The sequence below is a fragment of the Aquarana catesbeiana genome, linkage group LG03 (assembly GCF_042186555.1).
Source record: "Aquarana catesbeiana isolate 2022-GZ linkage group LG03, ASM4218655v1, whole genome shotgun sequence".
NCBI classification, from domain to species: Eukaryota; Metazoa; Chordata; class Amphibia; order Anura; family Ranidae; genus Aquarana; species Aquarana catesbeiana.
The window spans coordinates 37,143,030-37,215,118 of NC_133326.1; the positions used below are offsets into that span (position 1 = coordinate 37,143,030).

Consider the following 72,089-nt stretch of genomic DNA (forward strand, 5'->3'; position numbering starts at 1 on the left):
GCAAATGAGTATGATTATGCTGTCATTCTTTGTTCACGATCATTTGCCCTAAAGACCACATTTTTGAATAAACAATTTAAAACAGAGTAAAGAGCAAAGTTCTTTCCAACAGTGGTTCTTTGTGCAGAGCTAACAGTGCAGATTTTCTAATGTAAGCACAGGTGGAACATTATTGGTCATTTATCTTCTGCTTGAGGTCCATGTGTATGCAACTATAAAAAAAAATGTCATCCCAGTATACTGGTTATTTACCTCCATGCACAGCCTGTGGCTTCTATACTGGCTGAAAAATATTTAGGGATATAGTTCTAAGGATGGCTCCCTGATATGCATTTCTTTTTAACAAACTGCAGTGATGATACAATGAAGTGCAGAAACATATAGCTGTCATTAAAACTGAGTAACAAAGTAAGCTGAACTCCAAAGTGTCCTCTTTTCTCACTTTAGTCCCTATACAAGTACCAGTCATCTCGTAGCTAGGAGGTCCATAAACAGCCAGTGGGTACCAATAACTAGTGGCCACTCATTTACTTTAAGTTACATGATTGTATATCCAAGTGGCCAGTTGTTTGCAAAGAGTTTGTTACAGGGTCTTGGACCCTATGGGAGAAAAAGAACAGGTTTTTCTTCAATTATACATTTTTAGAGGATACAAAAGTGAATGTGTAAGTGAATACCTGAAGTGAATTGTATCATTACCTAATGCTGGGCTGGTCTCTCACCCACAGTTGATCCTGAGGACGGCAAAAAACCCAAGCAAAGCATGATCCAATCTGCTTTAATAGGGGAAAAATCCTTCCTGATCCAAGAGGCAATTGGATATTTCCTGGGTCAACTTTACCTATAAATGTTAGTATCAAGTGATTATATGTACATTTAGGAAATAATCCAGGCCTTTCTTAAAGCAAGCTACTGAGCTAGACAGAATAAGCTCTTTAGGGAGTCTATTCCACATTTTCACAACTCTTACTGTGAAGAAACCTTTTCCTCCAGACATAAAGAGTGTCCCCTTGTCCCCTGTGATGACCTTAAAGTGAATAACTCAACACCAAGTTCACTATATGGAACACTTATATATTTATACATGTTGATCATATTCCCCCTAAATCTCCTCTTCTCATGAGAGAATAAAACCAGTTTCTCTAATCTTTCCTCATAGCTGAGCTCCTCCATGCCTCTTATCAGTTTGGTTGCCCTTCTCTGCACTTTCTCCAGTTCCCCGATATCCTTTTTGTGAACTGGTGCCCAAAACTGAACTGCATATTCCTGATGAAGTCTTACTAATGATTTGTACAGGGGCAAAATTGTTATTCTCTCTCTGGAGTCCATACCTCTCTTATATAAGAAAGGATTTTGCTCGCTTCGGAAACCGCAGGTTGCCATTGCATGCTATTATTAAACTTATAATCTTTCAGAACCCCCAGATCCTTATCCACCATTGATTCCCCCAGGTGTACTCCCCCTAGTATGTATGATGCATGCATATTCTTAGCCCTCAAGTGCATAACTTTACATTTATCAACATTAAACCTCATTTGCCATATAGTTGCCAAATCAGACAGTGCATTGAGGTCGGCTTGTAAGTTGGAGACATCCTGCAAGGATGCTATTTCAGTGCATAGCTTGGTGTCATCTGCAAAGACAGAAATGGTACTTTTAATCCCATACCCTATATCATTTATAAATATTAATATTAATAGTAATATTAAAAATTAATATTAATACTTTTAATCTCAGACCCTATATCATTTATAAATATTTGAAAAAGTAAGGGTCTGAACCTTGGGGTACACCACTGATAACCTTAGACCATTCAGAGCAAGAATCATTAAACACTACTCTCTGAATTCTGTCTTTTAGACAGTTTTCAGTCCATTTACAAACTGATTTTTCCAGGCCTGTAGACTTGACCTTACATATTAGCTGTGTATGGGGAACTGTGTCAAATGCTTATACAGTACCACGTCCACAGCCACTCTTTTGTCTTTAACTTACCTCCTCATAAAAAGAAATCAGATTCGTCTCACAACTTCTGTCTTTCATAAATCCATGCTGTCTGTTTAAAATATTTTTTTCCAGCAATAACTGATCTATGTGGTCTTTTATTAAACTCTCCAGTATCTTTCCAACTATAGAAGTTAAATTGACAGGTCTATAGTTACCTGGTAAAGACTTTGATCCCCTTTTAAATATAGTCACCACGTTGGCCTTAAGCCAATCCATAGTTACTATTGTAGTCGTTAAATAGTCCCTAAAAATTAGATACAATGGCTTTGAAATGACAGAGTTAATATAATATTATAAGAATGTTGGGGGGCTTGTCCTACTATCTTTTTCAATCTGATGTTTGTTTTGAATTTTTGCAGCCTTGATTTCCTTATTAATGATTTAAATAATTTGTAACATTTAAATGATGATAGTGTTCCTTCATTTTATATTTTTAAAAGCTCTTTTCTTATTTATAGCTTTCTTAACTTTGATCCTGAGCCACATCAATTTTATTTTTAGCCTTTTAAATTTATTTCCCATAGGAATATATTTTGAGTTCTCATACAGTCTTTTTGAAGAATTCCCATTTCTGTTCTGTGTTCATCAATGCCAATTCTGCCTCCCAGTCTAAGTTTTGGAGAGCAGCCTTCATCCTTGAAAAATTTGCTCTCTTAAACACTTGCCAACTGGCTCACACCAATATACATCAGCAAAGTGACAGAGGTGCGCAAAACAACGTACCCGTACGTCGCTGCATCATCTGCGGCTAGCAGGCACGTGCGCCCGCCGTGGGAGCATGCCTGTGGATCCCGCAGACTCGATATCTGCCGGTGGCCCACATTGTGGCACAAAGAGGCAGAACGGGGAGATGCCTATGTAAACAAGGCATTTCCCTGTTCTGCTTAGCAACATAACAGGGATCTACTGCTCCCACTGATCGGAAGCAGTGATCTCTGTCATGTTCAAGTGAGCCCAACCCCCTTCAGTTAGAACACGCTGGGGGAACACAGTTAGCCCCTTGATCACCCCCTAGTGTTTAACCCCTTCCCTGCCAGTGACATTTACACAGTAATCAGTAAATTTTTATAGCACTGATCGCTGTATAAATGCCAATGGTCCCAAAATAGTGTCAAAAGTGTCCGATCTGTCTGCAGACACAATAAAATCGCAGATCGCTGCCATTACTAATAAAAAATTACTAATAAAAATGCCATAAATCTATCCCCTATTTTGTAGGCGTGATAACTTTTGCGCAAACCAATCAATATACGCTTATTGCGATTTTTTTTTTACCACAAATATGTTGAAGAATACATGTGGGCCTAAACTGTGGAAAAAATTTGTTTCTTTATATATTTTTTGGGGGATATTTATTATAGCAAAAAGTAAAATATATTGTTTTTTTTTCAAAATTGTCGCTCTTTTTTGTTTATAGCGCAAAAAATAAAAACTGCAGAGGTGATCAAATACCACCAAAAGAAGCTCTATTTGTGGGATAAAAAGGATGTAAATTTTGTTTAGGTACAATGTCGCACGACTGCACAATTGTCATATAAAGTGACGCAGTGTGGTATTGCAAAAAAGGGCTTGGTCAGGAAGGGGGTAAATCCTTCCAGGGCTGAAGTGGTTAAAGTTATAGTTTTTATCTTTCCAGTAAGAGCTTGTTGTTTACAGCTAACATTCGATTAAATCCTTTTATGGTCACTGCTACCCAGATATTCTTTTATATAAACATCAGTAATAAGCTCAGCATGATTTGAGATTGCCAGGTCCAGCAGAGCACAATTTCTAGTTGGGGCCTCTATGAACTGTACCATAAAATTGTGATAGATTTATACATGTTTGCCCTTTAATTGTTCCTGCAGTGCCATTATTGCAGTCAATTTCTAGGTAGTTAAAATCCCCCATTTATTATCACCATCCCAGCCCTTGCAGCCCTTTCTATCTGTGCAAGGTAGTATTCACCTCCTCATTAACACTAGGAGTTCTATAAAAAAACTCCAATGATAACCTTTGTAGTATGCACAACCATGTGCAGTTCCACCCATAATGATTCAGCCTCATCACACTCTCCGTCATCTAGCTCCTCTTTCACACTCTGAAATACTTCTCACATAGAGCCAGACACCACCGCCTTGCCTTTTTACCCTGTCTCTCCGAAAGCGAGTATAGCCAGGAATATTAATAGCCCAGTCATGTGAAGAATGAAGCCAAAATTCTGCAATACCAATTGCAAAGCCCTTTCATTTGGGAATTAAATAGACTAAGCTCTTCAGAACACTGAACAATATGTTCCCTTCACACACACAGATAACTCTAACATCCGAGTGAAGGCCTCAGCCCATAGTCTCTAGGACCTCTCCAGTCTGTACTCTCAAATGTCCTTAGAAAGTCGATTGCCTCCTTGTGATACCAGACTAGATCTTCAGACAACAGTCCCTCAGTCAGCTTTCTGTAGCTTCTGAGGCTCTTAGGTCACCCATCTGATGCCTCAACATCCCGCAGGCACATGGCAGGCTGGCCTAAGGGGGCAAGCAGCCCCCCTCAGGCTGTGATTTCCTTTTAAGGAAAGACCTGGATGCTTTGTGTCTCAGAGTATTTATACAGTATATAAACGTATACAGTATTTTTATCTACCATCTGAGCAACCTTTCCCCAGGGATTGGCCAGGGCTGTAAGAGTATTTAGTTGCTGAGTAGACTCCCCCTACCCACTAATTTCCACATCCTTCTGGATTAATCAGGGGAAAGCAATCAATCCTCCAACTAATTGGAGGACAGATGAACAGATGAAAGCAATTAACACAGCTACACTGGTAACAGTGAGGCAAAACAAAATGTGCCTAATCTCAGCACCTATCTACGAGGGTGCTACACCGGCACAGCACAAACTACATCCAGACAGTGAAGGAAAACTTACATTTGATGTACTGGGGTCAGACAGATTAAAGGAAAAACAATGGTCTGGATGAGATGAAAGGCCAAAACTACTACTAAAATTACCTTGTCTATGACCAAATACAGTTTATTACAGGACAAGACTGTTAAAACAGACACACACCTCATAGAGTTAATGGCAACAAGGACTGAAACCGTGAGAGTGGGAAAGGAGAATATCCCTAATGGCTTCAAAACTCAGTCAGAAGTGTTGACAGAACCAAACTTAATTCCCACAAAGTCACAGGAGGTTGTAAAGGAAGGATCAAATGAAAGGCATCCTGTACAAAATTTTGACCATTGAATGGAAGGCTAGCAATCTTTGGACAAAGATCACAAGTGTCAAAATTTAGCCCTTGCTGGTACTCCTAATGCTGATATAGACCTGATTGCGGAAACATTAGGATTCTTCCTAGAGAGTAGTTTCTGGGGTGAAAACTTTGATTTTTGATTTTTGATGGTAGGTCTTATGGGAGGTTGGTGTATAGAACTCTTCCAAATTGTACTCCTGCCATATTGCATTGGATTTTACAGAAAAGTGTAACAGCTGCAGAAAAGGAAAGGTCATATTTAAAAACACTAAATTAAAACATGACTTGTGTACAAATTGTATATGCTATATTATTATTATTATTATTATTATTATTAATAATAAAATTATTTATTTATTTTTTGCCACGAAAGTGGACCTACCCTTTAACTGCTTGCTGACCGCCGCATGTACATATACAATGGCACGGTCAGGCAAATGGGTGTACAGGTACCTCCCTTTAAATTTGCCGATATGCCATCGTGTGCGCGCTGCCGGCGGCACGCGCGCATGCCCGCCGCGAGCTCCGTGAGTGTGATCGCGGTGCCGCAGACTCAATGTCTGCGGGGATACCTGTGCTCGTCTCATGGAGAGGAAGAACGGGGAAATGCTAATGTAAACAAGCATTTCCCCATTTTGCCTAGTGACAGGACACTGATCACAACTCCCTGTAATCGGGAGCGGTGATCTGTGTCATGTCACACATAGCCCCTCCCCCCCACGGTTAGAATCACTCCTTAGGACACACTTAACCCCTACAGCGCCACCTAGTGGTTAACCCTTCACTGCCAGTCACATTTACACAGTAATCAATGCATTTTTAATCGCACTGATCGCTGTATAAATGTGAATGGTCCCAAAATAGCGCCAAAAATGTCCGATGTGTCCAACATAATGTCGCAGTCATGACAAAAATCGCTGATCGCCGCCATTACTACGGGAAAAAAAATATTAATAAAAATGCCATAAGACTATCCCCTATTTTGTAGACGCTATAACTTTTGAGCAAACCAATCAATAAACGCTTATTGCGATTTTTTTTTACCAAAAATATGTAGAAGAATACATATCGGCCTAAACTGAGGAAAAAAAAATTTTAAATATTTTTTGGGGGGATATTTATTATAGCAAAAAGTAAAAAATAATGTGTTTTTTTTCAAAATTGTCGCATTTTTTGTTTCTAGTGCAAAAAATAAAAACTGCAGGGGTGATCAAATACCACCAAAAGAAAGCTCTATTTGTGAGGAAAAAAAGACATCAATTTTGTTTTGGAGCCATGTGGTACGACTGCAAAATTGTCAGTTAAAGTGACGCAGTGCCGAATCGCAAAAAGTGCTCTGGTCTTTGGCCAGCCAAATGGTCCGGGGCTTAAGTGGAAAAGTGGAACTTCCGCTTATTCAACTCCATCCCCCTCCCCGCCCCGATGTCACATTTGGCACCTTTCAGGGGGCAGGGGGAACGGATACCTGTTCATAACAGGTCCCCTTCTCTACTTCCGGAGATGGCGCCGCAGGGCCATCTCTCAGAAACTCAGCCCCCCTCCTCCTTCCTCCGCCACTGGGCCAATTAGAAAGTGCAGTGCGCTTCGCAGATGCGCAGTAGGGAACTGGCTGTGAAGCCAAAAGGCTTCACTGCCGGGTTTCCTTACCAGGAATGGCGACGGCTGCACCCGGCATTGCGGGCTCCCTGGACAGGTAAGTGTCCATATATTAAAAGTCAGCAGCTGCAGTATTTGTAGCTGCTGACTTTTAATCCTTCATGGGGGGGCGGACCTCCGCTTTAAGCCACTGGCTTAGTAATATATATGTTATTTTAACAGAAAATTTTTCATCTTCCATCTTCTATCAGTAAATTAGATACTGTTTTATATATTTATATATGTATCTGTTTATTTATTTTGCAACATTTACAGTTCTACTTTATAATATATAATGCATCCCACGCTTACCTTCAAGAGCTCCCCATGTTGACTTCTACTTCTTGGAAAGCTCTTGTTTGCTCCAGTTTCTGTGAATTACAGCAAACATGAAAACACACTTTTAGAGAAACGTATAATGACAGAATTTGACTCACTATCCTCCTCAATGCTGTTATCACCTCACTTGCTTCTTTCCTTTTTTATTTTTATTAAAAAAAGGTGTAATTGACTGATTACAGAAGAGAAGTTGATTTATGTAATTCATGTTGATTTGAGAGGATGTAAATATCTATGTATTTAGGTAAATGATTTACATTTACACCAAGTTTTAAAAATAACTCTATCACTGAAATTACATTTTTAGCATATAATTATTTATGATTTATTCTAGTTAAAAAACTGGAAAATCTGCCAGTAATTTAGTATAACATTCTTATAACTTAAAACAAATTGTTAAAGCAGTATTATTCCCAAAAGCATACATTTATTATATTGCAGCTTAACGATTCTTAGAAGTGATGGCTGCATTTGTTTCCTTTTTTAAGCTTTCATTCTTCTGCTTTCATCTGGTTATCCAGCCAACCTGTTGCTTTTCAAAAGCACAAGTTCTCCAGCAGAATGCATCAGTTTACATGGATGAGACAAACCATTTACCACCAAAAAAAAAGTCTGCTGTAACTGCTTATAAGAGTACGGACAATGTGGCTTTGAAATCGTGCAACTTCACTTGAAATTGCACAATTTCGCTCCCCCCGTGCACACCCCGTGGACTCTTCCCCCTCTTTTCTTCTCCTTTCTCCTTGTTCTCTTTTCTTCTACCAGGTTTTCCTTTTTTCTTTCTTTTTTCTTTCTTCTCTTCTGTCCATTATGCTTTATGCATTATCCCTTTTGCTGCCAGGCCCTGTGCTCCATTTTGTACACTCAGGTGGCTAGACCATTTTTGCAATTTTTCCTTTGCTTTTTTATTTTTTACTTATAGCTTTCAGAGTTTATAAAAGACCTCCCCAAACCATATATTTTTTGAAAGCACATGATCAGTATCATAAAAAGAAGGTGCTACTGATTTTTTAGACCCTGCGGTACTTGTGCAAATGTTTATCAAACCAATATATTTGCACTATTATATGCAACCATTATTAGCAGATACAAACACAGTAAATTTTACAAAATTCCTACTAAATTTAAAAGCTTAACCTGTATTGTGTTGATAAATAACAAATATTTGTAATTTTTAAATTGCACCTTTTTGCAAAATGGTGAAAATTGAACAAACGCAAAAGTGTAAATATCCAAATTTCTCTAAAAATCTGAAGGTTTTCATTTTTTCCCATACAGTTTTCAGAATTTGTGAAAGACTCCCAAAACCAAATATTTTCTGAAAGCATATGACCTCTAGAATAAAAAGAAGGTACTATATTTTAGAAAAAAAGAAGGTACATATTTTTAGACCCTGCGGTATTTGAGCAAATGTTTATCAAACCAATATATTCGCAAAAAATACACTAAAACCATTAATAGCAGATAAAAACACAGCTAATTTTACAAAATTCCTGCTAAATCCCTACTAAATATAAAAGCTTAACTTGTATGGAGTTAATAAATAACAAAAAATGTTCATTTTTACATTGCGCCTTTTTGAAAAACGGTGAAAATCGAAAGTACCCAAAAATTTCTCAAAAACATCTGGAGGTTTTCACTTACAGCATTCAGAATTTGTGAAAGACTCCTGTGTTTGTGAAAGACTCCTGTGAAAGACTCCCCAAACCATATATTTTCTGAAAGCATAGGACCAGTAGAATAAAAAAAGGTGCTATTGATTTTTTAGGCCCCACAATATTTGCGCAAATGTTTACCAAAGCAATATTTTTGCTAAAAATACACTAATACACTAACATTAATAGTGGATTCATACATGGCAAAATGTACAAAATGTACAAAATTCCTGCTAAATTTCTAGTAAATATTAAAGTTAAAACTGTATTCATAAATAGAGTTCATAAATAACAAATATTTGTACATTTTAAATTGCACCTTTTTGTGAAATGGTGAAAAGTGAAGGTACGCAAAACTGTAAACAACAACAATTTACTCAAAAATTCCGGAGGTTATCATTGTTCACTTACAGATTTCAGAATTTGAAAAGATCCCTCAAATTAGACATTTACTAAAAGCACATGACTTGTAGAATAAAAAAAAGTGCTACAGATTTTTTGGGCCCTGCAATAATTGCGCAAAATGTTGATCATATCGCTATTTTCACTAAAAATACACTAAAATCATTAATATTGCACATAAACACAACATAACTTACACAATTCCTGCTAAATTTAGTACTAAAGCATCGTTTACATGTGGCATACTAAAGTGTACACCTATGGAGGGCTATGTTTACCCACACAGGGATGCACAGGGTTTCCGTACAGGCAGTACTTTTTATGAGAATTGGGATGCAACGGCTACACAGGCATAGCTGATTTTCCCAATCTGACATCCATGTGGGTGTGGGTACATGACCCTGAACGCAGACAGTGTAAGCTCAGGGACATGCATACAGACCTACATGGACATAAAATTGGGAGCAATGGCTCTGTTCGTGCAGGTGCTACATCCCAAATAACATCAATGGGACTTCCTGCACAGAGATGCATGGAACACCTGTGCATCCCTGTAAAGTTACGCTGTGTATGCCCCGTGTGAACAAGGCCTTAGGCCCCTTTCACACAAGCAGACTGATCGGGTCTGCCTGTCCATTTTTTCAGGCAGGCACATTCGGACCACCCATTGTTCTCTATGGAGAGGCTGATGTAAATGGACATGTGTCCGTTTACACCCGCTTGCTCCCGATCCAGTCCAGTCCGCTAAAAACAGACGGATGTGGATTCCATTCCCCATCCATCTAGCTGATCGGATGGTATCCGATGGAAAGTGACAGAGAACGGCGGGCATCAGCGGAGCGGACATGGACCTGTCATCCGCCTGCTCAGCGGAGATCAGCAGACGGATCCCCCCGCTGAGCAGGTAGATCTGATTGACAGAGTCTGCTCCATGTGAAAGAGGTCTTAGCAGGAGCAGCCGGTCCATTAGGGGCGCAGGGGCGCCGCTCCCCTGCAGGGCGCAGGACTCATACATTTGTATGAGGTTTTTTTCAAGCCACATGATTAGATCCTGAGGCTCTAATTGTCTTGAAAAAGCAGAGGAGGGGTGAGTGGCGGGAGAGACCATCATCATGGAGTGGTGAGTGTGGGAGGAGACCATCGCTGTGGATGGGTGAGTGTGGGGGGAGACCGTTGCCATGGAGGGATGAGTGCGGGAGGGGGGCCCCCACCGTGGAGAGGCAGGGTGTGGGCAGACCTGGGTCTTACTAGGGTTTTTTTTTTTTTACAGTTATATTTTTTTTGGGGGGGGGGGGATCTTTGGTGAGATATCAGAGGTCTAAACAGACCCCCATATCCCCTTTTTTTTTAGACAGAGAAAGGAACTGAAGATAGTCCTTTTCTCTGTAGCACTTTACTTGAATGAGTGCATGGAATCTGTATAGCGATTCCATGCATTCATAAACTGACAGTCTGATACATAGTAACACTCGTGGTTACTATTATCAGATATCAGTGGGCATATAGGAGCGATCATAGTGATCACTGCATGCGCCCAGGGTGCTACACTGAGGGGGGGTGGTAAACACATTTTTACCAAGCCCCCCAATCCCAAACATCATCCGCACCCGCACCGCCCCCCCACCCTCTCCCCCGCCATGATCCTCAGCCTGTCAGATAGCTGGAGCAGAAGCTGTAGGCTGCAGGAGGGAAGGGGAAATGCCGCCGGAGCAGGGATGGATCGGGGGTGCGGGGGCTGGTATGGGGGGTGATCAGAGTGATTGGGGGGACACATCTGGGCGGCCCTCAAGCCCCATGCAGCATCTGAAGCCGGTGGGAGTGGCAGAGGAGGGATGCCGGCTTATAACGGTAGCTGCAGGGGATCCAATTTGCGGGGGGTCGGATTGGGTGGGGGGGTACTCAGTGCTGGGGGTGAAGGCGATAGCAAAGGAGATTGAGGGGAGCAGTTTTAGGTGGAAGGGAGTGGCAGAGGTGGAGAGGCTTGGGGACAGGGAAGTGGTGGCATGGAGGGGGGGTGCGGTCACATTTAAGGTTAATAACACTGATCAGCGGGTTGTAATTCACTGATCAGAGTTATAAAATTGTTCAGCAGAGTCTTCTGAGCAATTCTACTATACATTTATGGTCACTGAAGTGACCATGAGCTAATAGGAGAAGGTGAAAAGAGGTCTGTACAGCGTACAGACTCGACCACCTGGGGGCAGCGCTGTAGGTCCGTACGCCGTACACACTTGGCAGCAAAAGGGTTAAATCCATATGTCTATCAGGCCACCAGGTATTGCCCTGTTTGGGATGGTTATACAGTACTTATAATATTATGTTTTCTATATTGTTCTGAATTATTTTTAATTTTTATGTTGCATCCTTCCTAATAGGGAGACTATTTATTACAAAATTTTTGTTTGGTATGCTAGGTTCTATATATGGACATTTTTTTTTGCAGGCATCCTATGATCCCTAGGATATCTCAGAAAGCTATTTTTGGACTTCCCCTTTTTCTCTTTGTTCCATGGGATGCTACGCTTGACACCTGCATAATCTCACTGCCTATGTCTCCTTTTTACTATTATTTATTTTTGTTATGCTTTTATTTATTTTATTTTTTTTTGCCTTATGCTAGCTTATTACACAATGAGGTTGATTTACTAAAGGCAAATTGTGCACTTCGCAAAGTGCAGTTACACTCTGCAAGTGCAGTTGCTCCAGGGCTTAGTAAATGACGTAAACCTTCACTTTGCAAGAAAAATTTAAAAAACTGAATTTTTGCTTGCACATGATTGGATGATGGAAGTCAGCAGAGCTTCTGCTCATTTACTAAGCTCTGGAGCAACTGCACTTGCAGAGTGCACAGTCTATTTGTCTATAGTAAATTAACCCCACTGCAACCATCTAAATGCTGACCTGATATGTTGGATTGCATGTTAATAAACCTTTTTGTAAAAGAAATTGCACAATTTCAATGCTGTATGTCAGTGTGACTTTAGGTGCGACTTGGAAGACATCTGTGCGACTTCATGCACAGATGTCTATGCAAGTTGCACTTGAACTTGCAAAAAGTAGTGCAGGAACTAATTTCAAAGCACATACATTGAAGCGCAGTGGAATGCACAATAATGCACTGTGATATGCATTGTGTCGGAAAAATTTGTGGCATAAATTCTTTCGTCCATGCTAGTGCATTGGCTGCCCATGCAAAATGAATCAATTTCCAGCAAGGGGAATGAAAGCATCACGGTAGTAACATCCCCATATCTATCTCTAAAATTTCCTGACACCACCAGCCAGAGGCAGGAGTGCAGGGGCGGCGCCAGACATTTTTTTTGGGGGGTGCTGTGTGGGTGCTGAAAGTATAAGTGGTGGTGCTAATGCGGCACATGTCGCCCTCTTGTGGGCGTGATCAAAAAGTGGGTGTTTTTTCATGGTCTCTCCCATTGTATAGACAAAATAGGGCCTTCGGGCACACAGAATTGATTGTTGGAGTAAAACAAGCTCAAATGCAACCAGCGATGATAAACCCCAGCATGTACAAGGGCCAGCAATGATAACCCCTAGTACATGTTAGGGGCAACCAGAACACCCAGCACAGCATAACAGTGAGGGACAGTACACAGCATACAGTGCAGAGCAGGACTGACCCCTTAGAGTGCACAGATTAGCAGTGACCCCTTAGAGTGCAAATAGAAGGAGAGTGACCCCATAGAGAGAGTGACCCCTTTAGAGGGCCCAGAGCAGGAGAGTGCCCCCTTTAGAGGGCCCCGAGCAAGAGAGTGCCCCCTTTAGAGGGCCCCGAGCAGAAGAGTGCCCTCTTTAGAGAGCCCAGAGCAGGAGAGTGACCTACAGTAGTATACAGTGATAGAGTGATATACAGTGCCCGCAGCAGGACAGTGACACCCATATACAGTGCCCGCAGGAGAACAGTGACCCCCATATACAGTGCACACAGCAGAACAGTGACCCCCATATACATTGCCCACAGCAGGACAGTGACCCCCATATACATTGCCCACAGCAGGACAGTGACCCCCATATACAGTGCCCACAGCATGACAGCGACCCCATATACAGTGCCCACAGCAGAACAGTGACCCCATATACAGTGCCCACAGCATGACAGTGGCCCCATATACAGTGCCCACAGCAGGACATTGAACCCCATATACAGTGCACACAGCAGGACAGTGACCCCCATATACAGTGCCCACAGCAGGACAGTGACCCCCATATACAGTGCCCACAGCAGGACAGTGACCCCCATATACAGTGCCCACAGCAGAACAGTGACCCCATATACAGTGCCCACAGCATGACAGCAACCCCATATACAGTGCCCACAGCAGGAGAGTTCCCTTTTTAGAGTGCCCAGAGCAGAACAGTGGCCCCTTAGAGTGCCTAGAGCAGGAGAGTGGCCCCTTAGAGTGCTCAGAGCAGAAGAGTTCCCCCTTAGAGAGAGTGCCCTTTAGAGTGCCCAGAGCAGGAGAGTGGCCCCTTACAGTGCCCACAGCCGATGGTGACCCCCATACACAGTGCCCACAGCAGGATGGGTGACCCCATACACAGTGCTCACATCAGGACGGTGACCCCATACACAGTACCCACAGCACAACGGTAACCCCATACACAGTGCCCACAGCAGGACGGTGACCCCATACACAGTACCCACAGCACAACGGTGACCCCATACACAGTGCTCACAGCACAACGGTGACCCCATACACAGTGCTCGCAGCACAACGGTGACCCCATGCACAGTGCAAGAGCAGGAATGTGACCTCATGGAGTCCAATGGTGCACTGTTATGGGGACACCTGATCATCATTTGTGCACTGTACGTAGCAGGCACAGGCACTCCTGATCTGCGTGGCATTCTAATGATTGCAGTACATGTGCCCAAGCCCAATAGGAGGGCTGATATCAGAGGATTTCACTGCTCAGTCCAGATCAGGTATGCCCCTCAGTCAGTGCCTGTGTAATTCAGCATGCTGCTATAGATCAGAAGACTGGAAAGCCCTCCCCCTTCCCTTCCAGGCTTAACAGCTACATTAAAAACAGAACAATGCCTGTAGCAGTGATCAGCCTTGCTCCTCCTAAGCCTTCCTCCTCGGAGCACACCATGTGACACACACACACCCCTCTTATCCTCTGACACTGGCAGGCTCAGTCAGCTCTGCAGACTGCAATGCACTGAGTGCAGCAGCTCTGTTCTGCTCCCTCACTCCTCCATCTCTCTCCTTAAAATACCGGCTTCCTCCAGGTTCCTGGGGCACTGCACAGGGCTGGGCTCTCTTGGCTGCTTCCATCCCATTCATCTTTTGGTGGCAAATGCAGGAGATAGCACGTGTCACCACCCAGCACTGGAATAATCCGCCACTGATGCAGGCTCCTCACCACCCAGCCCCTGCCGAGTCTAACTGATCATTAGCGGCTTATTCGGCTGTATCCCTTCACTTCACAAAAGAGTCCCTAGCCTCCTGCAGACAGGATTAACATCAGGTACCAATTTTTTTTTTTAAATCCTGTGACTGTACTGTAATACCTCTGTGGAAATTTTGGGGGTGCTATGAGGTTGCTTGAATATTTTTTGGGGGAGCTTCAGCACACCCAAGCACCCACCTGGCGCCTCCACTACAGGAGTGCCTTCGATTTCAAGCAGCAAATGTACAACTACGGTCAGGGCCGCTGATAGGGCAGTACAGCCAGCCCTGTTGTACCGGGCCCAGCCACCAGGGGGGGCCCGAGCAGATTTCTAGGTAAAAAAAACAAATTAGCTAAATAACTTTATTAACCTGTACCTACTTGATTGGCAAAGTATATAGTATCTTCCTGGGCCCCATCAGGTTAATAGAGGGGCCAAGGAGGTGAGAGCAGAAGAGGGACTTTTTCTCCATTTTTGGGTGGAAGCATACAATCCCTACTCTGTATCAGTGAGTGTACCTTGTGCTCACTGTATGCTTTCCTCGGTGGATGGATTCCATTGTGATGTGGCTCCCTTCCCTCAGTAATTGCCGTGCTGCAGCCTGAAGGAGACACTGAGAGTAATCCCGACGCTGGTCCACAGGCAAGCAATCCTCCTACACACAGACATATCACACATCACACAGGCTGAGGCTCAGTCCTCACACTCCCCATTGTGTTCTCATAGGTCATTATCATGATCAGAGCACATCTGGTTCTCTATGGCTCTGTCAGTGTAACATGCCGTGTGGTGCTGACTTTCCTGATATATGGCTGTACTGTGTGTTACAGACTATAACACAGCACAGCCATAAGAAAGTCAGCATCACACAGCATGTTACACTTACAGAGCCATAGAGAACCTGCTGTGCTCTGATAATCATAATGATAATGACCATGAGCACATAGTGAGATGCTTCTTTACACACGTGATGAGGGGAAGGGACAGTAAAAACACACAGCCAAGCTGCATTTTTACCACCCCCCAAACCACTCCCCTTTAAGAAATTTTCACCCAAGCTTTGCAATCAGGTGGCTGTCAGTTTTTCCTGTGGAACAGTGGGTACAGTAGCTGCGTATGATGGCACAGTGGCTGCATTTGATGGGCACAGTGGCAGAAATTGATGATTTTTTTCAGAATTTTTCAGTTTGTTTGCGCCCCCCCCATACATTTGAGCACCAGCTGCCACTGATGTGGACCTGATTGAAAGCTCCATGTAGGTCTACAGAAGTCCAGATGAATTGACTTGTGTCCATTCAGGTCAAAAAAAGGAAAAGAACATCCTTTTCTGACAGATCAGAGGTAGCCTGATGTAAATGGACACAAGTCTGTGGTGTATGGGGGGGACACAAACTGAATGGGCACAGATGTCAAAACACTGACATCTCTCTCATTCAGATCCAGTTATGATTGGTGGGGAGCTGTAAAGCTTCCTGGTGGTAAAGCTAAGGTGTGTTCAAACTATGGTCTGAACACACCTGAGCTCATCCCTGCTAATTAGATGTCAAAAAACTTCTAAAATAAGACATCTCTGCTGCTTTATAATGGTGTAAAAAGTTTAGAATAATAATGGTTATTAAAGCGGAGTTCCACCCAAAAGTGGAACTTCTGCTCATCTTATTCCTCCCCCCCTCCGGTGCCACAATTTGTACCTTTTGGGGGGAGGGGGGACAAGGTATCAGCTATCCTTTTCCACTTCCGGGAGTCCCTGCCGCGGAGCTCCCTCCTCCTCCCTCGGCCGCCGGGCCAATAGGAGAAAGGAGCGGGGCCTCGCGCATACGCAGCAGGGTTTCCAGCATGAAGCCAAAAGGCTACACTGCTGGGTTCCCTTACTCTCAATGGCAGCGGCGCACCCGACAGCTGATGGAAACATCAGCTGCGGGTGCCGACATCGCTGGACTCCAGGACAGGTAAGTGTCCATTTATTAAAAACCAGCAGCTGCAGTATGTGTAGCTGCTGGCTTTTAATGTTTATTTTTTTGGGGCGAAACACTGTTTTAAAGGTTCACCTTTTGGAACATGTTACATGTTTCAGCTCCTGCCACCATTCCCCCAGATTTTGTGACAGCTTGGGGTCAGGGGTGGAGCCAGGGGTGGGGTTGTGGGCGGGGCCAAGGGGCCCTGTCAGTTACGCTGTACGGGGCCCCATGATTTCTAACAGCAGCCCTGACTACGGTATGAGGCTGTAGGCACAGGAGTCCCAAGGCATACTGACATATCAGGAGGTGCACCTGTTTTATTTTTTTTTTTCTTTAGGAGGAATTCAAGATAAAAGCTACATTTTTCAGAGTACTGCTTTGGTACAATTACCATGTTCAGTATAGCATAGCAAATCTGTATGTTTTAGGTAGATATGAGCTTCTGGTTCAGTCCGAACACCTTTTTGTTGGTTCAGAGGTTCGGCGAGCAGTCAAACTAAGTCGGCTGAGCTGAAGCCCTAGCTGCCTGGAAAGTGAAAAAAAAATCCTCCCTCAGGTTAGGGGGCCTATAGCTTACTCCCAGTAATATTGACCCTTAGCTTCATCCCCTTGGAGCTCAACCCATAAGGATTCCACCTCCTCCCTAGATCCCTTATTGATGTCATCTCTCACATTCACTTGTACATTATTCTTGATATATAGGCATACCCCTCCCCCTTTTTTACCCTTTCTATCCCTTCGGTAAAGGGTATACCCTTGAATTCTTGCTAGCCAATCTTGAGAGCTGTTAAACCAGGTCTCTGAAATTCCCACAAAATCCAAATTCTCCTCGTACAACAGTATCTCTAGTTCACCCATCTTGTCTGCCAGGCTCCTGGCATTGAGGAACATGCCACGTAGTTTAGACCAGTCGCATATTATCCTCTTATTGGGTGTTCCGAGATTGCAACTAGGACTTGTTACTATAGTTACCTTGGATTTAGGTGCTTTAGTCAACCTACCACTAATGCCCCCAATACTACCCTCTGGAATATGTTCCACGCTGACTATCTCTACCTCTGGGCGATCCCCCCCCCCCCTCGTCGCCTAGTTTAAAAACCCCTCTAACTTTTTGGCCATCTTTACTCCCAGCTGATCTGCACCCTGTAGTCAGTTATATTATGATTATGTCATTGGGAAATATATTTGCTTGTTTTGCATATTTTTATTATTATTCTTTTATTATTATTATGAGGATTTTACAGGTTACAAGTTATAATTTACACATTACCTAAGTGACCTGGTAGGTAATTATATTTATATCTATTCTCCATTGCCTGGACAATGTTTAAGTTTGCCTTCAAACATTTTCTGCAGATGTTGACTTTAATGTACTTTTGAACATTTATGATAATGCACACAATTTGACGTACAAATGGAGCCACGTGTACAAAAGCAATCCATTATTTCCAATTATAGGTCAATAAATGGCAGGCTCTGACGACATGTATTGGAACGGGAAGTGGGAAGATATAGATATTCCGGGTATGCATGTGCTGCTAAAATGAGGACAATTGTCATAATTTTTCGCTGATAGCCCCTATTATTCTCCTCTGTTATACTCTTCTATACAATCACTGTGTTTGTTTCTTCAGTTATTTGGTTTTGCAATCAGATGCTTTGACATGACACATTATGGCAAGTGGAAACTTTTCAGCTATAGCATAATCTTGGCAAAATATGTAATATCTCCATTTGAATCCATTGTGAAAGGCACAATTGCTTCTTAAAAAGGCATACGGTATGGCATATGGGATGATCGAACTTTAAAAATTTCTCTGAAGTCTAAGTTGTGTGATCCAAACCAGATATCAATCAATGTAAGGAAAAGAGAAGTTATATTAGGCTTGGCCTACATTCTGTTTTCAGGCATGGTTCTGATTAACACGGCATGGGGTAAAATCTGTTTTTAAACGGAAACTGTCATGTCACGTACACACGGTTGGAATTTCAGACAGAAAAAGTCCGATGGGAGCTTTTGGTCGGATAATCTGACCGTGTGTGTGCCCCATCGGACTTTTTCTGTCGGCATTTCCAACGGACTTAGATAGGGAACATGCTCTAAATTTTTCCGTCGGAAATGCCGACGGAGCTTGTCCCATTGGCAAATCTGACCTTGTGTACGCGGCATCACAAGTTTATTTAAATGGGTCAGCTGATGTTCCAATCCATAGCTGTAGGCTGCTATCACCCCACCCTTGTCAGAGGTGCTAGTTGTAATCTCTGTGTTGGCATTCATCTTCTGTAGTTGCCTACCCTGATAGCTATATCCCTATATCCTTAGCTGCCTAAAGTGGAAGTAAACCCTCCTATTGTTTTCAGCCAAGGAAGTTGCCATCTTGGCCTCTGTTTAATCCTCAACTGCCATGATGTTGCTCATGTGATTAGTTATGACACCAGCCATTGGATGGTTTGATAGTTTGTTTGACAGAACAAGCAAATGTGACAATTAGCAAACCCTTATGCCGGGAATGTAAATGTTTTCTGAAAACATTGGATGAATAGGTTTACTTCTTCTGCTTTAACAGAGATGAGCTTGGGCATCCTTCAAACTCATCTCTAACCAAACTCTGAATCAGTGTTTTTTTTTACTTCTATGATCTGCACCATTCCCACCCTGCAGCTCATGTAAGCAAAAAGGTGGGCTGCAGGCAGGAATGTCCTAGCCCTTAGCTCATTGGAGTAAAAAAAAAAAAAAAAAAGAGCACAAGTTTGGAATTTGGACAGAGCTGAGTTTCGAAGGATGCCCAAGATCAACTCTACTCCTGAATCACCCTAGATCTAGGCCTGTGAAAATATAGTGTGATGTTTCTGCTAGTTATGAACCCTACTCTATCTTGAGCTCACTGTAGCCCCAGCCAGACACACTGGAGCACGTGGAGGTTGTCATGTGACAAGAGGCTTTAGAGACAGAAGTAGTGTGTGAAGCATGCTGAATTTTGGATTTATTAAAAGTTAGATGAGAGTAAACTGTCAGGGAAGGCTTTCCCATAGTGAAGATGGTGATCCAGTGCACATATAGAAGTGCAGGCCAGGGGTAGCCATGCAGGTGTGCACAGGCGTGCACATATGTGTGTGCACATACATGCATGGGTGCTCACGCATGCCTGGACACTCACGCATCTGTCACTAACGCTGGCTCCAGCTGGCTACTGGGCCGCTGCACTGGTCCAATGCTGTCTGATCTACAGCATTTTTGTATAATCTGTTATTCATTCCTGTTCTTGATCCATTGCTGCTGACCTGGCTTGCCTCTGATTACGCTTGCACACTACCTGCCCCAACCCTGGCTTGTCTCTGAAATCTGCCTCTGTCTCCTGCCTAACGTGATCTGCTCCACTGTTGCTGACTTTGGACTGCACTCTGACTAGTCTTCTGCCTGCTGCCTGATCTGACCATCTACTGACGACCTGACGTGAATGACTATGCAACCTGGTTCTCGCCAGCCTTCTCACCTGTCATCTGCCAGCCAAGTGTCTACCAGCCCGCTGCCTTTCCAGTTCAGGGTCTGCTATGACCTAAATGCTACCAATCAGTGGTCCTTCCTTCTCCCAGCCACTTCCTGCTGTCTCCACCTTGTGACTCATCTCTGGAGAAACACCAGCTACCTGACCGCACAGACTACTGGACAAACTACAGGCACTTGTACCCCTCTGTGCTCTTGTGTCTTCTGTCACACTGTTTTCAAGCTGGAGCTGTAAGAAAGGCCTTCTTCTTCACGTCAGGCTCTACCACCAGGTACGTGACAGTAAACCTTTACCGAGAGCATAATGGGTCTGCTGTACACCATTTGAAAATGCTTGTTGCCTGCCTGTCTCTGGCTTTAAAGGATAAGTATTGGCTTATAGGAAAAAAATAAACATTCATTCACCTCCATTCAGCGGCATCTGTGTGACACTACAGCAGTCCCACTGTGACTCTAATACCCCGTACACACGGTCGGATTTTCCGATGGAAAATGTCCGATCGGAGCGTGTTGTCGGACATTCCGATCGTGTGTGGGCTCCATCGGACATTTTCCATCGGATTTTCCGACACACAAAGTTTGAGAGCAGGCTATAAAATTTTCCGACAACAAAATCCGATCGTGTCAATTCCGAACGTGTGTGGCCGAGACGGAACAGCTCGGTCTGGTAAACTTAGCGTTCGCAATGGATACAACACTTTCGTCACGGTGCAATGTTAAAAATGGTTTAATACAGCGCACTCTCTTCTTCTTTATAATGTGAGAAGAATGAAGTAGTTTTGCTGCTCATATTCACACAGACTTCTCACAAACTTATTATTTTATTATTTATCGGGATTCCCTTAATATATTTTGATTTGTCACATCTGACAAAATTTTTTTTTTTTTTTTTTAAAGGCAGATGTTTTATTTATTTTAGGTTTGTATTTTTTCCAAGGCTGATCTTTGTTTTATTTTATTTTTAGTTTTACTCCAGAATATTTTTGTGTGTGTTTTGTGTGTCAAGTTACCACAACACCATTGATATCTTGTATTATTTAATCTCAAGGAGATTGTTTGGTGTTGGTGTCCCTTGTTAATTTTACATTGTATTTTTGAAATGTACCTGAATCCTCACAAACAAACTGTCCTTTTTTGAAGGAAAACACACATTAAGGGCTCAGAACCAAACAAAGAGGGAGGCAACGCTGGAGAAACAGCAGAAATTAGCGAAGCCTTGGACCCCCAGGGCAGACATCAATTCTTTAACATCAAAATTGGTGGCCTGAGGAGTCCTTATGTAAGGGAGTGCAGTCTGGTCCATAAGTCCCAGAGATCCAGAAAGCAGCAGATGACATCTGTGTCCCCAGGCTGTGGTACCACAAGAGGCTGCATCTTTTGCCAGACCAGACTGGATCCAGGGTCATCACTTTCTGGTCTTCCTTCCATGCTTCCTTCCTGGCTGTGGCTCTGCTGTTGGAGATGTGGCAGGAGGAGGAGTAGGACCTGGAGGAGGAGGAGGACTAGTGGGACCTGGAGGAGGAGGAGGAGGAGGAGTAGGACCTGGAGGAGGAGGAGGACCATGTGTGGGGTCACAAATGTGGGTATCAGATGTTATTTGGGCCCTCAACCCCTTATTGAGAGCTTCCAACATTAATGACTCACACATGAGTTGTTGGCCCTCCTCCATCCGCTGCATTCTACAGGCAATTATGGCAGCAAAGTCCTCCTCCACAGTGTGGGGGGCTCCCAGGGCCTCTGTAGCCTTCCAAAAGAGGTCTATGGCAGCCTCCTCTAGGGTACTCCTCTTCCTGCCACTTTCTCTTTGCAGGTGTAGGGGAGGGACCTGCATATCAGGCAGCCTGCTCGGCCCGGCCACCTCCTGGCTGAGACTTCCCTGTGTATGAAAAAGGGACATGGTTGTAATGTTTTGCATCATCAATCACAATCATAAATTAGTACTCCAAACTAACATCTAGTTAACATCATTGATTGGACAACCTGAAATATTTAGAGGAATGCTATACCTGGCTCAAGCTGGGCTCCTCCACATGTTGCTGCCTGGAAGGCCCAGGTTGGGCGTCAGAAGCCTCAGCTGGGGTGGAAGGAAGCGTGGAAGGAAGACTGGAGAGTGATGACCTGGGTTCAGTCTGACCTACCAGAAAATGCAGCCTGTCATAGTACCACATCCTGGGGACATAGATGTCATCTGCTGCTCCGGATCTCTGGGAACCCTGGACTTTCTTGCGCTCCCTTACATATGTGCTCCTCAGGCCACCAATTAGGATCTTCAAATAGGTGATGTCTGCCGTGGGGATCACCTGCTTCACAATTTCCAACAATTGATCCAGCGCTGCCTTCCTCTTTGTTTGGTTCATATAATGTGGGTGGCTGATCTCCCACAGACAAGGCAGCTCCCTGAACATGTCATTGAATATTGCCATGAAGTCAGTATCGTTCAAGATATCCATTTTCACTGCAAGACACAACACAAGACAAACCCTAATGTCAGCAAAAACTCTCATAATCTAGTTACAATATAGGCCTCAATCTAGAAGCAGTATAGGCCCAAGTTTGGCTCTTACCTTCGTTATCACGATCGGTGCCTCCGATACTCCTTCCTCCGCTCACAGATCGTACGTACTACGCACCTGTGTTACGCTTTATACACACTGCGCATGCATGTAACTCCGCCCGCCCCTGACGTTCTTTCTAGTCTATTCCCCGCCCCTTTTCGCTCGGCGCAGTGGGTGAATAGCACATGGCGGAGTCAGAGCAGGTGCGTGCTAATTATAGCAACGAGGAGCAGGAGGAGGAAAGCCCGGATCCGGAAACGTCCCGATCCAGAAGGAGACGATTTAAGGCCTCAAATATGTCCTTTGGGGAGATGTTGGAGATGGTCGACATCCTGAAGAAGGCCGACTATGATGGAAAGTATGGACCTTACCCCAACCCCAATATCAGAAAGGCCAAGATCATGGCAAAAGTGGTCAAAAGTCTGCACCGGAATTTTGGGGTACGACGATCAAAAGATCAGCTCAGCGGTGGTCGGACCTGAAATTAAGAGAGCCCGAGCAGTACAGAAAGATCTGGAGAGTGCTGCAAAAAAGTAAGTAGTTGTGCTGTGTTCCTATTCTTTTTGTCTTTATTACGTTCGTGCTGCTCCATGTGCTTTTCTTAAGTGTTGTACAGTTTAAAATGGCAACTTTCAAGTTCATGGGCCCATTATTCGTTCGTATCAAACATTTTTCTTTCGGCCTATAAAACACCATTGTTTAGGCCATATGCATTTACCAACATTTTTTAGGGCCTACTTGTATGAAAAATATTTGGTTGTGTAGATGGGTTTGTGACTAGAATGAAATGCAAACTAGATTCTGTGTAAGGAGAGGACACTCAGCAGCTGTTTTCACATCTGGACACTGGAGCACTAGTGTGGGACACAAGAACACCCTTTTTATTAGGGGGCCCACACAGGTGCTCCAGTGTATACTATAGGGGGGGTCTCCATCTGTGAAGCTTGTACAAGACAGGTAAAGTCTTGAAGCTTGACAACGGACAATAAAAATGCTACATCTTGGAACTCTGCCAAAATAGACAATTGTACCACACTTCCAAGCAATGTTTCATCTTTATATTTCGGCCATCAAATATCTGTGTGCTAATTATACCATTTTTGTTTTACATAGGGGAGAAAAGACTCAGAGGACACCTCTCATCCGAGGAGAGCACAGACACCCCACCTCAGGAAGAAGGGGAAATACCCCCAACCCAAGCAGAGCAGGAGGAGGAAGAAGATGTGGTGGAAATTGGCACCACAACAGGGGAGTGTCTGCGACCACAGGCTCAGGTAAGAGATGGATGCCGGCATATTTATAATACCTGTTTTTTTGTGGTTTTCTCTCTTTTTAGGTGATCGTGATGTTGTGGACCCAGGGCATTTCACCTCTGAAAGTGCACAGATGCTGATTGGGGAGATCATGGGGTGTAATTTAGCTTTGAAAAACATCAAGAAAAACATCAATGATGTTATTAAAAAAAATAATAACATCATTGATGTTTTGGGGAGAGTTTAAAACCCCTACAAATCACTTTGTTTTTTGTGTGCTACAATGTTAAAAATGTTTTAGCAAATTTTTAGAAAAGCCAAATTTTGAGGATGCACACAGTGTGCCAACATGTGCTATCTGCCATCACGGGAGATCAATGGACGCGTTTTGGGGGTGCAACCCCTTCCTCAATAATAAAGTAGCTGAGAGGAAGGGGTTGCTCCCCCAAAACACGTCCCTTGATCCCCCGTGATGGCAGCTAGCACATGTTGACATTCATAAATTGGTGTGCATCTTCAAAATTTGGCTTTTCCTGGGGTGACTTCACCCCATCTGAACGCAATATCAAACACAGTTTGTAAATACTCATGTCTGATATTGCCTTCAAGTTTTATCATATGTGAACTTTGTAAGTTCAAGATTTGTGTCTTTCTTGTTGGTTTGACACATGCCTGTTTTATCTTAAATGGACATTTCTATTTTTGATAATGCCACCCCAAAAATTGTTATACAACAAACATGTTGGTTTGTTTTAAAACCCTTTTCTAAATGCACATGTGATTGTGCAGTTATTAAAAAGATTGTTAATCAAGAATGTGTGGATTATTGTCTCAACGCTAGAATACTTTTGTGGTGATGTAATTGCTGCTTTCTGTGAAAATGGGGGTTATTTCCTAAGGGCAAATCCTCTTTGCACTACAAGTGCAGTTTCAGTGCAGTTTCAAGTGCACTTGTAGTGCAAAGTGTCTACGCCTTTAGTAAATAACACTCACCAGTACTTTGTATAAGGTTACACAATCACACCATTTTCAGGACTCCCCACATTTCTGTCAGGGTCAGCTAAAACAAACACAAGCAGTAAATGTCACCAAAGATTTGCTTTTTTTTGGATTTTATTTGATAAAGGCTTCACAAATTGTCTGGCATATTGATGGCCTCCCTACCCGCAAAGAACTCAAGGTATCTTAACCAGACATCACGGGCACTCAGGGAGGGCAAGCCAGGATGGCCACTTTCAAGCGCCATCAGGGTTGTTTCATTTATCATTCCGGCCTCAGGCCCAACTGAGCCAGCATAGTTGGCAGAATGTTGGCGTAAAAAGTTATGTAGAACACAGCACGCCAGGATTATATGATTAAGTTTATACTCCGCCATATGGATGGGTGTCAGAAATAGGCGGAACCGGCTGGCCATGATTCCAAATGTGTTCTCCACCACTCTTCTGGCTCTGGCCAGCCGGTAATTAAAAACCCTCTGTTCCGGGGTGAGGGTCCTCATCGGGAATGGCCGCATAAGATGGTCCCCCAGCGCAAATGCTTCATCCACAATGAAGACGAATGGGAGTCCTTCCACATTCTCTTCTGGAGGTGGCAAGTCCAAGCTGCCATTTTGGAGACGCCTGTAAAACTCCATCTGGGCGATGACTCCACCATCGGACATCCGGCTATTCTTCCCCACGTCCACATACAGGAAGTCGTAATTAGCCGACACCACCGCCACATCACAATACTATTGAACCCCTTGTAATTATAATAGTACGACCTCGAGTTGGGTGGTGGGACGATGTGGACATGTTTCCCATCAATTGCCCCTCCGCAGTTAGGAAAGTCTCACCACTGGGCAAAGTGGGAGGCCACAGTCTGCCATTTCTGTGGCGTGGAAGGAAACTGTTGAGGAAAACAAAAAAAAATTGTATTTTTGCACATAAACATGGAAAGCAGATTAGACACAAACATTCTTGGCCAACATCCAGATAACATTTATTAATGGGAATTTTACAACACCAAAGTATAAGGGACACCTATCATATCCCCCCCCCCCCTCTCATGGGCCATTTCTAACATTATAGGGGGGGGAATCTTGGACAGGTAACCCTCTTCACTTCATTGAGAGATGAATGCCTAAATACAGGGTATTACTTGGAACAGCCCCTCCTTACTTACACTATTGGCAGCCCACTGGACAGATAAGAAGTGTCAGAATATAAAGATATAAATACACACTGTACACATTTGAGCACATTTGGACATTCTGCTATTACCTATCAAGATAATAATAGGATACAAAAACTTTAAACAGTACCATTTGAAAGTATACAGGCAGGCACTACATGCTTTGGGGAATTCATCCATACATCTGACCACAAAAGAGGTGGGTATAGTGTGTATGGGTTTGGCAAAGTCAGCAGATAGATGATTGAGGATAGATAGAGAATTGGGATCAGCTGACTTAGCAGTTGGGGGGAAGGAGGGTTAATAAAAATGATTTGGGGACACTACAAAAAAAAGCCTCTGGCACTCTGCCAGAATTTAAAGCACAAATCACATTTATAAACATTTTAGGGGGTGTTTGGGGTAAAGCACTACTATGGAGCTGATAAAATACATTTAAGTGACTACATGATGTGAATATAGGGCATGAGAGCATGCTGGGGAGGTAAGTGAAGGCAAATATGTATGAAGGACAAAAAAAACCCCATAAAATTCAAGCATGCATGAGGACAAAGGGGACATTCACAGCATATTACAATCATGGTAATTAGGGAATGAGTAAAGAAATACAATATATTAGCAAACATTCAATACAATAAAATGTGATATTAAAGGATAAAAATCTTACCTTCATATACTCCTTCTGCAGGACCTGAATGATGGCAGAACAGGTCTCTGGGATAATGATCCCCAGAGCCTGAGGGGAGATGCCTGTCGAGAACTTGAGGTCCTGCAGGCTTCTCCCTGTCGCCAAGTACCGCAGGGTAGCGACGTGCCTCTGCTCCGGAGTGATGGCTTGCCTCATGCAGGTATCCTGCCTGCTGATATAGGGGGTCAGCGAAGCCAACAAACGGTGAAATACGGGGTCCGTCATCCTGAGAAAGTTCCTGAAATCATCAGGATTATTCTCACGGATCTCACGGAGCAAAGGCATATGAGAGAACTGGTCACGCTGAAGCAACCAATTCTTGGTCCATGAACTCCTCCCCACCCTGTTCATGGACTGGACTTGTGTCAAGGTCAGGACCCCAACACCAAGCCCCCGCACAGCACGAACTCTACGAGGAGTACGTATACGCAACATGGCTAGAAAACGGTCGGCTGCTCAGAACGAAGTAACAGAACGCACTGAAGAACAGCAAGGCCTGTGAAGAGCGACCTGAAAAACAGTAACGAACGAACAAGAACACAATGACAAGTCAATGGTACTCGCTGCACGCACTGAAGAGCAGATACAAACCCTCTCTCAACAAACTTTTACTAACACGAGATTAGCAAAAGGAGCCCAAAGGGTGCCGCGCTTGGTTCTGAACTGGCCTTTTCTAGTCTCGTCGTACGTGGTTGACATCACCGCGTTGTTGGCGATTGGAAATTCTGACAACTTTGTGCGACCGTGTGTACGCAAAACAAGTTTGAGCCAACATCTGTCGGAAAAAATCAGAGGATTTTGTTGTCGGAATGTCCGATCAATGTCCGACCGTGTGTACGGGGCATAAGACTGAGAACTGACAGATCACATGACCGATGATCACGCAACTCTTGGTCTCCTCTGAGTAAAGAACTATGACTGTCAGTCACTACTCTCCGCTCTGCTCCTCCAGTGCTCACTGGAACCTCAGACTGAGGAGGAGGTGGACACAGCTGGCTTCAGCTCTCAATGGATAAATATAAGCACAATGGTGCAAAAAAACCTCAGGGACTTTATAGGCAGAATATGGACAATAAAATTAAAAGGCAAGATGACAATGTTTGTTAGAAAATGCAGAGTAAAAATGACATCAGTCCAATATTGCATGTAACAAACAATTTATTCAAAAACAGACCATAGAGTGCATGTACAAATTCTATCTAGTTACATCCAGATATACACCAAATAACTGCCAGAAAACCACTTGGTCAGCTGGGGAAAGAATTTTAGATGCGTCCCCACATGTTTTGGAATACTTCATTCTTCAAAGGGATAAATGGGTATATGGAACTCTAGAATACATATCAAAATCAATATACAGATATGCCATATAAATCACATACTTAACATATAGTTTATAGTGTTTTTAGAGGTATATAATATTGGGCTATTGCATAGAAAATATTGACTTACAATCAGTAAATTCACATAGTGTGTTGCAATCCTGTACCTATTTACTGATTGTAAGTCAATATTTTCTATGTAATAGCCTAATATATCACATATACCTCTAAATACACTATAAACTATATGTTAAGTATGTAATTTATACGGCATATCTGTAAATTGATTTTGATATTGTATTCTAGAGGTATATATACCCATTTATCTCTTTGAAGGAAGAAATATTCCAAAACATGTGGGGACGTATCTAAAATTCCTTCCCAAGCTAACCAGTTGGTTTTCTGGCAGTTATTTGGTGTATATCTGGATGTAACTAGGTAGACTTTGTACATGCACTCTATGGTCTGTTTTTTTTTTTAATTGTTTATTACATGCAATATTGAACTGATGTCCTTTTTACTCTGTATTTTCTAATAAAAATTGGCATTTTGCCTGTTAACTTTATTGTCCATATTCTGCCTATAAAGTCCCTGAGGCATTTTTTTGCACAATTGTGCTCATATTTATGCATATTTGGGATGTTGGCAGTCTTTTTTTGCACACTCAATCTAGCTCAGCAATTGAACAGCTCTGAATGGGTTCTGAAAGGCTGAGCCACCTGTCAATCAGGCATCTGGGTAGATCCTGACAATATTGTCAGGATCCTTCCTGAGCCTGGTGGGGGTCTGTTCCCTCAGCTGATAGCGAACAATAGCCCACTATCAGCTGACTCTGAGAAAAAATAATAATAAATGTACTCCTGTGAGAAATACAGCCAGAAAGCTTTGCCCATACTTTTAATAATTGTGACATTAACAAGCATGCAAATCAAAACCTCAGAGTGAAGTCAGAATTCCTGATCTGTGTTGTTTACTGAATTACTCCTGAAAACTAAAAATGAGCCGGGAACAGTCCAAACTCAAACCAAACCCAGATTGACAGAACTTGTGGGAAGCTGTCAGCTGCACCTAGGGCATTCCCCACTCTGCAATTGGATGTACAGCAAAAGGGCAGGGATGCATGTGACATCATTTACATAATATGAAAAAAGAAAATGGGTACACCTGCGCTGCTCTTATTCCTATAATAATATCTGTGATAGGTGCTTAAATAGGCCTGTGCAATCACTAGATTGCAGTATAAATGACAGTCAGTAAAAATAGTGTCCAAAACTAATGAATGCATATCATTAAAATAAATCTTTTATACAAAACTCATATGTCCTCAATTTATATACAATTCATATGCTTGAATTACCCCCTATCCTATAATGTACTTATACTTTCAACCATTGAAAATTGTGATGCTTAATTAATACAAAAATACTAATGATCTCCAAAAGTGTCTCTGTGCTCATTATATATACAGTATACAGGCGGTCCCTGGGTTACAAACAAGATAGGGTCTGTAGGTTTGTTCTTAAAGTGGTTGTAAACCCTGGAAAAATAGAATAAAAAAAAAAAACCCCTGCAAGACAAAGGCATGAGCGAGTATGCATAGCACACCTCTCCCGGGGGCTACTTCTGGCTATCGCGGCTCCGGCGCTGCGATTGGCTGGAGCCGCAATGACGTCACTGGTAATGGCGCACAGACTGAAAAAAACGTTTACACCAGTGCGCATGTGTCGATGTCATCGGCACATGCAGGGGACAGGGGATATCTCCTAAACCTTGCAGGTTTAGGAGATATCCTGGGTAGCTACAGGTAAGCCTTATTATAGGCTTACTTGTAGCATAAAGTTGTTGTAAAGGGTTTACAACCACTTTAAGTTGAATTTGTTTGTAAGTCAGAACAGGTACGTAGGTGTAGGTAACTACAGCCAAAACAATACTTTTTAAGTTTTTTGGATAGCATAGGGAAGGGTTTACACCCCTTTAACATTTGTTTTGCTGTCTGTGCCCCTGTTCAGAAGATTTCACCTCACTTTAGGGCCCTATGACAATTGGATTTTGAAAATTTTGGGTTGTTGTAGAAACAAGGATTGGTGATAAAGCATCAGTGGAGACACCTTTTTTCCCATGAGAGAATTTCCCGTTTGTAAGTAGGAGTCGTTTGTAAGTCGGGTGTTTGTAACCCAGGGACCGCCTGTATACTTAAAGTGATACTAAACACACACTGTTTAATTTACTTTATCTCTTCTATTTCTGTATATGGATGATGGCAATAATTATTTTTACTTAAAAAAAAACATCTAAGTACCTTTTTTCCTAATCAATATACAGCTGTCACATGACCCAGATCTTTCCCAGCCTGTCTGGAAACATAAGCAGGAGGAGCTTCTAGTCCTCTGCTGCTGGTCACATGTTCAAAAAAAAAAAAACAGATACAGAGTAAAATAAATAATTAATATCAATAAACTGTTTTAAACTTTCATACAATTATATATTTGAAATCAAATCTTTATTATTTCTTAGCAATTAAACAGTGTGGATGGATTTCTGTCAGTAACAGGCTTCCTTTGCACCTGGCTTCCACTTTGAGGAGGGCGTTTTCTTCAGTACACTACCTGGAGCGGTTCACCCTTTTGCCCTCCAGCGTATGTCTTAGAATAACAGGAAGGTGAAGCCTCCATCAATCTACATGTAATATCCTGTTCCCATTGTTTTCAGCTGATTAGTTGGCATGGAGGACTTGGGAAGGAGAGGGCTGTCATTTACCATTGTGTATATATGCCCACACAGGCTAAAGCATGTTCTCGTTCATGCTCGCAAAAATTGGGTACTGGCCAATGGATATGCGCATGCGCCTACTCACAGTGCACGTGTGCACCTTAGGGTTGCCACCTCATCCCTTTAAAACTTAACACATATTAATTACACAGATTCTGTGGCCGATTAAGGAGGTCATTAAACTCCCTTGATGCCTTATCTGCATTAAATTAGCCTCAGAACCTGTGTAATTCATATGTGTTAGGGTTTAAATTTCATAGTGACTGAGTGAGTATGAACAGCATGTAATACACCATTTATTGATTGTTTTTTATGATGTGGATTTAGTGGCACTTTATAGTTTTCTTGTGCATCATAGTGATTGATTAATGTTCCACAACCATTAACAGTGCTCCAGAAAGTTCCACAGCAAAAAACAAAAAAATCTCTTCATCTCTTTCTACCATCTCCTACCATGCCACCATCTTCACTGATGGTGAAAATTAGTGCACCATTTTTTCCTCTCTCCACCATCCTCTCTGCACCTCCATGACCCCACTCAGATGGACTCTCACCTTACTTGATGGACCATCTATACTGACCTTTTGAAATAGAGTCCACCTGAGTGGGGTAAAGAAGGCGCAGAGAACACAGTTGAGAGAGAGGAAAATGTTGCACTGATGTTCCCATTTCAAGAAGAGCTGAAGAGAGAGATTTTTATGTTGTGGAACTTTCTGGAGCACTAATAATGGTTGTGGAATCTTAAAGCGGAGTTCCACTGGTTGTTAAGTTTATTAAAAGTCAGCAGATACAGAAAGTGTAGCTGCTGACTCTCAATAAACAGACACTCACCTGTCCCATGGTCCAGCGATGCGGCCGCCAGATACCTCGCTCCTCTCCGCGGCACCAGCTATTGTAAGTCTGGACGCCTGGCTGTGACGGTTTGCGGCTTAACAGTCAGGCGTGCACTGCGCTCTGTCAGTGGCCAGGCAATTTTCTGGGACACGTCCTGACCAGGCCAGGAAGTGGGAGCTGGGTACCTATCAAAACTTGGTGCCAATTGTGGCATGTCAGGGGGCGAGTACTTAAAGTGGAAGTTCCACTTTTGGGTGGAACTCCTCTTTAATTAATCAATGTGAAGCACATCTGAGCACAAATGTTGGATACACTTCAACATCCAGCATCTGTTGGCACAAGGCCTTAATAATAGCCAATCTACAGATCATCAAAATATTAGATTTCTATGGCCGATAATAAACCAATTGTATGTAAACATTACCAAGCCATATCTTATCCTTGTGTGTGATCTGGTTTATCATAATAGTTTCTCCGATAGAAGTTGTAATTGTTAATGTATGGTAATCTTTAAACCAATTAATATTAGCAGATAGAAAAACACATTCTAATTCCTGATAAGGCCAGTATTTATTTTTATTCTTAGAATTGATGGAATGAAGGCATAAATGAACGTATAATAGCTGGCATTTGTTAAGAAAACCCTTTGTCCCTGCTATTAAATTATGTATTGACAGCACAAGACAGTTACAGTGATAGGCCTCAGATAATGTCACTAGTGTAAGATGATTCCCGCTAGTAGGTTCTTTGATGCCAAAGTAGATTAAACATTTCCTGACAAACTTGTCCCATGATTCTCCTTACAGTCCAGATGCAACATAGCCACAGAATATTAATCAGAATTCTTTGATTTCATTATATATTTACTGCATAAATATAAAATATTGATTCATATTCAGTTTTCCATCACCTAAGGTTTATATTTAAAAGGAAAGCCTATTGACTAATTTCACTACCATAAACATCAAGATCTATATGTGAGGTCACAGGTAATATACTGTGTGAGTGTGTATATATTGTAAAATAATGTAACAAACAATGTTCTTCGTATGTCCTTTCTCACTTAACTAAGGCATGCCTTAAAAAAGAGCTAACGCCTCTCTCCTCTGAAATAAGAACAACGGCCATGATTAAAATGTTTAAAAAAATGCTTTTTCTATTTAATAGCCACTCTGAAACTTGTCTATGAAAAAAAGTGCGTGAATGTCCCCAGGCATGTCCGGTTGCACTATCCTGTGACGAGCAGCCAGCAGTAGAACTACACCACTCATGGTTCTTGGGTGTGTGCTGGAGGAGTGATTGAGCATGTGGGGAGGGGCAGCGTGGTGTGGTGACAGTAAACGCAGAGAGTCCGGTGCGAAGAACAGAACTTGTATTAATGCAGAATCCAGTAATTCACAAAAACTCGCCAGGAAGGCACCTGGCCGGAAACAGTCACAGCAGGTAACAGCAGTATGTAGCGGAGCAGGTCTCAGATGTGCCAACAGCGCCTGTCTTGAGGGGACAGAATGCGGCCTGGCCAGTCTGTACCCAAATGGGGAGATTTCTAGGAATGATGGTGTGTCCCTATTTGCCTGGAACCTCTCCCTGATGCTAATCACTGTCCCTGTCAGATGGGTGACCTGAGCCTACACTACCCAGATGTGTGCCAAGCCTGGGAGACAGGGCCTTAAATAGGCTCTGCCTGACCCAAGATGGCTACTAGAGTAGCATGGGGTGGCAGCATCCATGGGGTGGAAGGCTTCCCCAGTCACCCAGGAAAACCATAGAAGGACCATGCTCTTATTGACTTTCCCTTTCCCTGCAATGCCACTGCAGTTGAGCGCCACCTACAGTGGAGAAAGTAGGCTCTACCTGCCTGCAAGCAAGCTGATCATTCCCCCAAAATTATGTGTTAACTTACTTAAAGTTGACATGTACTGCCATACCTGCATTGTGCTGGAGCATATTTTTTGTGAAATTTTAGATACTTTGAGATACATTTTTTACTTTAATGCTGTGGTTTATTAATGGGTAGGGGACCCTGACATATTAACAGATGTTGCTTGTTAGTGCAAGGTCTCCTTAAGCTCAATCAGTCAATCAATTAACCAATAGTAGCCATGCATTTTTTCATGATGTGAGTTCTTAAAGTGGTTGTAAACTCTTACCTACAGGTACTGGAAATATCTCCTAAACCTACACGGTTTAGGAGATATTTACCATATATGCTTGAGCCAACGTCATCGGCACATGCGCACTAAAGAAGGGGCAAGATCGTGCCGTTTCTATAGGGCCCGTTGTTACTGTCGGCTCCCGCGACTCCGGCCAGTCATGGGACTCCAGCCAGTCACAGGGCCGGAGTCCACGGCCCTGGAAGGAAAGGGGCAAAGATGGATGCGGCCACCAGTGGGGACATCGCGGAAATTGCGGGCTTCATTTGTAGGTATGTGGCATATAATGATAATGGGCTAATATGCGATGCCGAGTGAGAGACGAGTGGAGAGGAGATGACGGCTCGGTGAATTCCAGCGGTGATCGCCCCCCTCCGAGCTACACTATCGGCGTTTAGCATGCACCCCTGATTTGCCCCTTATTTTCAGGAGAAAAAAGTGCATGTTATATACCGATAAATACAGGACTTACCTTAGATCAAAGCCCCCGCAGTGGTCCCAGTACACAGTTCCGGCCTGCGACATCGCTCCCGGAGTTACCTCCGGTTATCGCGGGCTCCAGGGCGCTGTGATTGGCCAGAGCCGCGATAACATCATTCCCACGCATGCACACGGTAATGGCACACTAGCTGAAGCAACGGCATGAACAAGGCTGTCTGAAGTCTGTGTTTTGTATACTGAGTAAAACAGAACACGTGCAGAGAAAAAAAAAAAAGAAAATTGGATAAACTGAAATCTGCAGGAATTCAGGTCACCTTCATGATTAGGGACGTGCTACTAAATCTACCATGGAGCTTTCCAGGGCTGAGTAACTGCACCTGTGCTTAACAACAGTTCCCTCATTTTTTATTTTTTTTTAGTTTTCCTGCGATCATGCATAGGACGATATCAGTGAATGTAGCTGCTCATTCAAGTGAAATTGTATTTCAAAGACCACAAAGTTTAAAATATGACCTATGTTATATGAAATGGTCCCTAATAAACAGTATGTCACAAATATAAGGAAACATATTTCCTGGTGCCTCCATGGCAGCATACCTATGATAGAGCTCACCTCGACTCCCCCCTCAGGACCAGTGAATAGTATAAATTAAAGACATAGTCCTTCTCCCAACATTCTCCTTTTTTCCTCATATCTCTTGAGCTGGTGAAGAGTAGCAGTACATCCATACCTCTGCCTTTGGCAGCGTCCGCCAGGTTCAGCCTCTCCCATGCGCAGTCCCTGTTCTTGGGCCAATAGTAGCGCTGATTAGACTGGGAACCCCTTCTGTGGATTTTTTGGGGTCTTGCAGAGTTTCCTCATAGGAACGCAATCTGCTAGTGTATCAAAAATTATGAATGCTGGTGGATACAGCAGGAGGATCAGTTTCCTTACATCCCTGGGCAAGTTAGAATTCTTCTTTGTTTTAAATAAAATAAAAAAGTGTGTGTGTAAAAAAAAAAAAAAAAGTTTCCCCTTTAACCACTTCAATACCGGGCACTTAGACACCTTCCCGCCCAGGCCAATTTTCAGCTTTCAGCGCTGTTGCAATTTGAATGAAAATTGCGCGGTCATGCTACACTGTACCCAAACAAGTTTTTTATCATTTTGTTCCCACAAATAGAGCTTTCTTTTGGTGGTATTTGATCACCTCTGCGGTTTTTATTTTTTGCGCAACAAATAAAAAAAGACCGAAAATTTCGAAGAAAAAAAAACAAGTTTTTCTTAGTTTCTGTTAAAATTTTTTGTAAATAAGCACGTTTTCTCCTTCAATGACGGGCACTGATATGGCTGCACTGACGGGCACTGATACGGCGGCACTGATGGGCACCGATGAGGTGGCACCAATGAGGTGGCACTGATGAGGTGGCACTGACAGGCACTGATGATGGGCACTGATAGGTGGCACTGATGGGCACTGATAGGTGGCACTGGTATACGGCACTGATGGGCACTCATAGGTGGCACCGATGGGCACTCATAGGCGGCACTGATGGGCACTCATAGGCGGCACTGATAAGCACTCGTAGGTGGCATTGATTGGTACATATGGGTGGCACTGATGGGTACTTATGGGTGGCACTGATGTGTGGCACTGATGGGCACTGATAGGTGGGCACTGATGGGCACAGATGGGCACTGACAGGTGGCACCAATGGGCAATGACAGGTGGCACAGATGGGCAATGACAGGTGGCACTCATAAAACATATTGGGGGCATTGCTGGAACATAATGGTGCCAATCAGTGCCGATTTGTGGGCACTTATTGGCACAGATTGGGCACATTGGGCACATGTGGATGGCCATGGGGTACATACCTGGCCATCCACATGTTGCCCCTTCCCTGGTGGTCCTAGTGGCGATTCCTGGTGGTCAAGTGTGGTGATCTGAGGGGGGCTGCGCTGATAAACAATCAGCGCAGACCCCCCCTGTCAGGAGAACCGCCGATCGGCTCTCCACTCCTCTACTCTGTCAGACGCGAGTGAGGAAAAGCCGATCAACGGCTCTTCCCATTGACAGCGTGATCAGCCGTGATTGGACACGGCTGATCACGTGGTAAAGAGCCTCCGCCGGAGGCTCTTTACCAAGATCGGTGTAGCGGTGTGTCAGCCCGACACACCGCTACACCGATCGCCACGATGCGTGCCCCTGGGGGCGTGCAGCGGCATGTTATCCTGCTGGACGTCATATGACGCCCAGTCAGGATAACGGAACCACTTCCCGGACGTCAATCCGCTATAGGGCGGGTGGGAAGTGGTTACGATTTTTTACTTCCGAACCGCGCATGCCCGACTTGGGCGGCATGGCTCAGGTTTTTCTTTTCTTTTAGAAAGGGGGGAATTTCGGGCGATAGTAGCACCCACCCTTCATTTTTTGAGGTTGTGCTATCTTGGAGCCTTGGCCATGACTGACCGACTTCCAGATTTCATTCCCCGCTCACTCTGTGAGCAGCGGGGAAGGAGAGAGAGGGTGGCTACAGGCTCCCTGATGTCACGGGGCATGTATAGACGATTTGACGTGGCGGGGCGTGTTCTAGGATCTTGCAGCTGATCCTCCTGCCCATTTCACTATAAGCTATTCATCACAAAGCCAAGATCCTTGTGAGTATATAAAAAAAAAAAAGAGTGTGCCACTTTCGAACAATCTTTGTTTGTTTCAGCCCTGTTCCCTCAAAGCGATCCAGAAAATCTTCATGCCATGACAACGATGACAGTCCAGAGCGGAGATCACGCTCATCACACCATAGATCTTCAAAGAGGTCAGGGTCTCGGAGACATTGCCGCTCTCTCTCATCAGGAAGAACAGCTAGACATTCACCACCGGAAGATCCTTCTGAGGAGTTTACAGAACACTCTGAACCATCTAGTTTCAGTTTTTCCCTGGTACAGCCATTTATCCAGGCGGTGAAGAATGCTATTGCCTGGAAGGATCCGAAAGAACCACCTCAAAAATCAAAAACGTATTTTCCGTTTCTTAAGAGAAAGCAGATTGTCTTCCCATTAATAGGGGAAATCAGAGAGATTGCAGAGGACAAATGAAGCAAAACAGACAAGAAGTTTTCTCTAGCCCGTTTGACCAAATTGTATCCAATATCTGATACGGATATACAGTCTTTAAGTTAAATGCCTGTGGTTGATGCAGTAGTGGTGCGTCTAGCAAAAACTGTAACCTTACCAATGGAGGATTCAACATCATTCAAGGACCCCCTGGATAGGCGAATTGATCTGTATCTCAAAAGGAGATATCTGGCTGCAGGGGTGGCTTGTAAGCCGGCCATTGCATTAACATCTGTTTCTAATGCTATCAGGTTATGGACGGAAAATGTCAAGACAGCTCTGCACCAAGACGTTCCCAAGGATGACATAATCAAAGCTCTGGAGGAGCCTAAGTTGGCGGCAGATTTTGTAGGGGAAGCAGCGATTACCACGATTCGCTATTCGGCCAATTCAATGTTGCATTCAGTTATGGCAAAACGAGCCTTATGGCTAAAATCTTGGACAGCTGATCTGGCATCAAAATAAAACTGGTACAAGATTCCATTTGACGGCAAATAATTGTTCGGCGAAAAACTCGATAAAGCTATTTCCCAAGTAACAGGGAGCAAATCTGGCTTGCTTCCCCAGAATAGGAAGGTCTGGAGAACAAGAGCCTATTTGTCTAGATTTCGACAATCAAATTCCAGAGACTTCAGGCAGTCACAACCCTTTAAAGACAATAAAAGGTCGTGGAGAGGCACTCAGGCATCCTTTCTAGGAGCAAGAAAAAACAAGGCCCTCACCGTTCCCCAGGAGGGGACAAAGTCTTTTTGATGCCAGAAGAGCAGGGAGGCTCCCAGTAGGGGGCCTGGGTAAAGTATTTTTTCCCAGTCTGGGCTATCAGATGCCAGGACCCATGGGTCCTGTCAACAGTCCAGTACGGTCACTTTTGGACCTTTTCTCGTCAGCCTCCTCACACATCCTTGAAAGGAACAGAGACACTGTCCTCCACACAAACAGCACTGGTCTTAAACCAGTTTATAAGGTCACTACAGCATCAAGGGGCAGCAGTACCTCTCCCCCCATCGGAACGATTTACAGGGTTTTATTCCACACTCTTCCTGGTTCAGAAGAAAACAGGCGTTTGGAGACCGCTAACAGATTTGAAAAGGCTCAACAGATACATCCATCTCGAGAGTTTCTAGATGGAATCGCTGCAAACAATCATCCAAGCCATTCAACCAGGAGATTGGTTAATATCAACAGATCTACAGGATGCTTACCTTCACTTCCCTATTCTACCATCTTTCCAGAAGTACCTAAGATTTGCGGTGGGTCATGTCCACCTGCAATTCCAGGCTCTGCCCTTTGGCCTATACACCTCCCCTCTAAGAGAGAAGGGATTATGGATTTACCACTATATGGATGATATCCTCTTGCTATCAGACAACCTGAATCAGCTTAAAGCTCACAGATTTATACTTCTGCAGTCACTATCAGAGCTAGGATGGTTGGTAAATCACGGAAATAGCCAGCTAGTACCAACGCAGCACATGATTTATTTAGGGGCAATGTTCAATACATGCCAGGACACAGTATCTTTACCTCAGCCAAAGATGAGGGGCATCATTCAAAGAATGGCCAAGACCATGCAGAGATCTCATCTAACAGCCTCACAGTGCCTGAGCCTCATAGGTACGATGTCCTCATGTATACCTCTAGTCCCGTGGTTTCACTGGCATCTGAGACACTTCCAGACAGTATTCCTAGCACAATGGGGGAGCCAGCATCTATCTCAGACAATTCTGTTGATGACACTAATGAGCAGGAGCTTGCACTGGTGGATGAATCCAGAGAATCTCTCCCAGTCCCATCATTTGGGTTCCCATTCATGGACCATAATTACATCCAATGCAAGCAGACAAGGGTGGGTTGCCCATTGCAAAGAAGTCAGGATACAGGGAAGATGGTCCTTCCCCCCAGAGGAATAGTATCCAACATCCTAGAAATGAGAGCAGCATTCCTAGCCTTGAACTCATTAGCACCTCAGGTCAAGGGACGGAGGGTACTTCTCCGCCTAGACAACAGGGCAGCGGTCTCATATCTACAGAGACAAGGAGGGACCCACAGCAAAGCACTTCCAAGGGAGGTGGAATCTATAATGATCTGGGCCGAAAGAAACTTGATAGATCTCAGAGCGATATATCTCCCAGGCAAAATGAACACAGAAGCAGACATCTTGTCAAGGAAATTTGGGAACAACAACGAGTGAACACTTCACCCCTATGTATTCACCCAAATTTCCAAACTATGGCAAACCCCGCAGGTGGATCTCTTTGCTCCCCGGGAGAATACCAAACTCAGGAGATTCTTCTCTCGCCTTCCACATCTACAGGCAGAGGAAGTGGACGCATTATCATGCCCTTGGAACTTCACAACAGCATACGCCTTTCCTTCTCGCCCACTCATCTCAAAGTTTCTCCTCAGGCTGCTAAGAGAACCAGTCCAAGTAATAGCAGTATTGCCTTATTGGCCGAAGAGACCACGGTTCCCGCTAGCCATGCACCTCAGTGTAAGTCCCCCTATCAGAATTCCTCCCTTCCCGCAACTATTGACTCAAGGCAAACAAGCTTATCCAGACCCACAAAAGCTGGATCTTTGAATATGGAAGTTGAAAGGAGGAGGTTTTAGTTTTTAGGCTGCTCCCAGGAGGTCATATCCACCCTGCTTAAGGCCAGGAAACCAACAACAAACTCTTCCTATGCTACAGGAAAGGGGTTTGATCCAGTCTCTCCTTCTGCTACCGATATTTTATGGTTTCTTCAAACCGGTCTTGAGTTGGGGATCAGCCAGAGCTCCCTTAAGGTGCAAGTGGCAGCAATTTTAGCAGTGACTAATTCAAATTGGGCAGAAGATCCCCTAGTGGTCACATTCCTCAGGGGGTGCTGAAGATTTGTCCACCTGTCAGGCGCCTCTTTCCTAAATGAGACCTTCTATTAATACTAGAAGTCTTATCCAGTCATCCATTTGCACCTGTAGAAGAAACTTAAATCTGGAATCTTACCCTAAAAACAACATTTCTTCTGGCCATCACATCTGGCAAAACAATCTCAGAACTCCACTCTGTGGGCATAGGGAATGAGCATATCTCCTTTTTTCTGGAAAGGGTAAAGCTTCGCCCTCTCCGAGAATTCATACCTAAAGTTACCACGCCAGCACATCTAATGGCGCCATGGGCATTGCCAGTTTTTTCTGATTCAGAATCACTCCTGTCATGAGTTAGATACCCAGAGTTCTCAGGGCCTACTTGGAAGCTACAGCAAGATTCAGGAACTCTGAAAGATTGTTTATCGTCCCGTGGGGCAGAAACAGAGGAAAGGAAGCTTCCGGCAGAACCTTGGCATTTTGGGTTGTCAAGTTGATACAAAAAGCTTACAGGGTGAAGAACATGGAACCTCCATCTTAAGTGAATGCTCATTTGACTAGAGCGGTGTCAGCATTATGGGCAGCGAGGACGAATGTTTCTTTAGAAACAGTATGTAGGGCTTCTTGGTCTTCTCGGCACACATTTCTTAAGCACTATCGTATTGACCCAGCTCTTACAACGGTAGAGTTCAGAAGAAGATCAGTTCATGCAGCTATGTCAGTGTCTAATTAAAAATGTCTTCATTAAGCATTAAACCCACCTGTGTGAGCTAGTTATTTATCACAGGTATGCTGCCATGGAGGCACCAGGAAAACTGAAAATTGTATCATACTTACCGTAATTTTCCTTTCCTGGTGCCTATCCATGGCAGCATATGCTCCCACCCTCGGTATTCTATATTACGGAGAATGTTGGGGGAGGGAATATGTCTTTAATTTATATTATTCACTGGTCCTGAGGGAGGAGTCAAGGCGGTGTTCTATCACAGGTATGCTGCCATGGATAGGCACCAGGAAAGGAAAATTATGGTATGATACAATTTTCTGTTTTTACTTCCTGTACAGCACCTGATATATTTGATATTGTATCAGTTATTATATTGGTAACATTTTACTATGGCTTAATAGTTTTTATAGCTTTATATCTATACATGTAGCAAAATGTATTCATCAAAAATAGTTAGCTAGAACCAATTATGTAGAAAGACTTACTTTTTATTTTCATGAATAGCTCCTTTATACTCTGTTTTACCAAAACAAGATAAAGGATCGCTTTACTTGTTTAGGCTGCTTTCACAGTGTTCCACAGCAAAAATGTGTTAAAAATGCATGCACACTTTTATTTTGTTTTTGCTGCATTTTTGCCACATTTGAGGTGCGCTTTGAATCTGTGAAAAAGGTACACGATAAAATGCACCAAAAACATAACCATGGGTTCATTTTTAATGTGTTTTCCACTCATTTCAATGGAGAAGTGATTTTTTTTTTTTTTTACGGCACCAAACATGCACCAAAAATGCAGCATGCAGGACTTTTAAAGTGATTCTTAAGGTTAAGTTAAGAAACAAACATGTTATATTTACCTGCTCTGTGTAATGGTTTTGCACAGAGCAGCCCAGATCCTCTTCTTTTTGAGTCCCCACCAGCAGTCCTGACTCATCCCCCCTGGCAAATGCCCCTAATAGCAAGCCTATGGGGGCACTTGAGCAGCTCGCTCTAGAGTTGCACTCCTGGGAATGGGCATTGTCCATTCACACACAGTGCGGTTCAGCCCCCTCTCTCCTCATTGGCTCTCTGGCTGTAAATGACAGCAGCGGGAGCCAGTGGCTCCCGCTTCTGTGAGAGCCAATGAGGAGAGAGAGACCTAGGAGAGCCGCTGCTCTCATGCACCTTGCTGGATCGAGATAGGGCTCAGGTAAGTATAAGATTCGGGGCTGGGGGAGGGGGAAGCTGCACCCAGGAGTTTTTTCTACCTTAATGCATATAATGCATTAAGGTAAAAAACCTTCTGCCTTTAGATGCACTTTAACCACTTCACACCCGGCCTATAGACAAATGACGGCCGGGCGATGACTTTCCCATCCTGCCTGGATATCATATGATGTCCTGTCAGGAAGCACCACGAGGCCTATGGCTGATCAAAGTACCGGCTCACTGTTGGTACCATGTGACTGCCGTGACAAATCACAGCAGGTCACGTGACAGTTGTACACAATGGATGGCTTACTTTTATGCCATTCATTGTGTACAATTGTTTTGCTAGCTGTGATTGGTCAATTTGATCACATGGTGAAGACAGACCCAATCACAACCCATCTGTACCATGTGATTAGCTTTGACCAATCACAGCTAATCACAACAAAAACAAGCTGAATGGTTCAGCTTCATTCAGTAAAATGTTTGCTTATAGCAATTTAGTTCAGCAATCATAATATGTAAAAAAAAAAAAAATCCTGAGAGCAGTACAATGTTACTACAAAATTTTAAAAAAATGTAAAAAAATGATAACATATACAGTGGGGATGGAAAGGATTCAGACCCCATTACATTTTTCACTCTTTGTTATATTGCAGCCATTTGTTAAAATAATTTAAGTTCATTTTTTTCCTTATTAATGTACACACAGCACCCCATATTGACAGAAAAACACAGAATTGTTGACATTTTTGCAGATTTATTAAAAAAGAGAAACTGAAATATCACATGGTCCTAAGTATTCAGACCCTTTGCTCAGTATTTAGAAGAAGCACCCTTTTGATCTAATACAGCCATGAGTCTTTTTGGGAAAGAATTTTTTCACACCTGGATTTGGGGATCCTCTGCCATTCCTCCTTGCAGATCCTCTCCAGTTCTGTCAGGTTGGATGGTAAACGTTGGTGGACAGCCATTTTTAGGTCCCTCCAGAGATGCTCAATTGGGTTTAAGTAAGGGCTCTGGCTGGGCCATTCAAGAACAGTCACGGATTTGTTGTGAAGCCACTCCTTCGTTATTTTAGCTGTATGCTTGGAGTCATTGTCTTGTTGGAAGGTAAACTTTCGGACCAGTCTGAGGTCCTGAGCACTCTGGAGAAGGTTTTCATCCAGGATATCCCTGTACTTGGCTGCATTCATCTTTCCCTCAATTGCAACCAGTCGTCCTGTCCCTGCAGCTGAAAAACACCCCCACAGCATGATGCTGCCACCACCATGGGACTGTATTGGACAGGTGATGAGCAGTGCCTGGTTTTCTCCACACATACCGCTTAGAATTAAGGCCAAAAAGTTCTATCTTGGTCTCATCAGACCAGAGAATCTTATTTCTCATCATCTTGGAGTCCTTCAAGTGTTTTTTAGCAAACTCCATGCGGGCTTTCATGTGTCTTGCACTGAGGAGAGGCTTCCGTTGGGCCACTCTGCCATAAAGCCCCGACTGGTGGAGGGCTGCAGTGATGGTTGACTTTCTACAACTTTCTACCATCTCCCGACTGCATCTCTGGAGCTCAGCCACAGTGATCTTTGGGTTCTTCTTTACCTCTCTCACCAAGGCTTTTCTCCCCCGATAGCTCAGTTTGGCCGGACGGCCAGCTCTAGGAAGGGATCTGGTCATCCCAAACGTCTTCCATTTAAGGATTATGGAGACCACTGTGCTCTTAGGAACCTTAAGTGCAGCAGAAATTTTTTTGTAACCTTGGCCAGATCTGTGCCTTGTCACAATTCTGTCTCTGAGCTCTTCAGGCAGTTCCTTTGACCTCATGATTCTCATTTGCTCTGACATGCACTGTGAGCTGTAAGGTCTTATATAGACAGGTGTGTGGCTTTCCTAATCAAGTCCAATCGGTATAATCGAACACAGCTGGACTCAAATGAAGGTGTAGAAACATCTCAAGGATGATCAGAAGAAATGGACAGCACCTGAGTTAAATATATGAGTGTCACAGCAAAGGGTCTGAATACTTAGGACCATGTGATATTTCAGTTTTTCTTTTTTAATAAATCTGCAAAAATGGCAACAATTCTGTCTTTTTCTGTCAATATGGGGTGCTGTGTGTATATTAACGAGGAAAAAAAATTGAAAAAAAAAATTGAACTGATTTGAAATGATTTTAGTAAATGGCTGCAATATAACAAAGAGCGAAAAATGTAAGGGGCTCTGAATACTTTCTGTCCCCACTGTATATATATTTTTTTGTACTGTCACCAGTCAGTGTCCCTGATCAAAGCAGCAGTTATATGATTACGCTGTACTGCACTGATGACAGTATGTAAAAAAAAAAAAAAATTGTATAAAATATATATTTTTTAATTTCCTAATTTTCCCAAAAAATTATGAAAAAAAATTACAACTTTAAAAAACCCTCCATGCCTCTTACTAAATACCTTGGATTGTCTACTTTCCAAAAAGGGGTCATTTGGGAGTATTTCTATTGTCCTGGCATTTTAGGGCCTCAAGAAATGTCTGTCAGTACATCAGGATTGATCAATTTGCAAATACACTATATTACCAGAAGTATTGGGACACCTGCCTTACACACACATAAAGCGCATTTGTTAGATCAGGCACTGGTGTGGTCGAGAAGGCTTGGCTCACAGTCTCCATGCTAATTCATCCCAAAGGTGATGTCAGTCAAGTTCCTCCACCCCAAACTCGCTCATCCATGTCTTTATGGACCTTGCTTTGTGCACTGGTGTGCAGTCATGTTGGAACAAGAAGGGGCCTTCTCCAAACTGTTCCCTCAAAGTTGGGAGTATTAAATTGTCCAAAATGTCTTGGAAAGCTGAAGCCTTAAGTGTTTCCTTCACTGGAACTAAGGGGCCAAGCCAAACCCCTAAAAAACAACTCAACACCATAACCCCCCTCCACCAAATGATTTGGGGGGGTGATCCAATAATTTTGGCAATATAGTGTGGATGAGTGAGTTTGGGGTGGAGAAACTTGACTGACCTGAACAGAGTCCTGACCTCAAAACTGATAGAACACCTTTGGGATGAATTAGAGGGGAGACTGCGAGCCAGGCCTTCTCGTCCAACATCAGTGGCTGACCTCACAAATGTGCTTCTGAGAGAATGGTCAAACATTCCCATAGACACACTCCTAAACCTTGTGGACAGCCTTGCCAGAAGAGTTGAAGCTGTTATAGTGGCAAAGGGTGGACCAACTCAATATTGAACCCTATGGACTAAGACTGGGATGCCATTAAAGTTCATGTGCATGTAAAGGCAGGTGTCCTAATACTTTTGGCAATATAGTGTATATTCCATAGATTGTTGACTCTTTTACCCAGACTAAATATAAACAGATTTGGGTTATTTTCACCAAAGAAATGTAGCAATATACATTTTGGGATACATTTATGAAGAACAAATATTTATTTGCAACATTGTTTAACAGAAACAAAGAAAAAGTGTTTTATTTTCAAAATTTCCAGTCTTTATTTTTGTTTAGCAACAATAAAAAAAACCCAGTGATGATTAAATAACACCAAAAGAAAGCTTTATTTGTGTGAACAAAATTATTAAAATTTATTTTGGGTACAGTGTAGCTTGAGCGCGCAATTGTCATTTAAAATGAGACAGCACTGAAAGCTGAAAATTGGTCTGGGCAGGAAGGGGGTAAAAGTGCCCGGTATTGAAGTGCTTAAAAATGCAACTGACCCACAAGTGACTGGTAGGAAGAGTTCCATAGGGTTTAATGGTCATGCATTTTTCTTCCACTTTTGGTAAGGTAAAAATGAAAGAAAAAACGATCAGCGTGAAAGGGCCCTTACTGCAAAGGTGCACTTCAGTTAAAACTGAAAATCCAAGTCAAAGCCAGTGTTAACTTTTACGTCAAATTTCCACTTAGAGTTTTAGTTATAGTCTTTTGACTAAAATGCCATTTTAGTTGTATTTTAGTCATCTGCATTGCTTTCGCTTTAGTCGTATTTTAGTTGACTAAAATCGAATGGGTTGAGTTAAATTTTAATGCATTATTTCTCTAGAATTGCCAAACATTATATACTTCTGGAGTAAAAATCTAAAAATAAATTTATTCATTATGGTATATGATGGTTCACACTGGGGCGGCTTCAAAGTCACCCGCCTCTCGAGCCGCCCCCTACAGAGCGACTTCAGCGCGGCTTGCAAAACGACTTCTGTATAAAAGTCAATGCAAGCCCCTCCGAAATCTCCCCCAAGTAGTACAGGAACCTTTTTCTAAGTCGGAGCGACTTGAGTTGAATGGTTCCATTGTACTGAATGGAGTGCGACTTGTCAGGCTGACAAGTTGCCTGACAGGTTGCCCCTGTGTGAACCGGCACTTAAAGGGGTTGTAAATCTCCGTGTTTTTTCACCTTAATGCATCCTATGCATTAAGGTGAAAAAACACCTGTCAGTGACCGGGCCCCCAGCCCCACCGTTTTACTTACCTGAGCCCTGGAACTTCAGCCTGCAGGGACACGCTCTTCCTCTGCCCGGGGTTCTCGGCTCTTGATTGGATAGATTGATAGCAGCACAGCCATTGGCTCCCGCTGCTGTCAATCAAATCTAATGATGCGGGTTCCGGGGGCGGGGCCGAGTCATACATTCGGTGGCTATGGACAACGAATGATGGACTCAGCAGCAGGCCCGCAAGGTAACCCCCCCGCTTCTCCTAGGGGGTTATCTGATGTGGGGAGGAGCTGTGAGAGCCACTGAGGGACCCCAGAAGACGAGATACGGGGCCACTCTGCAAAACGAGCTGCACAGTGGAGGCAAGTGTGATATGTTTGTTATTTTTTTTTTTTAAATAAACAAAGCTTTACAATTACTTTAAGGTTTGAACATGCACTACAGACACAGATTTAGCCGTTGTGATATATAATGTCTTTATAAATAAGACCAAGTTTTATAAACAAATATTGTTTTTTGACAAACAGAAATGCAACTTGAAGAAAATATAATAAAAAAAACAAAAACTGTAAACTCTATTGGCTGTAATGCCATTGCACATATTACCTGAATATATTACCAACATTAAATATTAACAAAAAAAAAAAAAAGAAAAGCCTTTGTCTTCAATTTTTTTTTTTTTTTCATTCAGCACCTTAGTAGATGCCCCCTACATAGTCTTATGTGGTAGTGCAGTGCTAATTTTGATGGCAAATTTAAATTTAGACAATAAAAAAACAAAAAAAAAATTAATTAAAGTCCACATAAAGTTCATAAGCTTTCTCAATCTGCATAGTGCAGATTGAGATTTCCATTGTGCAAAATTAAGTGGTAAGTGCAGAAACAGATATTCAGTGCAGTCCGTGCTCCTTTGATAACGTCTCGTGGGAGGGCCGAAACGCGCCAGTGGACCGCGGGTGGTGACGTAATTTCCGGACGGTGAGACGCAAGTCGATGTACACTTCCGTTTTATGTTTTTTAATGCTTTGCAGCGTGTTTTGACATGCGAGTGGATATTATATGTTTTACTGGATTGCATAAACGGAATTAAGCTATATTCCTTCTTTTCTGCCATTTTTTAACACCCATATGAGCGCATATTGAGGACAACTCGAGAAACAGCCAGAAGTTCAACAAAGCCTAGCCATCCGTACTTCACAAGCAAGAAAGACTTCTGTCATGGGAGTCTCTAGAAGCTGGTGAGTGAGTGGGCACGCAGGAAGGTTGCACAGACTGCACTGAATATCTTTTTCAGCACTTGGCACCAGTGGCGGCTGGTGGGTTTTTCATTTGGGGGATGGTAAACAAGCACCCCCTTCCGGACGGCACGGCACTGACAGCACCCTCCTCCCTCTGGGCGGCCCGCGGCGCGACACTGACACCACCCCCCCAGGTGGCCAGCGGTCAGGCACCTACCCAATCTAGGGCTGGCAGGCTGTGGTGTCCTCTCCTCCTCTCCTGGGGTGCAGGCAGCGGCTCCATTGTCTGCTCCTCCCATGGCTTCCTCCGTCCTAAGCGCTAGGCATCCAATAGGGTCCCCCGCCGCTTTAACCTTTCGGGAAACAGGTCTTACGACCCGCCTCTTGATAGGCAGGGAGGAACTTTAGCGTGAAAATAGTGAAAATTCATTCACTATCATCACACAACTGAGTGGGATCGGGGTGCAGAGCACTGCGCCTCAAGTCCACCCTTTTTTGAAGCCTATTAGAGCCTCTGGCTCTAATCGGGTGCTTCGAACCCCCCATGCACCTCTATGGATGGGCCACCACTGCTTGGCACTTTATTTTGCACAATGGAAATCTGAATCTGCACTATGAAGATTGAGAAAGTTTATGAACTTTATGTGGACTGTAATTAATTGTTGTTAATTGATTTTTTATTGATGTTCTAAGTTAGATCATGTTGCACAATGGTTAAACAACTGTGATGTAGTTATATGAGTTTAATGCACACAGAATTTGTCATTGGGTAGTGCTCTTACACTGATCTTCACATTTTTTAATAAATATATACTGTACCTTCCTGTTCTGAGACACAATAAAAAAAATCTGAGGAGGTCTTTCCAAAGTAAGGAACATCCTTTCATAGACAGTTATCACTCAAACAAGATTTCCCATTTAATCCTAAACCAGTGGCAGCTAAAAATTGTAGATTTTTCCTTATACTGTATCACAGTCACAGTGACAATGATATGACAATGATATAGAGTATGAGATAACTAGTTTAGTCTCAGTTTTTGCAGATAACACAAAGATAAGCAGAGTAATAGACTCACCTCAGGACACAGAAATGTTGCAGAATGACCTGAATAAGATAAAGGAGTGGGCAGACAAATGGCAAATGAGGTTTAACCGCTTCAGCCCCGCAAGAATTTACCCCCTTCCTGACCAGAGCACTTTTTGCGATTCGGCACTGCACCGCTTTAACTGATAATTGCACGGCCGTGCAACGCTACACCAAAACAAAATTGAAAACGTCCTTTTTCCCCCACAAATAGAACTTTCTTTTGGTGGTATTTGATCACCTCTGCGGTTTTTATTTTTTACGCTATAAACAAAAAAAAGCAACAGTTTTGAAAAAAAAGCAACATTTTTTCCTTTTTGCTTTAATAAACATCCCCCAAAAATATATAAAAAAACTATTTTTTCCTCAGTTTAGGCCGATATGTATTCTTCAACATATTTTTGGTAAAAAAAATCGTAATAAGCGTTTATTGATTGGTTTGCACAAAAGTTATAGCGTCTACAAAATAGAGGATAGTTTTATGGCATTTTTATTAGTAATTTATTTTTTATTAGTAATGGCGGTGATCTGCGATTTTTATCATGACTGCGACATTATGGCGGACACATCGGACACTTTTGACACTATTTTGGGACCATTGTCATTTATACAGCGATCAGTGCTAAAAAAAAGCACTGATTACTGTGTAAATGACACTGGCAGGGAAGGGGTTAAACATTAGGGGGCGATCAAGGGGGTTAAGTGTGTCCTAGGGAGTGATTCTAACTGTGGGGGGATGGGTTACCACTGACATGACTGCGATCGCTGCTCCTGATAACAGGGAGCAGTGATCTCTGTCATGTCACAAGGCAGAACGGGGAAATGCCTTGTTTACATAGACATCTCCCTGTTCTGTGGCTCCATGACATGATTGCGGGACACCGGCAGACATCGAGTCAATGGGACCAGTCACGCTGTTCGTGGCGGGCGCTTGCCCGCTAGCCCCGCTGTGGTTTGGGACAGAGCAGCCTGGATCCTCCTCTTTTTGGGTCCCCACTGGCACCTCCACTCCTCCCTCTACCAAGTGCTCCCATAGCAAGCTGTTTGCCATGGGGGCACCTGTGTGGGCTCACTCCCGAGTGGCTCACACCAAACTGAGCATGTGCAGCTTGCCCCAAAGACTCTGTTCTATCAGGAGATGGTTTGGGGACAATAAAAGAAGGGGAAGATCAGAGAAGACAGGCTCAAACAGGCTCAAACAGCCTTTTTACACAAGACAGAGGATTAACCCTTTAGGTTCCACAGTGAATATAACAAGCACGCTTTACTGCATATACAGACTGATTTTACTGTTGTGGGTTTAGTAACACTTTTAGTTCTGCTTTCTATTGTAATTACCGTCCTTAGCTCAAACAAATCACATTTAATTTCCTTTGTTCCATATTATGTTTTTTAAATGCACATCGGTGTTCTCTTTCTTCACCCTCACTTATTAAAAAGCAACAAACTGACCAAATCTCTAGAAAAAGGCTGCCAAACTTTATTCTCAAGTCACACAAACTGTTCACAAAACTCTAATTGCAAAAATACTTGGAAAGCTTATTCTTGATAAGATATTGTTTGTTATCTTTGGACTTGTCTGTTTTGGCCAGAACAATGATTTATTGCCCCGCAGTTTGTATTTTTATATGTATAGACTTAACATTTTCCTTTCATTTTAAAGCAAATGATTTTAAAGGAAAATCCCTCAGGATTTCTTAAAAAGTCTAATTTTTTTTATGTGTTTTTCACATGGAAGTAATGCAAGTTATCAGATATTTTTGGCTTAATAGGTTATGATCACATCCCCCAGGGTATGTCTGTATGGCATGCACATATCCAATGTTGTGTTTGTTTGCGTGGAAATAATTTAGACTTGAAATTGAAAATTTGAACTTGAAAATGAAGATTTTGCTGATTGGGACATGCTATGTATTAGCCCTAAGCAACATTTTTGTTCTTGCCCAAAGAGTGTATAAATAATCACAATGAAGTATGCCATCACTATTGCATTTATGTTCCTATGAATTAACAGTAAAGATAAATATTTATATTTTTGCAGAAAAACAAAAATAATAAAAAATAAATTCTTACTGTATTTTGCATAAAAAGCTAATTAAAAATAGAGGCAGAGGCTTGCAAATTCAACATATTAAAAAAACAAACAAACAAGCAAAAAAAAAGATATCAGAGTCCTATACCATACTCCAAAGAAATAAAAAGGAAATGTCAACCAATAGGCTACGTTTCAATCCTTTCATACAATGTAATGGGTCAATGACTTGACTGCTCATGCATGAGCCACAAATCTAAGTCAGGAAAGAATAGAAACATGTTTGTTTTTTGTTTTTTTTATGATAAAATGAGTTTCAAAGATGCATACTGGACATTGACAGTAAATAGTGGGAACATTTCCCTGACAGATCATTTATAATAAAGTAGGGCGCAAAAAATATAAATCATTTTAATTTTAAAGTAGAACTAAAGGCAAAACTTTTTTTTTTCATTTTGGTTAGAGTAGGGAAAGGTTATAACTCCATGTCATTTTATTTTGCCATTTGATTTCCCTTTACTTCCTGTTGCATAGCCAAGACAGGAAGTGAGAGGGAATCCCTGCAAATTAAGGGAATCCCTTGGGGACCTCCTGGTCACCAGAAATAGTGTCCCCTTTGGAAGATTTTCCCTCTATTGTGTTTTAGGGGACAAAATTTGGGATTTTCTTTTACTTTTATTTTCAACTATAATGGTTAACTGTTAAATGGTTGATAAATGGTTATGATGGATTGGTTTATTCGTAACATTAATCACTTACATTCTGTATGTACTGTTGTTGATCGTAAAATACCCTTGCTGGAATCTGTATTATCTGTTCATGCAACCTATAAGAAACTGAATTTAAAATATCTATGATGTATATTGCAACATTGTTGTTTCTATTATATTTTATTGTTTTTCCTTTTTTCCCCCATCAATTCATCGTGAGCATCATGTTGGAAGATCGCCATCTGGTGGTTGTAGCTTCATATAGCCGCCAGACTGTTTGTCCTTCCCATTCCCCCCGCTGTTCCCCTTCATTTCCTGTTCTTGCCTCCGGTCTGCCCTGCTGACCCCAGTGCAGCTGGGGTTGCGCCTCCAGGTCAGCTGGGGATTTAGTCCTTCCACAGCCTTTGGCTGCATGGACACCCAAGGGCTGATTTGCCTTAGTCAGCCCGCCCCTTCGGCCAGGGCCTTCACAGTCTATCCATTCGTCACATACATCAGCCTCTTTTTCCTCCCTCTCTGAATGGGCGGAGTGTGTCTACTCCTCCCCTATTCACTGTCAGGCCCTATACCTGCATCGCGCTCCATTGTCCACTCTCACTGGTACTTTACCATGTGATATGGATAGCGCACGGTATACTGGGTATTGTAGGCACTTGACCACGGTTACTGCGCATGCGCCCGGGCTGCCTTTTATCCGCTCCCGATTGGCTAATTGCTTATGCCGGTCGGGTGGGGGACTCATAAGGCTGTAAAATTTTCACATTCATTTGTTGCTGGTAACGCGCTGTGGTTCGGCTGTTTGATTAAGGTAACACAAACTTTTTTACCCATACGGACTAAATACTTATCTCCTTTCTTTTTATTTAGTTATATACTGTTTGGTGGCTTTCATACTGACTATTAGGGATGAGCTTCGAGTTCGAGTCGAACTCATGTTCGACTCGAACATTGGCTGTTCGCAAGTTCACCGAACAGCGAACAATTTGGGGTGTTCGCGGCAAATTCGAATGCCGCGGAACACCCTTTAAAAGTCTATGGGAGAAATCAAAAGTGCTAATTTTAAAGGCTAATATGCAAGTTATTGTCATAAAAAGTGTTTGGGGACCTGGGTCCTGCCCCAGGGGACATGGATCAATGCAAAAAAAAGTTTTAAAAACGGCCGTTTTTTCAGGAGCAGTGATTTTAATAATACTTAAAGTCAATCAATAAAAGTGTAATATCCCTTTAAATTTCGTACCTGGGGGGTGTCTATAGTGTGCCTGTAAAGGGGCGCATGTTTCCTGTGTTTAGAACAGTCTGACAGCAAAATGACATTTTGAAGGAAAAAACTCATTTAAAACTACCCGCGGCTATTGCATTGCCGACAATACACATAGAAGTTCATTGATAAAAACGGCATGGGAATTCCCCAAAGGGGAACCCCGAACCAAAATTTAAAAAAAAAAATGACGTGGGGGTCCCCCTAAATTCCATACCAGGCCCTTCAGGTCTGGTATGGATATTAAGGGGAACCCCGGCCAAAATTTAAAAAAAAAAATGACGTGGGGTTCCCCCTAAATTCCATACCAGACCCTTCAGGTCTGGTATGGATTTTAAGGGGAACCCCGCGCCAAAAAAAAAAAAAAAAATGGCGTGGGGTCCCCCCAAAAATCCATACCAGACCCTTATCCGAGCACGCAACCTGGCAGGCCGCAGGAAAAGAGGGGGGGACGAGAGTGCAGCCCCCCCTCCCTCCTGAACCGTACCAGGCCACATGCCCTCAACATTGGGAGGGTGCTTTGGGGTAGCCCCCCAAAACACCTTGTCCCCATGTTGATGAGGACAAGGGCCTCATCCCCACAACCCTGGCCGGTGGTTGTGGGGGTCTGCGGGCGGGGGGCTTATCGGAATCTGGAAGCCCCCTTTAACAAGGTGACCCCCAGATCCCGGCCCCCCCCCTGTGTGAAATGGTAAGGGGGTACATAAGTACCCCTACCATTTCACAAAAAAAGTGTCAAAAATGTTAAAAATGACAAGAGACAGTTTTTGACAATTCCTTTATTTAAATGCTTCTTCTTTCTTCTATCTTCCTTCATCTTCTGGTTCTTCTGGCTCTTCTTGTTCTTCTGGTTCTTCCTCCGGCGTTCTCGTCCAGCATCTCCTCCGTGGCGTCTTCTGTCTTCTTCTCCTCGGGCCGCTCCGCACCCATGGCATGGGGGGGAGGCTCCCGCTGTTCTCTTCTTCTCTTCTTCTTTTCTTCTTTTCTTCTTTTCTTCTCTTCTTCTCTTCTTCTTCATTTTCTTCTCCGGGCCGCTCCGCAATCCATGCTGGCATGGAGGGAGGCTCCCGCTGTGTGACGGCGCTCCTCGTCTGACAGTTCTTAAATAACGGGGGGCGGGGCCACCCGGTGACCCCGCCCCCCTCTGACACACGGTGACTTGACGGGACTTCCCTGTGGCATTCCCCGTGACGTCACAGGGAAGTCCCGTCAAGTCACCGTGCGTCAGAGGGGGGCGGGGTCACCGGGTGGCCCCCCCCCTCTGTTATTTAAGAACTGTCACACGAGGAGCGCCGTCACACAGCGGGAGCCTCCCTCCATGCCAGCATGGATTGCGGAGCGGCCCGGAGAAGAAAATGAAGAAGAAGAGAAGAAGAGAAGAAAAGAAGAAAAGAAGAAAAGAAGAAAAGAAGAAGAGAAGAAGAGAAGAAGAGAAGAGCGGGAGCCTCCCCCCCATGCCATGGGTGCGGAGCGGCCCGAGGAGAAGAAGACAGAAGACGCCGCGGAGGAGATGCTGGACGAGAACGCCGGAGGAAGAACCAGAAGAACCAGAAGAGCCAGAAGAACCAGAAGATGAAGGAAGATAGAAGAAAGAAGAAGCATTTAAATAAAGGAATTGTCAAAAACTGTCTCTTGTCATTTTTAACATTTTTGACACTTTTTTCGTGAAATGGTAGGGGTACTTATGTACCCCCTTACCATTTCACACAGGGGGGGGGCCGGGATCTGGGGGTCACCTTGTTAAAGGGGGCTTCCAGATTCCGATAAGCCCCCCGTCCGCAGACCCCCACAACCACCGGCCAGGGTTGTGGGGATGAGGCCCTTGTCCTCATCAACATGGGGACAAGGTGTTTTGGGGGGCTACCCCAAAGCACCCTCCCAATGTTGAGGGCATGTGGCCTGGTACGGTTCAGGAGGGAGGGGGGGCCGCACTCTCATCCCCCCCTCTTTTCCTGCGGCCTGCCAGGTTGTGTGCTCGGATAAGGGTCTGGTATGGATTTTTGGGGGGACCCCACGCCGTTTTTTTTTTTTTTTTTTGGCGCGGGGTTCCCCTTAAAATCCATACCAGACCTGAAGGGTCTGGTATGGAATTTAGGGGGAACCCCACGTCATTTTTTTTTTTTAATTTTGGCCGGGGTTCCCCTTAATATCCATACCAGACCTGAAGGGCCTGGTATGGAATTTAGGGGGACCCCCACGTCATTTTTTTTTTTTAATTTTGGTTCGGGGTTCCCCTTTGGGGAATTTCCATGCCGTTTTTATCAATGAACTTCTATGTGTATTTTCGGCAATGCAATAGCCGCGGGTAGTTTTAAATGAGTTTTTTCCTTCAAAATGTCATTTTGCTGTCAGACTGTTCTAAACACAGGAAACATGCGCCCCTTTACAGGCACACTATAGACACCCCCCAGGTACGAAATTTAAAGGGATATTACACTTTTATTGTTTGACTTTAAGCATTATTAAAATCACTGCTCCTGAAAAAACGGCCGTTTTTAAAACTTTTTTTTGCATTGATCCATGTCCCCTGGGGCAGGACCCAGGTCCCCAAACACTTTTTATGACAATAACTTGCATATAAGCCTTGAAAATTAGCACTTTTGATTATTCATGTTCGTGTCCCATAGACTTTAACGGTGTTCGCATGTTCGAACGAACTTTTTTCCTGTTCGCATGTTCTGGTGCGAACCGAACAGGGGGGTGTTCGGCTCATCCCTACTGACTATATATATCCTGAATTTGTATTTAGATAACCTAGCCTATTGGATTCACTGGGAGGCCTTTTCCCCCTTTTTTTGGGGGTTCCTGTGTTCAGCTCCTTTGACGGTGGGACCCTAAAGTACTGTGCATCTTATTGCGATCATTGGCGTTTTTGCATTGTTATGGTAAGCACCTTTACTTTTACACTTTTGTTGTGAATGCTATATAAAAGATGCCTTTCATTTATAGCTCCATTAGCCCCTCATTAATGCTACCATTGTGCATTAAATTTCTGTTTCAGTTCCTTTGGCTATAACACATAATTTCTGGTCTAAACACATTCAAGCACCTATTTTAACCGACTTAGCACATTTCCTAGCGCTCTTCTTATGTTTAACTATTGGTATGTAATTGAGGCTTATTAGCCTACTTGATTAATAAATAATTATTTTTAGTCAAGCACTATAATCATTATGTTAATCTTCAGTTTCTATAGGCACCCTTTTTGAGCCCTCTGTAGCCAGTTACAGGGTTGGGATCGACTACCATCCCCCACAGCTTAGCGGTCCTTGCCCTATGTCGTTTGGCACGGTATGTCTGGTATTTGGGAGCAGGGTGTTTTGTGGGGGGGGGGGGCGGGGGGTTTTGCTCAGACAAAATTGTGATTTTTCTGTAATATGACTGCTCGCTTGAATTATTTTAGGAGACTTGGGTCTTATAACTAATGTATTTTCTTTTTCCCTCTCTTTAGTGTTTTTATTTTTCTGTATTATTTGCTTATTCCCCTGATGAAGCCAATGTTTTGGCAAAACTAATAGGGATCAACAAACTATCGATCACCTGTCAACATCTCTGGTGTCGGTTAATATCTATATTGTTTAAGCTCATTTTGTCTAATTTAATTGGCTACTATGTATATGTATCAATTATGTATACTTTTTAGATTTGTATATCAATAAAAGTATTTTTTATAATCAGTGTGTTCTAACCTGTCTCTGGCACCGAAATAATCCCACTTTCCCTACCTTTTCTTAGATAATGGTTAACAGTACAAATAGAGAGGGTGAATCTCCCTAATGGGGGCACAGACAGCAATACAAACTGACAGGGGTTCTAATCCATTTCCACTCTGTCCAAAACTTAATAAAAATGTTTAACGTGGCTAGATCATGTATCGTACGGCAGTGGAGAGATACGTACCCTCCCACAATTCTTACATGGGTCACACGAATTGAAGAGGTTAACCATTTAAGGACCAGCCTCGTTTTGGAATTTAGGTGTTTACATGTTTAAAACAGGTTTTTTGCTAGAAAATTACTTAGAACAACCAAACATTATATATTGTTTTTTTCCTTAACACCTTATGCGCGCGAGCTCGTCGGGACGGGGGGTTTTAAAAAAAAAAAACAATTTTATTTTTATTATTTATTTTACATGATTTTATTTATTTTTACAATGTTTAAAAAAAAAAGTGTCACTTTTATTCCTATTACAAGGAATGTAATCCCTTGTAATAGAAAAAAGCATGACAGGTCCTCTTAAATATGAGATCTGGGGTCAAAAAGACCTCAGATCTCATATTTACACTAAAATGCAATTAAAAAAAAAAGTCATTTAAAAAAATTACATTGAAAAAGATGTGCCTTTAAGACGTATGGGCGGAAGTGACGTTTTGACGTCGCTTCCGCCCCGCAGTGTCATGGAGACGAGTGGGCGCCATCTTAGCCTCACTCATCTCCAGGCACAGCAAGGAGACAGACACAATCGCCTCCGCCGCTACCGACAGCTCCAATAAGCGCCGGAGGGCACCGGATCACGGCGGGAGGGGGGCCCCTCTCCCGGAACCGATAAAAGTGATCTTGCGGCGAATCTGCCACAGAGACCACTTTTATCTGAAAGCGGACCGCCGCACGAAAACGGGGATACCGGGGTTATGGCAGCTAGCTGCTGCCATAACAACGATATCCGCCGCCAAACTTTGGACGTACATCGGCGTGCGGCGGTCGGCAAGTGGTTAATAGGATGGAGGATTTATTGTTATCGGCTCAAAATCGAAAGGAGACATACCGTATTTATCGGCGTATAACACGCACCCCAAGTTTAGGAGGGAATTATAAGGAAAAAAATGTTTTAAGGAAAAAAACTTACTTTTAAATGCCCATCAATGCAGCCTTGCACAGCGTCCATCTGCATGCTTGTCCAGTGTCATTTGCAGCCTTGCAGTCATTTGCAGCCTTGCAGTCAGCAGCCTTGGTGTCATTTGCAGCCTTGCAGTCAGCAGCCTTGGTGTCATTTGCAGCCTTGCAGTCAGCAGCCTTGGTGTCATTTGCAGCCTTATCAGTGTCCATTTGCAGCCTTGCAGCTTTGTCAGTGCTGATCTGCAGCTTTCTGTGTCCATTTGCAGCCTTGCTCAGGCTGCAGTTAAACTGCAGTGACTTTTCATTGTCACTGCAGTTTGAAAATGGCGCCGCCGGCGCCGAAATACACAGAGCCGTCCTCGGCTCTTCTCGGCGGCTCTCGTTCACTTTCTGCTCCACTCGTAGTCCCGCCTGGGATGGGCGTGACTGTGAGTGGAGCTATCCGAACCTAGCCGAGTACACTCGGCTAGGTTCGGGCGGCGCTCGAGTGAAGCCGAAAGTGGGCGAGAAGAGCCGAGGACCGGCTCTGTGTATTTCGGCGCCGGCAGTGCCATTTTCAAATCGCGGTTGGCGATTTTGAAGCTCAGTCAGCGGGTGATCGCAGGGGATTGGCGTATAACACGCACCCGCGATTTTCCCCTGATTTTAAGGGGAAAAAAGTGCGTGTTATACGCCGATAAATACGGTATTTAGAAACTCTTTGCTCCTGAGAGTATTTGAAAAAGAGAGGAGTGTGGGGCCTTGGGGGTGACCTCACTTCTGTGGATGATGGTATAGTAAACTTGCCTTTTCCTAGGTACGTCTCCCCGCCAACTCCGACTCCCTCTCCCCTATCAGTGTTGTTTTTTTTAGGAATTCTTTCCCTCATGGGGCTTCTTACAATTCTCCTTTTGCCTCTTCAGATATGTAGAGGTTTTTCTTCTTAGTAAAGTATGTTGTCAGGGCATACGAAGCAGGTCTAACGGAAGAGAGAATGGGGACTATCTCAAATAACTAGTTATTGTTTTTTCTGTAGATGTATTTAAGATAGGAGTAATGCTGTTAACTGGAGTTTGAATGGATTCGTTGGAACTCATATGCTTGATGGATTAATGAAATTCTTTATTTCTCTATATGTATGACAACTAAAATAAAATAAAGAAATAAAAAAAAAATGTTTTGCTTTAGTTATACTTTAAACTCTAACTTTTCTAAGTAAGTATTTATGAAAGACAGGGGACTTTGTTTTAAGCCCTGACATATACAGTGTTATAGTGGTAAGCAAGGTGAAGCGCAGTAATGTGCATTTGGGTTCACATCCTATTAAATCCTGCAAAGGACAGGCACATATTATTGGATGTTTAAAAAAACAAAATCACTTCACTCAACATTTTTTTTATATCAGGTAGACAAGTATAGGCAGGGTTAGTGTGAAGGTAATTTTTATAATTTATTTCATTGTTTATAAGGGTGAAAAAAAGACACAGGCCCATTCAGGTTAATCTGTATGTGTGTTTTTTACTCTAACAATTTCCATAGGCCTGTAAATTTTCCTTTCTCAGAAGTACATCTAGAAGTAGCATGTTGGCTAAATGGTTAGCATCTCCACCTAGCAGTCCTAGGGTCATTGGTTCAAATCCCAACCACAACACTACATGCCTGGGGTTTGGCTGCTCCCCCTGTGCATTTGTGGGTACTCTGGTTTACTCCTGCACTCCATGCTGGACATACTAATAGGTTAAAGTGGTTGTAAAATCACCACTTTCTGTTTAGCTCAATACAATCTACATAGTACAGTAAAACCTTGGATTGTGAGCATAATCCACTCCGGAAACATGCTTGTAATCCAAAGCACTTGTATATCAAAGCAAATCTTCCCATAAGAGATAATGGAAACTCAAATGATTCGTTCCACAACCATTTATTCATAAGTCCTTCAGTTTATAGTCCATATAAAAAGATTATAGCAATATGATAGGTTGTGTAACCATAAAATGTCCATCCACAAATAGAAGCCTCCACAAGGGGATTAGAAGCAAAATCCAGCAGGAGCTACACAGTATAAAAGAGAAGAGAGGCGCCTCTAAGTGTAGTAATATGGTTACATTTAATGAAGGTACAGCATTTAGCAACTCACATGGTTGATGATTAAAAGAGGCACGTCTAAATATGCAGGGATCTGGGTAAAGCGGTTCACATAGACCGGCTCTCACTGCTGTCAGTCTGCAATCATGACCAGGAAGACTACCCTGCAGTAGAGCGATCTAAAAACGAGGTTTGAGGCGCTCGTGGAGCTGAACGTGGAACGGACGATGCCTATGGCAGTGCAGAGATGGTCTATGTGGATAGCTTTACCCCGGATGCCTGCATACTTAGATGTGCTGTTTTAATCATCAACCATGTGAGATTCTAAATGTTGTACCTTCATTAAATGTAACCATATTGCTACACTTAGAGGCACCTCTCTTCTCTTTTATACTCAGTTGTGACATGACACTACTCTTATATCAAGACATCGCTTGTATATCAAGTCACAGTTTTGTAAAAAATGTTGCTTGTCTTGCAAAACGCTCTCAAACCAAGGTTTTACTGTACTGGCAGCTAATCACTGCCTGTGAAATTTTACTTACTGGTTCTGTCTCTTCAGAATCTGTCCTGCAAACTTTAGTGACGTCATCGGCGCATGCACAGTCCATCCGTTCTTTCATGGCACACTATGTGTGCCGTTTCTGTATCCTCAGCATGCTGTGTCATTTCTTTCCCCTGTAAACGGCACAGCACAGAATCATTTGATATGTGCCCTTCTCTTCAGCTTCCTGGTTCTCCCCTTGTGACTGTATGAGACGTCACACAGGGGGAGTGAACCAGGGCATCACAGAGCAAGTAGAGCCATACAAAAGTTTATTTCTGAATGGAAATAAAGCAGTGGTTTTTCGATGGAAATTATGCTTAATTTTAGACACGATTGCTATTGTGCATGTGCAAAATTTAGGCAAGGGGACAAAGGAGGGGCGGAAATGACGTCCACACAAGAGACATAGATCAAAAGTAAAGATGGAGCTGCCAATTCCCGGAAGAAGAGATCTTTTATGAAAGTAAAAAAGGGTATTTGCAAAGCAGATTTTAATCATGTTTAACCACGTCAATAGAGTGCGCTTACACTCCTACCCAGACCAATTTTCAGCTTTCAGCTCTCTCACACTTTGAATGACAATTACTCAGTCATGCAACACTGTACCCATATGAAATTTGCATCCTTTTTTTTAAACAAATAGAGCTTTCTTTTGGTGGTATTTAATCATTAGTGGGTTTTTCATTTTTTTGTGCTATAAATAAAAAAAGACAGTACATTTTGTGAAAAAATGCCTTTTTCTTTGTTTCTGTCATAAAATGTTGCTAATTAGTAATTTTTCTTCATCAATTTTGGCCAAAATTTATACTGATACATATCTTTGGTAAAAATAACACAAATTAGTGTATATTATTTGGTCTTTGTGAAAGTTATAGAGTCTACAAACTACGGTGCAAATCACTGAAAATTGATCACATCTGATCAGGCCTTCAGTACATCAGGTATATCTAATTTCTTGAGACACTAACAAGTCAGGAAAGTACAAATACCCCCAAATGACCCCTTTTTAGAACGTAGACATTCCAAGGTATAAAGTAAGTAGCATGGTGAGTTTTTTTAAGTTGTCATTTTTTCCCCACAATTCTTTGCAAAATTTCTCACACACAGCATATGCATACAACAAATTACACCCCAAAATACATTTTGCTACTCTTCCTGAGTATGGCGATACCACATGTGTGAGACTTTTTCACAGCCTGGCCACATACAGAGGACCAACATTGAAGTAGCATCTTCAGGCGTTCTACGAGCATAAATGACACATCTCATTTCATTCCTACCTATCACACTTTTGAAGGTCCTTGAGCACCAGGACAATGGAATTACCCACAAAATCGGGTACTCGGGCACTTGGATGGGCTGGTGACAGGTACTTGGTTACTCTGATGGGCTGGTGACAGCTACTTGGTTACTCTAATGGGCTGGTGACAGGTACTCGGGTACTCTGATGGGCTGGTGACAGGTACTCGGGTACTCTGATGGCCTGGTGACGGGTACTCTGGTACTCTGATAGCCTAGTGATAGGTATTCAGGTACTCTGATGGGCTACAGATGGGTACTCAGGTACTCTGATGGGCTGGTGACTGGTATTCGGGTACTCTGAAAGGCAGCGACAGGTACTCAGGTACTCGGTACTCATATGAACTGTGACAGGTACTCATATGGACTGTGACAGGTACTCAGGTACTCATATGGACTGTGACAGGTACTCAGGTACTCGGGTACTCTGAAGGGGCGGTGGCAGGTACTCAGCTACTCTGGTACTCATATGGTCTGTAACAAATACTCAGATACTCATATGGACTGTGAGAGGTACTCAGGTACTCGGGTACTCAGATGAACTGTGACAGGTACTCATGTCTTAGTTGGACTGTGACAGGTACTCAGGTACTCAGATGGACTGTGACAGGTACTCGGGTACTCTGATGGACTGTGACAAGTACTCAGGTACTCTGGTACTCATATGGACTGTGACAGGTACTCAGGTACTCATATGGACTGTGACAGGTGCTCAGGTACTCAGGTACTCAGATGAACCGTGACAGGTACTCGGGTACTCAGTTGGACTGTGACAGGTACTCGGGTACTCAGATGGACTGTGACAGGTACTCGGGTACTCAGATGGACTGTGACAGGTACTCGGGTACTCTGATGGACTTTGACAAGTACTCAGGTACTCTGGTACTCATATGGACTGTGACAGGTACTCAGGTACTCATATGGACTGTGACAGGTACTCAGGTACTCATATGGACTGTGACAGGTACTCAGGTACTCGGGTACTCAGATGAACTGTGACAGGTACTCAGGTACTCAGATGAACCGTGACAGGTACTCAGATGAACTGTGACAGGTACTTTGATGAGTGATGACAGGTCCTCTTTATTGGGGGGTAGTCAGTGTGGTTGGTGTACACTGTAAGCAGTCACGAGATGTTCCTGCAATCTCCTTCTCACAGATGATCGGTGCGGTGTGTGAGGAGGAGAACCCGGTAACATTTTGTTTCCCCTCTATGTTTACGTATAGTGATCAGCTGTGAAAGGATCATAGCCAATCACGTGGTAAACAGCCGCCAGTCAATGGCTGTTAACCAGCGTCGGTGACGAGCAGTGTTCCCAGTAACACGCTGCCACCAATGTGCACGCGCAGTGCGATCGCAATCGCGTGCATGTGCCATGCAAAGTGTGGCGGTACCATCTGTGATCGGCCGTGACTTCATCACGGCCAATCACGTGGTAAACACCCATGCCCAATGGCTGTTCACCCCCCCCCCCGTGGCAAGCGGTGTCTCCGTGACTTTGAACATGGCATGGTCGTTGGTGCCGTTGGTGCCAGATGGGCTGGTCTGAGTATTTCAAAAACTTCTGATCTACTGAGGTTTTCACACACAACCATCTCTTGGGTTTACAGAAAATGTTCAGAAAAAGAGAAAATATCCAGTGAGTGGCAGTTGTGTGGACACAAATGTCTTGTTGAGGTCAGAGAAGAAGCAGACTGGTAGTGATGGTGTGGCGCATATTTTCTTGGCACACATTGGGCCCCTTAGTACATTTGAGCATTGTTTAAACGCCACGGCCTACCTGAGTATTTTTGCTGACCATGTCCATCCCTTTATGACTACAGTGTACCCATCTTCTGATGGCTCCTTCCAGCGGGATAATGGACCATGTCACAAAGCTCCAGTCATCTCACCACTGGTTTCCTCATGCTGGGGTGTGGGTTTGTTTATACCTTTATATCTTGTAATTGATGGCCTATTTCAATGAAATGTCTCAAATGTTCTGTTGTTCTTATTAAATTGTTTATATAAAGATTAAAAAAAAACTGTTTATTGCAGTTACCGAAGTCACGTTTAAACATTTTTTGAAGTTGTCTAAACTTTCAACTAATACCACTCTCTGGGGGAGGGGGTTCCACATTTTTACTGCTCTAAGAGTAAAGAACCCTTTTCACAAGCTAAAGTGAAACCTCTTTTCTTCTAACCTCAAACTATAGCTTTGAGTCCTCTTAGAGTAAACAGTATATTATAGTTACTGGAGTCACCTTTGACATACTTGTACATTGTAATCATATCCATTCTTAACCACTTGTCGACCGGCTCATGCCAATATACGTCGGCAAAGTGGTTAGTTCCTGCAAAATGCAGTATGGGTATGTTGGCCAAAAGTACCCTGCCTTTGGCCAATCATTTCTCTCACAGCAGAGCACGCTGTAATTGGCCAAAGCATGCAGGTCAGGGGCATGCTTTGGCCAATCAACAGCTGTCAATGCACTGCGACCTCGCAGTGCATTGACAGTCTCGACGTTCATTATGGGGCATTCCGCAGGCGCTCGAATTTCCCGCAAATGCCCTATAATGTTCTAAATTTGGTGAACACCCGATGTTTGAGTCGAACTTACATTTGACTTGAACATTGGGCTCATCCCTATATATTACCAAACACATACATTAACTGCAATGGCATCCCAGTCTTAGTCCGTAGGGTTCAATATTGAGTTGGCCCACCCTTTGCAGCTATAATAGCTTCAACTCTTCTGGGAAGGCTGTCCACAAGGTTTAGGAGTGTATCTATGGGAATGTTTGACCATTCTTCCAGAAACGCATTTGTGAGGTCAGGCACTGGCTCGCAGTCTCTGCTCTAATTCATTCCAAAGGTGTTCTATGGAGTTGAGGTTAGGAAGGGGCCATCCCCAAACTGTCCCCTCAAAGTTGGGAGCATGAAATTGTCGAAAATGTCTTGATATGTTGACTCCTTAACAGTTGCCTTGGGGTGGAGGAACTTGACTGGCCTGCACAGATTCCTAACCTCATCCTGATAGAACACCTTTGGGATGAATTAGAGCGGAGACTGCGAGCCAGGCCTTCTTGTTCACATGAGTGCCTGACCTCGCAAATGCGCTTCTGGAAGGATGGTCAAACTTTCCCACAGACACACTCCTAAACCTTGTAGACAGCCTTCCCAGAAGAGTTGAAGCTTTTACAGCTGCAAAGGGTGGGCCAACTCAATATTGAACGCTACGGACTAAGACTGGGATGCCATTAAAGTTCATGTGTATGTAAAGGCAGGCATCCCAGTATTTTTGTTAATATATATATATATCCATGTGTAGTCATACCCAGAATGTAAATAGAAAACTCCACATAGTGTGTACCAGTAAAACTCACTTTTTAATACAAAAAGAATAAAACTCACATTTAAAATGTATAGATAGTGCTTAATACACAAACTGTATGCCGATGTACAAAATGGCTGCACGTAAACATCCGGTAGCTCGATGATGTCACCCTTACCAAAGAATTTAATTAGGGAGCCAGCAACCAACATTAATCACAGCATGCCCTGAGAAGTTTCATGTGCAAGAGGCCTAAAGAAAAACTCTAGAAAAAAAATCTTAAGTGGCTGTAAACCCGATTTATGAAATTTGTGCGGGGCACATATTGTATATCTGCAGTGTTTTCTTATCTCTCTTCAAAGCTCTAAGTCCTGTGGCTTTCTCCTGTTTCATTCTTCTGTTATCAGGATGACAACTTCTGACAAGTTCTCTGCCAAATGTGATAAAACCAGCCAGAATTTTGTGTCAGGGTGGGTGCTATAAATAGATTAGCAGAGAGCTGGTCTATTCAAAGCACAGCTCTGCAAGTCTCTGCCTATGTGGAGTGGAGGTGAGTTCCTTTCCTCCAATCAGCTGTCTCACAGTGTATGGCAAGAATCCACACCCACAGGTGAATCAGGAAGAGAAAATTCTAACAGGACATGCACTTTCTAAACAATATATATAGCTGAAGACAGCAGAAATACATATTTAATGTATGTAGGAGGATTTGTTTTATCCCTGTGTATCACCTGAGGCTATTCACTTCACTGGGTATACAGTATATCACAAAAGTGAGTACACCCCTTACATTTTTGTAAATATTTTATTCTATCTTTTCATGTGACAACACTGAAGAAATGACACTTTGCTGCAATGGAAAGTAGTGAGTGTACAGCTTGTATAACAGTGTAAATTTGCTTTTCCCTAAAAATAACTCAACACACAGCCATTAATGTCTAAACCGCTGGCAACAAAAGTGAGTACACCCCTACGTGAAAATGCCCAAATTGGGCCCAAATTGTCAATATTGTTTGTGGCCACCATTATTTTCTAGCACTGCCTTAACCCTCTTGGGCATGGAGTTCACCGGAGCTTCACAGGTTGCCACTGGAGTCCTATTCCAGTCCTCCATGACAACATCATGGAGCTGGGGGATGTTAGAGACCTTGCGCTCCTCTACCTTCCTTTTGAGGATGCCCCACAGATGCTCAATAGGGTTTAAGTCTGGAGACTTGCTTGGCCAGTCCATCACCTTTACCCTCAGCTTCTTTAGCAAGGTAGTGGTTGTCTTGGAGGTGTGTTTGGGGTCGTTATCATGTTAGAATACTGCCCTGTGGCACAGTCTCCGAAGGAGAGGAACGTGCTCTGCTTCAGTATGTCACAGTACATGTTGGTATGCATGGTTCCCTCAATGAACTGTAGCTCCCAAGTGGCAGCAGCACTCATGCAGCCCCAGACCATGACACTCAAAGCCCCATGCTTGACTGTAGGCAAAACACACTTGTCTTTGTACTCCTCACCGGATTGCCACCACACACGCTTAACACCATCTGAACCAACACGTTTATCTTGGTCTCATCAGACCACAGAACATGGTTCCAGTAATCCATGTCCTTGGTCTGCTTGTCGTCAGCAAATTTTTTGCAGGCTTTCTTTTGCTTCATCTTTAGAAGAGGCTTCCTTCTGGGACGACAGCCATGCAGACCAATTTGATGCAGTGTGCAGTGTATGGTCTGAACACTGTCAGGCTGACCCCCCACCCCTTCAACCTCTGCAGCAATGCTGGCAGCACTCATATGTCTATTTGCCAAAGACAACCTCTAGATATGACGTTGAGCACGTGCACTCAACTTCTTTGGTCAACCACGGTAAGGCCTGTTCTGAGCGGAACCTGTCCTGTTAAACCACTGTATGATCTTGGCCACTGTGTTGCAACTCAGTTTCAGGGTCTTGGCAATCTTCTTATAGCCTAGGCCATCTTAAGGTAGAGCAACAATTCTTTTTTTCAGATCTTCAGAGAGTTCTTTGCCATATGGTCTGAGCACTGACAGGCTGACCCCCCACCCCTTCAACCTCTGCAGCAATGTTGGCAGCACATCTATTTCCCAAAGACATCCTATGGGTTTGACGCTGTTCTGAGTGGAACTCATCCTATTAAACCACTGTATGGCCTTGGCCACCATGCTCCAGCTCAGTTTCAGGGTCTTGACAATCTTCTTATAGCCTAGGCCATCTTTATGTAGATCAACAATTCTTTTTGTCAGATCCTACAAGGGTTCTTTGCTATAAGGTGCCATGTTGAACTTCCAGTGACCAGTATGAGAGAGTGAGAGCGATAATAACAAATTTAACACATCTGCTCCCCAGTCACACCTGAGACCTTGTAACACTAACGAGTCACATGACAACGGGGAGGGAAAATGGCTAATTGGGCCCAATTTGGACATTTTCACTTAGGGGCGTACTCACTTTTGTTGCCTGCCGTTTAGACATTAAAGGCTGTGTGTTAAGGTATTTTGAGGGGACAGCAAATTTACACTGTTATACAAGCTGCACCCACCACTCAACCTACTTCCTCTGAGTGCAAGTTGTTCTGGACCCTCTCCAGCCTGTGATTGGACAGTGAAAAAAGAACCTGCCCAGTGATGAGCTCATCCCTATATGACTCTGCTTTCTCCCTCTATTAAGATGACCTTGCTGGTTCCTTGTACTACATAGGTAAGCAGGCTTGCTGCGCTTGGGAGAAAACAATGAAGGGATTAATAGATTATCTGGAACAGCTATTGGCACTATTATACCCCAAACTCACAAAATATATTTAAAAAGAAAAGTGAATAAATCACCCAAACATTTGTGAACAAAATAAATAAATGAATATATCAAATTAATAATAAACATGCCATAGCAATATCACACAGAGCAGTCCCCATATAAGTCCATAGAAGTAATGTGATATATGGGCTCACCCAAGTACCATTGGCTCCCGCTGCTGTCAAAGTCAGGAAGCCGATCAGGAGAGAAAGGTGGCAGGGCCGGGACAGGGCTCCATGTCTGACTTGACACAGGGAGCTGTGACTTGGCTCGGGTGCCCCAATAGTAAGCTGCTTGCTGTGGGGCAACTCAACAGGAGGGAGGAGCCAGGATCACAGAAGATGGAACCGATAAGAGGAGGATCCGGGCTGCTCTGTGCAAATCCACTGCAACAGAGGAGGTAAGTATAACATGTTTGTTATTTTTAAGGGAAAAAATAGTCTTTACAATCACTTTAACACTCCAGCTGCTTACCAGATCGCTGTCTTAATCAGTGGTCATTCAGTGCTTTAAAAGTTATAGCCTCCAAGGGGCGTGGCCTGACGCATGGAGTGAGAGGACGTGCTGTTCCACAGCTCCCGGATCCCGCGGCGCTACAGGGCAATTCTGAACCGATTCAGGCTGTATAAACTACCCCGATGGGGAAAGCTAAGTACCGGGACCAACAGGGAACGGGGGGTTCTCGTCCAGGAGGGGATTTGGGGAACTTTTTTACCCGATCTTCGGCCGCGGCCCAGCGCCAGCCGAGATCCAAGATGGTGCCGGCGCCTCCGTCCCCGGCCCGCTCCGAGTCAGCCCTGGACACTATGGCCTGCTCACAGGCATCTCACACTACCCTTGTGCCCCCAGCTTCCCCCCACCAGCCTCCCCAGGTGCCGATCCACTGCATCCATAGGATCCGAGGATGGATGGGATCTAGAATCCCAGATGAGATCCCTGCACAACTACATGCGGTCTCTCCCTACCAAGGCTGACTTTGAGCAGTGTGTGCACCGCATAGAAAAAACCTATAAACAGGAGATTTCTGACCTTAAAAGAGACATTGGTGTTCGCTTTGAGGACATTGAAGCCACAACAGAGACACTCCATGCCTCTGTTCAGAAACATGAGGAAATACTTAAATCCCACACAACCATGCTGCAACACCTTGCGTTTCAACAAGATGACATCGAGAACAGAAACAGGCGTAATAATATTCGCATACGCGGCATTCCTGAATCTGTGGAACCCAAGGACTTGAGGGCAGCGGTGACGGCCATCTTCAATCAGCTCCTACAATTACCCAAAGATAACCCACTTGAACTAGACCGGGTCCACAGGACCTCAGGTCCCAGGAATCCTGACCCTTCATTCGTTCGAGACACACTCTGCAGAGTGCACTTTTACAACATTAAGGAATCCATCATGCGGGCAGCCAGCGTGCAGGACTCTATCCTTTTCAATACCACCCCCGTGATGCTATTACCTGACCTTTCACGTTTAACCCTGACCATGCGGAAGGCTCTGAAGCCTCTCACACAGCTTCTCCAATCACGCCAAATAAAATACCAATGGCGATTTCCCTTTCAGCTACGGGTGCACCATGAGGGTAAGACTGCCACATTCCGCATGCTGGGTGACCTCCCTGCATTCCTGGGCACCCTGGAGTTGCCACAGGTGTTTTTACCAGATTGGCCTTTCTCTACAACTACACCAGGCCTGCCGTACATCCCTCAGTGGCAGAAACACAGCCGCAAACGTCGTCCTGGATCCTCACCCCGCATAGACCCTGATGACTGATGCTATATGGTTCGGCTGGTCTCCTATTGTTTCTTCCTCTTCCCGAGTAGGAATGCCTACTACACCACCGTGGATCTTTAAGGACTTCTATCTCTCGAGCCTCTACAGATAGCCTTCACTTTTCCACACCTCTCCCAGCAAGCAGTTCCTGTTACTGGTTTTTCTTCAGTTGGAAGACAGAAACCTTTTCCTTAATGTTATGGTTACCCACGTTTGGGGCCTTTATGCCTTAGAAGATACCAGGTTTCTCTGCTAAAAATGGCTCAAAGGCTCATAAGCTGCATCAGGAAGATCCTCTTTGGCCTCATGGGACTGCTGCGATCCTCACCTGTTGTGAAGCTGATCCCACTGCTCTTCCAGTCTCATCAGGCCGGAGGTTCCTGACTACTACTGTTGAACTACCTTTTTTCCTTTTTGCCTGAAACTGGTGTACCTGTTTGCACTCTACTGTTGCTCTCATGGCACACCCAATTGTTTAGAATGTTGTATTAACCCATGCTTTTCCCCCCATTGTGTCTCTGATTTTGAAATATTACTATCTATATTTATATATGCTAATTACGCTTACAAGTACAGCCCAGATTAACCCACATATTATTGGCCCTGTGGTTCCCAGGGCTCCGGGAGCTCCCGCCATGCTAGACACTAACCCCCCCTTAGGAATACTCGGTGCCCCCACTTGGCACCGTTCCATGGTTTACAGATACTCTATACCTTACAGTTTTTTGTTTTGTTTTCTATCTTCTTTATTCCCCTTCTCCCAACTTTTGTTTAACTGGTGCCACCTAGTGGCCTACCTTATCACAACCAGTACACTGTTTAATTTGCTAGGATTAGGGTTCCGGACTCCCTCTTCTGACCTTTTCAGGTCAGACTGTACTATTGTTTGGACAATCACGGATACTGGGACCCTCTTCCGCCCTCCGCTCTCTCCCCTCTTCCTCGCTTCTCTCTTGATCCTTCCTGATATCTCTTTCATTCCTCCTCTACCTTGTCCCGCCTTCTCCCCCACACCTATCCCCTTCCCTCATATGTTCCCTTCCCCTTCCACTCCTCCGCTGGCTGGGGCGGCTTTTCGAGGGACTCTCGCTGTTCCTTTTTTCTCCCCCTTCCCTTCATACCCACCTTGACATGACCGCTACTCCACCACTTAATCTAGCTTCTTACAATTGTAGAGGCTTTAATACCCCAGAAAAACGTAGCCAGATCCTTTATCACTTCCATAAACAGAAAACTAATATTCTCTTATTACAAGAAACGCACTTCAGGACCAATTCCATACCCATGATGCGCAGTCGATTCTATACTACTTGGTTTCACAGTACCAACCCCGCTGCAAAGTCCAAGGGGGTTTCGATCGCGTTTCATAGGTCTTTTCACCCTGAGGTTATTGACTCATATATTGATGATCACGGTCATTTTATATTTCTTAAACTAAAAATTAATAATTTTCTCTTTACAGTCGCCAACATCTACGCTCCAAACACAGACCAGGCGCGCTTCCTATCATCCACTCTTGCCAGATTGACCTCTTTTGGAGGTTCTAGTGTTATCGTTGGAGGAGACATCAATGTTGCCCTTTCCCCGTCTGCTGACACCTCTACTGGTAAGTCTTCCATGTCCACGACCTCACTCTCACACATAAAATCTCTTTTACATTCTTGTCAATTAGTGGACGTGTGGCGCATACATCACCCTACTGACAGGGACTTCACATACTTCTCTATAGCACACAACTCATATAGCAGACTGGACTATTTTCTCATCTCCCAATCCCTCCTAAACACACCCTTACTAACCTCTATAGGACATGCTCTTTGGTCTGACCATGCCCCTGTATATCTGTCTTTTGCCCGACCCCCACAGTTACGTAAGGGGCATTCCTGGCGCCTCAATGATAATCTCTTACGAGACTCAGTATGCATCGCTGAAGTTACTAAAGCAATTCACAACTTTAAAACCGACCACATGGCAGATACAACTTCCCCACTTAACCAATGGGAGGCTCTGAAGTGTGTGGTCAGGGGCGTCCTAATCCAGAACGGCTCACGTCTGAAAAAGATTAGGTCTGACGACATCAAGCGCCTCCTGACCAACATTTCAGATCTTGAATCCCTACACAAATCAAATCTGGACCCTTCAATTTTTGTGGCCCTTTCCAACTCCCGTCGAGATTTACTCCAATTATTAGATTCTCACTCTCTCATAGCTAGGGATTGCGCCCGAAAATCTTATTACTCTATAGCCAATAAATGCGGCCAACATCTGGCACGGGTTATTCATCCCAGGGCCCCACGTCTTCCCATTCCCTTCATCACCAAACCAGACCAGACTAAAGTTTTTGGTTGCAAAGACATATCCACCACATTTAAAGACTATTATACCCAGTTATATAACCTGCCGCAACCCTCCCCACCGAGTTCTCTGCCCCATCCCAAGACCCAATGTGGACCTATATAATGGAAACGGCACTACCCGTGATTGACCCCCAGACGTCCGCGGACTTAGATGATCCTC

General features: G+C 43.6%; 1 long non-coding RNA gene across 1 annotated transcript; it reads right to left on the reverse strand.

Moving 5' to 3' along the window:
- Positions 1-5,353: 5,353 nt before the first annotated feature.
- On the reverse strand, positions 5,354-60,576 carry LOC141134425 (uncharacterized). Its single transcript, XR_012243142.1, has 3 exons — positions 60,385-60,576; positions 7,184-7,242; positions 5,354-5,472 (listed from the first exon to the last, which is right to left on the reverse strand). It is a non-coding gene; the product is annotated as an uncharacterized lncRNA (long non-coding RNA).
- Positions 60,577-72,089: the final 11,513 nt, after the last annotated feature.